Raw genomic sequence first — 64,636 nt, 5'->3', positions numbered from 1 at the left:
TTATTAACCCATCTGGCCTCTATTTCATGAATGCAGATTTCATTTCAGCCTCATGTACAGTGCTTGGATGTTGACAACTTAATTGAACTTTTTATTGCTGCGTTGTGTGTTTCTTGAAATTAGGAGGGTTTTGCTTTGATCAAACAAGTAATCCTAATACTTAAGACTTGATATTGTTTTTTTTTTTTTTTTTTTTATATATAAGCAATGTAATTTTATTACAAGCACAAAGAGGCACAACTGGAATAATATATGTGATATATACAATAGGAAACACCCAATTACAGGAATAAGGAAATAAAACGCAATTCCATGAGAGGGACAAATTATTGAAAGTTGAGATATTGTCTTGGAATGGGCCCTTGGACTCATGCTCTCTTGGATCAAACTTCAATGGCCCAACTTCATGTTATCTACATTGAGTTCCTTTTACATTCGACCCCAGACTCGGTTGTTGGGGGTAGCTCACGGGCTGCTTAGGCACCCCAAGGTTGAGGGAGGGAACCTTAAGCGTATAGGGTGTGGCTTAAAAATGAGCTCCCTAGGCCAAAACCTGAGTCCAGCCTCTCAACACACTGATCCACCTTAAAAAGAGGAACGTGCCTCTTAATCAGCTAACATCCTTTTTTAATAAGTAAAATAACTTTTTATTTATAGTTGTCAATAAGCATATAAGCTCAAGTACACGAGATATACAAACAGCATACACCTAGTTACATAATAAGAATCTAGAAAGTGATACAAGAAAGTCATTGAAGTGAGTACTTATAATATGAATTGATGATCAGTTCATGTGGGTTTCTGTTTCTTTCCAATCGATCTAGGATATCTTCGTGTACGCGTACGTTCTAGTACTATATAATGTATATGGTCTTTGCAAGCTAGCATTATTAGTCTAATTATGCAAGTTAGCATTAGTCTAGACTTTTTTAATTGGGAGCCGTAGTTATAATGTAAGGTATATTTTGTTTAATTAATGCTTGTAATATTATAGAGTACTTATATATCAGGCTTTGATCAGTAGGTTTCATTTCTATCCATGAAGACCAAGAAGAATGTGAACATAATTAATGCACAATGAAGTGAAAAAATACATGAACGCGCTAGGATCGATTTGATCATGAAGCTAGGTGATCAGTCTCTCATGATGATATACTGTCTTATTGTGTATAATGTAGATATACATTATGTACATTCTGAACATGAATACTGTCTTATCCTTACATTTTGAACACTATGGAAGGAAAAATAATGCACGAGTTTTGATCCCGTTGTTTATATATAGTTGATTATGAATTGAATGCCTTGTAACTTGGGCCTTGAATATTATGTTTTTGCAAAAATATATTGCATTTCTTTACAGTTGTGTTGAAGCACTTGAACTAAAACCGGTGAACCAAATTCATTTCTTCCCATACTTGTTGCAATATGCTAGTGCATTCATGAAGGCAACTTGCTGTTAGACATTTATAGTTTGAACGAAAAACACTTGTAAATTTATATTCCATTGTGATATGTTGGATGGTATTCTGTAAAACGTACTCTTAAATCCAGGTGAATTTTAAATATGTACGTCGAGATTATTCAAATGATGTTGACGTATAATATATAATATGCGCAATCAGATATAAATTTATCCAAATATAGTATTTATAATTTATTAGCAAGCAATTATCTGTTATGAAATCACAAATATCAGGGAAAATAATACCACAACAAAATACAAGCAAACCGAACAGGTTTTGAAAAAAAAAAAAAAAAAAACCATTTTCGATGAACATAACTCACAAAAAATGACTTACTTTTTTTTTAAAAAACCATTTCCGGCGAACATAACTCGCCGAAAATGAATTACATCACCCGTGTGACGAGCCGCGGAGACATTATTTGCGATGACTATATAATCGGCGCAAATAATCGACTGTTCTGGCAAACGTCAATTATCACCAGTAATGGCAGTTTTTTCGCCAGAACTATAGTATTTCTGATGACTACTAATCGCCGGAAATAGACTTTAGCAACTAGTAATTAATCTATTCTGGAAAGCCTTTACTGGCGATATGTATGACATTTCTGGCGATATATGATCGCCGGAAATGTATAGCACTTCTGTCCATCTTTGAAAATCGGCACAAAATGTCTTACCTGGCTCTTCAGAAGCGGCGATATTGGGGCAAACATATTTAGCTGGAATAACATATTTGCGGCGAGAAACGTTAGTATTTGCGGCGACTTCCGTCGCCCAAAATAGGTTAATTTCTTGTAGTATATATATATATATATATATATATATATATATATATTTATATAATTAATTAATTATATGCCACTTGAAATAACAACACAAGTTTATATTTGTAGTCAACTTCTCGAGCTAGCAGAGCTTTAGGGTGAGAATCAGAGATACTTCGCAATTTGTGAGTAGTTACAAAGAGATGCACATGACCAAATTTATTTTTCTATGCTTCTCCTGGGACTTTGTTCTTTATATAAATCCTTAATTTGGTCGAAGAAAAGGCTATAAAGAACGTCTAGGCTTTCTTCTCGTTGTGACAAATCAAACAGGAACCAATTAATCCATGGCTGCTCGTGATCTCCTCTTCAACTTGTTTCTCATTGGCATTTTCTGTGTTAATCATGCATGCAACCAGATAGACTGTGACTGTCTCTTGTCCTTTCCCTTCGATACATCATCTCCACGTTTAAATTGGTCCTTTTAAAGGTCTCAGAGGGAGACTGTCTCCCCTTCTTGGAATTCTCACACGTCTCTCTCATTTCAACTTCTCTCACAATTCATTTTCAGTTCCCCTCCCAACTGGAATCTTTTCATCCTTAAATCAACTTGAGGTCCTTGATTTGAGCTACAACCATCTAAATGGAGACATGTCACTCCTGTTTGCATTGAATGGTTCATCAAATGGGTTGCCTACCTCGATTCATATACTTGACCTTTCTAGCAATGACTTCAACAAGCTTGAAATCTAACCACGCTCAATGTCAGCCACAATAGTTTCACAGCTCCTATTCCTTCCTCTCTTTGCATCAACTCCCTCTTTGTCCGACTCCTTGATTTTTCTTCCAATAATCATAATGGAGAAATTCCCAAGGGATGATCTGACAAATCTTCTCTCAGGATTTTTCTGCCTAGAGGTTTTTCGAGCAAGTTTTAACTTTCTCTCAGGATTTCTTCCAGAAGATCTCTACACTAGTGCATCAGAATTAGAAGAAATATCCTTACCTTCTATTAACATTTCAGGATCGGCCATCATCAATAATATTATGAACCTTACCAGACAAGATTTGATTAGTTTAGAATTTGAGTTGAGGCCATTAATATTTACTAAATACTTGATTTAGAAATTTTCATACAAGCCGAAGAGATTAAGAATTGTGGTAACCGGACCAACCCATTTGTTAATTTTATACAATATCCAAGATGTGGGCTCAAATACTTTGAAATGGGCCCAAAAAGCCCAAACCGGTGGGAACCAAGGATCGGACTCCATGCATGCCTGTCTCCACGCTCATGCACGTCTCTCCCAAATTCAGTATGTCTAGATGATGCTAATTCAAAGTTCTATAATAGTATTAATTGCTCCTTTTGGTCGTTCGGGATCTTCAAATTCAGATTTCCATTGACAATTTGTCGGCTATATGAAAAAGAAAGATGACATGAAAAATTATGAAAAGTAAGTTTTGAGTTTTTATTTTGTTAGATATGCTTGAATTAATTCACTACAAAAACATACCGTAGTTTTTCAAGGAGATTCATGGTAAAAAGCCATTTTTTGTGAGAACAACGTTTTTCCCACCAATTTTATTCGTGGGAGACTCGTGACGTATAATTCGCCTAAAAAAATAAAAAATATTATTCCCCAAGATGACTCTAAAGGACTACACGTATTTTTTCACGGCACAATCTACGTGAAAAGCCTTCAACCTTCATTGCAAAAATCAATTTCATTTCTATCAATCTCGTGGGTATAGGAGCAAGTCCCGCTAGAACATTTGGTGGGTATTACTATTAGCCATTAATAGCGTTGGTGGGAAATAAGCATGTTTTTTAAACACGTTCGCTAATTATCCATGATTGTGATTGTGATTGTGATTGTGGGACTTACTTAATTTCCATGAAGCGATCTTGTGGAAAATACTAAACTTAAAAATGCTGAATTACTTTTTCCCCACAAAACCTCATTCCTAGGAAATAGTGATATTCATGAAGGTAATCAGTAGAGCTGAGCAAAAATTCGACAATCCGACTCCGAATCCAACTCCGCTCTGGGTCCGCTCCGACAAGTCGGAGTCGGAGTCGGAGTTTTTTCCCTATTGGAAATTGGAGTCGGAGTCGGAGTCAATGACTCCGACTCCGACTCCGCTCCGATCCGCCTCCGACACTCTGCCTCCGCCTTCGACTTGGCCCTCCGACTCCGCCTCCGATTTTATACATATTTTATAAAAATATATGTGTTTTTCTATATATTAATCATTTAAATTTTATACAACTATATCTTATTTTAACACCCCGCATTTTAGTGTATTTTTACTAAAGGATTATTTTTATTTATTTAAAAATTTATTCTCGTATTTTAAAATTGGTTGGATTTTTAGTGAGTTTATTTTTATGATTTTAATTTGGTGAAAATTAATTTTTATGTGCTTTCTTATTATTTATTTATTGTTGTACATTTAAATTGCTTTTCATATTAAATTAATTACTGTGGGATTTAATTATTTTAATTTGACTTTACCATTATGTTTAAATTATTTTATTTAACTTGATGTTTTAAAATCTTTTCCGTTGGATCATTTTTGTGACCCAAGTTATGAGGATTAGACCTCATTTCTTTCTCTGCATTTTTCTTTTCCTCTTTTCTTTTCCTTTTCTTTTTCTTTTCTTCTTCTTTTCTTTTTCTTTCTTCTTCTTCCTTCCCCTCCCGCGCGACCCAGCCCCCCCTCTCTCCTGTGCGTCATTCTTCGTCCGCCCAGCCCGCCGCCGTGTGCCTGCGGTGGTTGACACCGCCCGGCTCCCTAGCTTCCCCAACCACCGGCGACGCTACCCCTCCGATCTCAACTCCATTCGCGCTGCCGTTAGCCACCACGAGCCCACTGAAGCCGCGGCATTCTTTCCGCCGCTGCGCCCCCGTCACACCACCATTGGCCACCATCTTCACACCACTTCATCCTCGACCTCTTGGCAACCCATTGGACCCAACCCCACCTCCGATCCGTCACCGGTGAAGCACATCCAACTCCATTTTCGTTTTGGGTATATTTGGCCTAAAAACACCCCTTGCGCCGCCACCCACGGCCAACCTTCACCACCACTAGCTTCACCGACCTCCCTAGGCCCTACCCTATCAATCTTGAGTCTTCGTTTGTACCCGTTGAAAAGTTGGATATTGTGACCCACGGCCACAGTGTATTTTACACTGTGGTGTTGCTCAGACGTCGCCTTTTTCAACTTCGTGATCCTTCGGAAATTGCTATATAGCGCTGTAAGTATTTCTCCAAAGAACTTTCGTAATTTAAATGTATTTTTGCACTAACCCATTTCACTGTATTTTTTGGCATGCCGGACTGAGTCCGAGGAGTTCGGGGGTCGGATGGATTTGTGATTGGAGTTGTTTGGTTGGTTTGGTTTATTTGGTTTGGTTGTTGATGAGTTGTTTTGATTGGATTTGTTGGGATTGGTTCTGGATGGATGTTGGATCAGTGTTGGTGCATGTTCATATCATTATTTCATGCATGATCATGTTTGTAAAGAAAACTGGGTTTTCGTGCATTGCATTCATGCTCATGTGTGATTTGAAAGGCTATGATTTTTTGTGATAATATTTTTGGGTGCGTGTGTATCACGACCCCGAGCTGAGATGGGGCATTAACTCGGTGGAGCTCCTCTGGTTACTCGGGAGCGGAATATACTGAGTAATGTCCCATAGGTTGTCGCCGGGCGACAATGGGATCGGACGAGAGATTCGTGCCGACTCCGTGGTCCTTATGCTGGCGGGGACTAGAGGATGTCTGGCCACGTACGCGCTGGGCGCGGAACTGGGCATCGCTCGTTGCGTAGTGTGGGTGCTTGGCCATGTACGCGCCGGGCGCGGAACTGAGCACCGCTACGAAGCCAGGACGTGCGGATGGTCGATAGGGGAGGCCATGGTGCATAGGGTAATAACGGATTAATTGGCTATTTTCTGGAAAAATAGTGTGCGTTGGATTTTGTGTAAATCATTTTCTGGAAAAATGTTTTGCGGATTATTTTTGGGCCAAATGGGATTTTGGCATGTGTTGGAGAAATTATCATTTTCGGGGAAAATGATGTTTTGGGGAAAAATGCATATTTCATCATATGCATGCATGTTGGTTGCATTAAATGCATTTTATTCTTGAGGATTATTTGGGTTATACTTACCTGCGATACCATTTTGTGGTAACGCAGATTTTGATGCAGATGAGGAGGAGGAGGGCGAGCCTGAGGAGACGGCTCCGCTCGAGGAGTGATCTGAGATCACTCGTTTGTTTATTTGAAAACTATTGTAATATATTTTTATGGATGACTGTATAACTGCTATTCAAATTTTTACTGATATTTGATTGTAAATAAATTCTGGTACTTAGTTGACTATCCGCTGCGTTATTTTATTTGTACACTATTGCATGTACACACACTTGGCACTTCGTTGGGATGCGTGACCGTGTTGCCATCATCCCGGCGTCTCGATTCCCGTATTTTTTTTTATAAGGGGGATTGGGGGCGCCACAGGTGGTATCGGAGCAGTTTGGCTCTGGGTAAAACCACATGTCCCTTAGGATAGCACCAGAAAATTATTTTTATTATTTTAAAATAATAAAATTTTTGTTTAAGTGGTGTAAGTTAAGTTATTTATTTTATATTATGAGTTTATTGCTATTTTATTTTATGATAATTGATGTTATTTGATTTATTTTATTTTATTACTTTAATTAGTGTTTACCTTTGGTTGAGTATGGTTTTATTGGCTTTATTTATTTTATTGTATAATAATTTTGTTGTTTATTTATTTTATTGTATGTCATTTTAATTTAATTGTTTTATTTTATGGCGGATTATTTTATTGTTTTATTTATTTTATTGTGAACTACTTCATTGGTTTTATGCATTTTGTCGTATGTTATTTTATTTATGGAATTTTATTTTATTTTGTTTTGTTCAAAATTGAAAGTCGGGTTAAGGGTTATGTTATGACAGGAAGATAGTGCGACTGAGAAGGCCATTGTTAGGCTTAAACATTGGTGTAGTAGGCCTGAACTCTTGGTGATTGGTTGTTTTAATATCAAGGCTCGAACATCAGGGTCTGGGTGAACTCTTCGGATTAGGTACTCAAGTTGCTGCTAAGGAGGGGAATAGTTTTTAAATTGCTTAGGATAATTAAGGTTTTAGGTTCCGTAGAATTTAGGTAATGAGTCTTTGGGGTAGGAGGTTGTAAGTTCAACGAATTTCAAGGTTAGATTTATGAGGAGTTAATCTAAGGTTTGAGGCCCCATAGTTTTTAGGAAATAAGTTATGAGATTTAAGGTGGTAGGTTCAACAAGCAATTAAGTGATGACTTAGATTAGAAGTTTTCGATATTGCTGACCTTGATAAGCAATTTGATAGCATTTGAGATTTGAGATTTATAAGTTTTATAAGGTGAATGTTTTAGATTTAAGGTCATTGATCTTGAAGATATCGGGAAATTATTTTTATCTGGTTTAAGGTTTTAGAATTGCAGAGTTGAAGGGCTGAATTAAAATAGGATTGATGAGAGTTGAGTTACTGATATGAGAATATTTTTTTTCAGGCGAGAATTTTCTTAGAGATGGAAGGTAATGATCTAGTTTGTTTATTTTCTGAGGATTGAAGATGTTGATCTAATTTGGTTAAATAATTATTTTTAGCTTGGTGTTACAGTGACAGGTTAATGATTTAATCCATATTAAATTTTAAGGAAAATAGATGGTGCGGATTTAGGAAATAATTTTTGCTAATTTCGAGGATATAGGTCTAGTAATGGAAATGGTAAGGATGATCACTTGCACGTTTGGAGGATTATTGGTTTTGGCTGAGGTGCATGAGATTGATGCGTAGAAATGGTGTGTGTACGCATTTTGGAGGGTATAGGTTCTAGTCTTATTTTGGTTTGGAGAAAGTAACTTTGGTAAGTGTTGAAGATGAGTGGACACAATAGTATTAAATTCAAGAGATTTTGGTTTGGAGTTTTTGGTGAGTCAATCGGAGTGTGTAGTCGAAACGGATTACTCAATGGAATGACGGTTGACAATAATTATTGTGATTATCTATAGGAATTAATTGTGACTTGAGGTTACCTAGGAATTTAAATTTTTGAAGCTATACTTTCTTTTGGAGTTTGAGCATCTAGTTGGTTGAATGAAGGACATTGTTATTTAACTTGAAGAGAGATTGATGGGATGTCATGTATGGTGTATGATAAGATCTTCGAAGTTGAAGCTTAGGCATCAACAGTGGATAATATGATCAAGTATGTGGGTTAATAAAGCATTAGGATCCTTGGGTGTTGTGCAATGGCTTTTGGTGGATTGAATATTTGAGCAGTATGGCTTGCTTTGAGGTTTAATAGTGATGTGCTATTGAAGGAACTAGTTGTGTTAATACTAGCCTATTGGAGTAGAAATAGGTGGGCGAGTTACCAAGATGGTTTCGATAATGTTTTGGTGTACTCAATGGTGGTTCGTAGTGAGTTTAGTCACCGCTAGATCAGATATTCAAAATGTAGATGATGAGCTTTCCGGTTTAGGTTGTTAGGTAGAAGTCTCTAGGCACTCTTTTTGGTTCGCTAGGTTGGAATTGAGTCTTTTAAAGTATGCTTCTTATTGTAGATGAGATGAATGTATTTTGGGTTGAAGTTGCTTATTTTCAATTTGAGATGTTGAGGTTGTTTGATATTGATTTTCTGTCAATGATCATGGGTGTATTTTATGGAATTTGATTTTGATCAAGGCAACTGGAGTTAATTGAGGAATTTGAGTTATAACTCGTGGTTTTGGGAGAAAGTATTTTTCTACCAAATTGTGATAAGAGTTTTGGTTAGTAGGAATGGAGCCACCTTGTACTCGATGGTGTTAGTTCCATGAGGACGTAAGTTTCATGCATGTGGCGAATATCAGAGTGCACAGCAGAAGCGTGGTATTTTTGTTGTAGTCAGGAGTTCAGATTGTGCTGATTTTGAGGAATTAGTGGTGACTTGAATTTTGACAAGATACTTGTAATTGGGGATTAATCATTTGGTTGTGCAATTTGTTATTGATGGTTAACTTTGGAAGTGGCTATTAGGTTTCCAATAGTAGAATTCAATGAAGGTTTAGAAGTTGGAGCATAGGAGTTGATTGCAGTTGGCACATATTATTGTAAGGGCTTTTGATCATTGGAATTTATTGGATGTTGTATTAAGGTTCTTGTGGAAAATAAGATTTTGGATGGCATAGTCACCCTAGGAATACTGAGCGTGATGTGCCACTGGGGGACTAATATGAGTATGTTGGATAATGCCATGTTCATTGAGGAATGTGCCACGTGCCGTCTAGTTAAGGCTGAGCATCAAAAGACCTACTGGTAGACTTCAACCTCTCCCTATTCCAAAGTGGAAGTGGGATGATATTTCTATGGATTTTTTTGTGGGTTTGCCGAGGACTCCTAGTGGGAAGAACTCAATTTGGGCGATTGTTGATTGGTTGATCAAGAGTGCTTATTTCTTGCCTATTATTAATACTGACTCTTTGGGTAAGTTGACTCGGTTATATGTCAAGGAGATAGTGCGTTTGCATGGAGTGCCCAAGAGTATCGTGTCAGATCGGGACCCGCGGTTCACCTCCCATTTTGGAAGAGCTTGCAGGCAGCTTTAGGCACTAAGTTGAAGTTTAGTACTGCATATCACCCACAAACAGATGGTTAATCAGAGCATACTATTCAAGCTCTTGAGGTTATGTTGCGGTCTTGTGTCATGGAAATTCATGGAAGTTGGGAGAATCATCTGCTGCTATTTGAGTTTGCTTATAATGACAATTTTCATTCCTCCATTCGGATGGCCCCATATGAAGCTTGGTATGGAAGGAAGTGTAGATCGCCTTTATGTTGGGATGAAAGTTGGCGAGAGCAAACTATTTGGGCTTGAGATAATTCAAGAAATGAAGGATCAAGTTCAGTTTATAAGGACTAAAATGGCGGAAGCGCAAAGTCGCCAGAAGAGTTAAACAGATACAAGAAGAAGAGACTTATCCTTTGATGTAGGTGATTGGGTTTATCTTAAAGTCTCTCCTATGAAAGGCGTTAAGCGCTTTGGTAACAAAGGAAAGCTTAATCCAAGATATGTTGGCCATTTTCAGATCGTAGAGAAAGTTGGGTTTGTTGCTTATAGAGTGGCCTTGTCGGACTATTTTGGTGGTATGTTCTTAGTCTGCTCTTAGTTGAATCTTATTCATGTCTTAGTCTTAATGTTGACCTTGCCAATTTCGAGGACGAAATTTTATTTAAGGGGGGAGGATGTAACACCCCGCATTTTAGTGTATTTTTACTAAATGATTATTTTTATTTATTTAAAAATTTATTCTCGTATTTTAAAATTGGTTGGATTTTTAGTGAGTTTATTTTTATGATTTTAATTTGGTGAAAATTAATTTTTATGTGCTTTCTTATTATTTATTTATTGTTGTACATTTAAATTGCTTTTCATATTAAATTAATTACTGTGGGATTTAATTATTTCAATTTGACTTTACCAATATGTTTAAATTATTTTATTTAACTTGCTGTTTTAAAATATTTTCCGTTGGATCATTTTTGTGACCCAAGTTATGAGGATTAGACCTCATTTCTTTCTCTGCATTTTTCTTTTCCTCTTTTCTTTTCCTGTTCTCTTTCTTTTCTTCTTCTTTCTTTTTTCTTTCTTCTACTTCCTTCCCCTCCCGCGCGACCCAGCCCCCTCTTTCCTGTGCGTCATTCTTCGTCCGCCCAGCCTGCCGTCGTGTGCCGGTGGTGGTTGACACTGCCCGGCTCCCTAGCTTCCCCAACCACCGGCGACGCTACCCCTCCGATCTCAACTCCATTCGAGCTGCCGTTAGCCACCACGCGCCCACTGAAGCTGCGGCATTCTTTCCACCGCTGCGCCGCCGTCACACCACCATTGGCCACCATCTTCACACCACTTCATCCTCGACTTCTTGGCAACCCATTGGACCCAACCCCACCTCCGATCCGTCACCGGTGAAGCACATCCAACTCCATTTTTCGTTTTGGGTATATTTGGCCTAAAAACACCCCTTGCGCTGCCACCCACGGCCAACCTTCACCACCACTAGCTTCACCGACCTCCCTAGGCCATACCTTATCAATCTTGAGTCTTCGTTTGCACCCGTTAAAAAGTTGGATATTGTGACCCACGGCCACAGTGTATTTTACACTGTGGTGTTGCTCAGACATCGCCTTTTTCAACTTCGTGATCCTTCGGAAATTGCTATATAGCGCTGTAAGTATTTCTCCAACGAACTTTCGTAATTTAAATGTATTTTTGCACTAACCCATTTCACTGTATTTTTTGGCATGCCGGACTGAGTCCGAGGAGTTCGGGGGTCGGATGGATTTGTGATTGGAGTTGTTTGGTTGGTTTGGTTTATTTGGTTTGGTTGTTGATGAGTTGTTTTGATTGGATTTGTTGGGATTGGTTCTGGATGGATGTTGGATCAGTGTTGGAAAAATAGTGTGCATTGGATTTTGTGTAAATCATTTTCTGGGAAAATGTTTTGCAGATTATTTTTGGGCCAAATGGGATTTTGGCGTGTGTTGGAGAAATTATCATTTTCGGGGAAAATGATGTTTTGAGGAAAAATGCATATTTCATCATATGCATGCATGTTGGTTGCATTAAATGCATTTTATTCTTGAGGATTATTTGGGTTATACTTACCTGCGATATCATTTTGTGGTAACGCAGATTTTGATGCAGATGAGGAGGAGGAGGGCGAGCCTGAGGAGACGGCTCCGCTCGAGGAGTGATCTGGGATCACTCGTTTGTTTATTTGAAAACTATTGTAATATATTTTTATGGATGACTGTATAACTGCTATTCAAATTTTTACTGATGTTTGATTGTAAATAAATTCTGGTACTTAGTTGACTATCCGCTGCGTTATTTTATTTGTACACTATTGCATGTACACACACTTGGCACTTCGTTGGGATGCGTGACCGTGTTGTCATCATCCCGGCGTCTCGATCTCCGTGTTTTTTTTATAAGGGAGATTGGGGGCGCCACACTTATATAGTTAGTTAAACTCAATAATATACTAGTTAAATAATATATTTATACTATAATATATAGACTAAATTGACTAATAAATTATAATAGTTTAGTATATGACTATATGTAAATATCATACTATTACAAACTTACAATATTACTACCATGTTACATGTAAGTTGTAACACTAAATTACTAGTGTATAAATATAATAACATGTAATACTAATGTATATATAATATACTATAAACACTAAGATGCATAATAACATCAACATGTAATACTAATGGATAAACACTAATCTATAAATTTAGAATAACCTATAATACTAATGTATAATAACTAAAGTATTATTCATATAAGTTTTATATAACAATATCTTGTATTAATTATATTTTTTGACTTAATAAATTCTCAACATATTCCTTTTGATAAATATATTAGTAATACTAATATATATTAGTATATTAATTAGATTTATGGTCTAATACTAATACTATTAGTAATCCACTTTAAGTCTATATATAAATTACTATATAAATCACTATAGTATTAATTTCTAATACTATATTACCATCTGATACTATTAACTATAGTGATATACTAGTATTAGTATACTAATATTATCAGTGATATAGTTAGTATACTGATTTATACTTATAGTATTATATAGTTATACTAAATTAAAATCACTATAGCAAATACTAATATATAGTTATGCTAATCACTATAACTAATATAGACTATAGTTATAACTTATAGTATTGTACCTGTACTAAATCACTATAACTTATACTAATATAGTTATACTAAATCACTATAACTAATACTAATATTTATACTAATACTATTATAGACTATAGTTATAACTTATAGTATTATATCTATACTAAATCACTATAACTTATACTAATATAGTTATGCTAAATCACTATAACTAATACTAATGTAGTTATACTAATCACTATAACTATATATAGTATTAATATCACTATTAGTATAATATATAGTACTAATAATAACTAATACTAATATAACTATTAGTATAACTTATATCACTACTAGTATAACTAATACTAATACTATTAGGGTATTACTAATATTTATATATATTAATATATATATCAAGTATAAGTGATTAGAGATTTAATATATATATATAATATTAAATCACTAACATACTAATACTATGATACTATAGTATTAGTAATTATACTATAAGATATAGTAATAAACTAATAGTATATTATAGTAATAGTATATTATATATAAAATAGTAATACTATTTTTTGAATATTCATTTCGTATACGGTGCCTTTTTTCTAATATTCATATATAATAATATATATATCATATATTTTTAATGAATCTTCATATATATATAATTAAAAATAGATTCATAGTAATTATAATAGTATACTATAGTAACTATACGGTGCCTTTTGTTTTTAATCTAAATTTCGTATACGGTGCCTTTGTTTATTGTAGTGATTAGTTGGATGTGGATATGGAATCATGGATGATGGGAGTACTTGTAAAAATAGGACTTTCTTTTTATTTTTTATTTTTGAATGTATGTTAGTATGTTACTTGTTTTATTTACTTGTATTTTTTATTATAATCAAAAGTTTAATAAGTTTGGATTGTAATTTTGAGAAAATTGAAATTTGAAAGCCCACAATTTTATTTTATTTTTAAAAAGTGAGTCAAATATTAAGTTAAAAAAATTTAAAAAAAAAGTCCAAAAATCCGACTCCGCTCCGACAAGTCAGAGTCGGAGGCGGAGCGGATTCTCTGCATCTCGGAGTCGGAGTCGGAGGTTGGGCCCTCCGACTCCAAAGCAGTCGGTGCTCAACCCTTGTAATCAGTAGGAAATGCATTTTAAATAAAACCAATTTTATGCTTATTCCCACAACCACGTTCCTTGTAAATCAGTTATTCTCCATGGAAGTATCCTGGGGAAAAGCAAGTTTTCCCCACTAAGTTGGGACCGTAGACAATATTTTGGGATTGTCTACATTTCGCCTCAAATTGTTTGCATTAAAGAGTGAATAATTGGTGGATACCCAGGGGAAATATATGGCAAAATTACTCCAAAATGCACTCACAACCATATGACATAATTTCTATATCAATATTTACAACATTCACGCATGTTTCACTGTTCATTGAACATTAATGTTTACTGTATGAGAAGGAGAAGAGGGTTATCAGCATGATGGTGCATACTATTGTATAGCCCATATAACAACTATAGGTCTACATATACGAGGATCAACTTTCCTCCAAATTAAATCTCCTGATAGCTCCAATTGCATTATGTATGAGATAACTCATTTTGATCTGACTAGAAATGAAGCACCAGCTGTTCCAGTAGCCTCTCTATATCAGGAGATTTTCAGGGCTGAATGAAAAAGACCTGAAAAGATAGCATACATGATGTTATGATCACATCAAACTCTTGCCTCAGCAGTAGTAGCCTTACAAACAAATTACAACCTGACTTCAATTTGAGAAAGAAATCCTGACATACCATCTCCTTTAATATACTTGGTCATTTACAATATTTCACCCAGGGATGTATATGGTAAAATCCCATGATAGTTGATAAATGTATACTTGCTGCAATATATAAATTATCCAACAACTCAGGAAAAAAATAATTTATATGCCACTACAAGATTTCCCTAGAAAAGGTCAGGTTATAGCACATTGATATAAATTACCTCCTGCACTATTAGTATACAATAAAGAACATCACAAAGGTAGATGGCGTTTATATATGCTAGTATGCTCGATATAGTTGACAAAAACATCAAGGATTTGTGTAAAGGCCAAATCCTGACATATCATACTCAAAATATCTAGGACCAAGAAATTATTATTATCATATAATGGTTCTAGGGATAACCTATTTCCAACTTCAAGTTTGGTTTTCTACCTCAAAAGTGAACAACAAATCAATGATTCCCACTATTCAAAACAAATCTGCTGACTTAAATCTCCCTAAAATCCTATGGTTATTTACAAGTGATCAATTCAGACTATATGACTAATTCAAAACAATGCTGTGAGAACACCATTTGAATCTGGGAACCAACATGTTTAGCCAATATGGTATCCTATGAACTCAAAACCCATATTATCAGCATCAATCCAGTATGAAATATGACATAAAGGAAACATGTGTCCAATGAATATGCATGACAGCTCCAATATACCAGCTTTGCAACCAATCCTAACCAAAAATAGTACATTATTCATGTCTGCAAGTATTCCATAAAAATGCCATCATTTTGGTGACCATGGGAGTGGTGTACACGTGAAAGACTAAGAGGGTAGGTTCCTTCACAATCCTCATTTTAAATTGAAAGAAAACTGCTCTTAAGTTCATGACTTTATATTATTTTTTATGGAACTGTTTCAATCGCCTATACATAACTCAAATCTTGATATAAAGATGTAAAATTGACATATTTGTTACAATATTATAAAAATGCTACCAGCCATGACAGCATTGTTAGTGTATGGCGTTAAGAAAGAACCAAAGATATTTGAAACAAAGATAAGGTGTTAAGAACAAACCAAAGATATGGTGTTAACCACAAATAGCAGCAGCAAAAATTGAGGAAAATACACAAACCATGCACTTCACAGTAACCCTTGTTTGGTTACCAAGAAAACAGAGAGTTTGTATGTGACATGTTTGTCTTTGTTAGAGTTCCTATAAGTCTCACTTATTAAAAAATAAGAAGTTCCTATAATTCTTGGACAGTGAAAAAATGAGCACACATTGAGACTGTGGTATTCTAAAATGTATCCTATGCTAAACTGTTTGTCTAGACTATCCCACATTTGTTTATGTGGATGCCACCTTTTTTGCAATGCGATTGGTGAGCCATGTTCGAATAAAAATTAATTAGACAAGGATGCAGTATTTGCTCTAACTCTACTCGTTTGAACTTCTAGTTATAGTTAAGACTAACCATCCTAGTCCACGAGTTTTAAATTCTGCCTGTGTTAAGTTTTCTTCCTACCACTATTTAAATTCAACAAGGTTCAATAAAATGATACTCTATAGTGTTTGTGATCCTGCATAAGCCTTCTAGCAAGTTAAAAAATAAAGTTAAAATCTTATTGTAGTTTATCATCCAGAGATTTAAAGGCCACTGTGTGTGTCGAATAGGATATGTGGTGAATTTAATTAATATAAGAGATCCCTAACATAACACACGACCTACCCACAAACAAATATTGTATAACATAGAGATCAAAACCAATTGGTTGCTTGTTGTAACATCCCGTATTTTAGTGTATTTTCACTGAAGGATTATTTTTAATAATTTCAAAATTTATTCTCTTGTTTTAAAATTATCAGATATTTTAAATGGGTTATTTTATGATCTTTAAATTGTGAAAATTAAATTTGATATGTTTTCTTAATATTATTTATTGTTGTACATTAAAATTGTTCTTCTTTTTAAATTAATTGATTATGGGATTTAATTATTTTATTTTCATTGTATCATTACGTTTAATTTATTTTAATTGATTTGCTGTTTTAAAATCATTTTCGTTGGATCATTTTTGCGACCCAGGAGGTGAGGATTGGACCTCATTTCTTTTCCCCACTTTTCTTTTTTTCTCTTTTTCTTTCCTCTCTCTCTCCTTTCTGCCCCAGCTCTCCCCCGCGCGGCACCCTTCTCTCCTCTCACCCCGTGTCCGTGTCTCCCTCACCCAACCCACCGCCGTGCGCGACACCACCCAGCCCAACCTCTTCCCCACCGGCCGGCGATCCTTCCCCGTAAATCCCAGCCCCTATCGTGTCGCCGTTAGCCCCATGCACCACACCAAGCCGCGGCACCTCCTGTGCTCGCGCGCCGCCATCGCGCCACCTCCGGCCACCATCTCTTCACCACTTCATCCTCAACCTCCTAGCAACCCAATGGACCCAACCCCAGCTCCGATCCGTCACCGGTGAAGCACATCCAACCCATTTCCGATTTGGGTATTTTTGGCCTAAAACCACCCTTGCGCCGCCACCCACGGCAAACCACCACCACCATTGGCTTCACCGACCTCTCTAGCCCTACCCTATCAATTTCGGGTCTTATTTTGTCCCCATTCAAAAGTGAGTATTTAAGACCCACGGCCACAGTGTATTTTACACTGTTACGTTGTTGTGTCGCCACCTTTTGCAGTTCCATGATCCTTCGGAAATTATTATATAGCACTGTAAGTATTTTTCTAAAGAACTATCGTGATTTAGATATATTTTTTCACTAACTCATATTATTGTGATCTGGTTGGACATGCCGAACTGAGTCCGAAGAGTTCGGGGGTCGAATTGATTGTGGATGGAGTTGTGTGCTTGGTTGGTATTGTGCAATGTTGGTTGTTGGTATGGTGTTGTTCATGTACATGGCATATTGCACGCATGATCATGTTTGTAAAGGAAACTGAGTTTTCGTGTACATGCATTCATGTTCATGTGTTTTATGAAAACTGGATTTTCATGTGTTAAAGGATTTTGGGTGCGTGTGTATCACGACCCCAAGCCGAGATGGGGTATTATCTCGGTGGAGCTCCTCTGGTTACTCAGGAGCGAAATATACTGAGTGACGTCCCTGGGTTGTCGCTGGGCGACAACGGGATCGGACGAGATGGTCTCGTGCCGACTCTGTGGCCCCTCTGCTGGTGGGGGCTAGAGGATGCTTGGCCACGTACGCACTGGGCGCGGAACTGGGCATCGCTCGTTGCATAGTGGGTGCTTGGCCACGTACGCACTGGGCGCAAAACTGAGCATCGCTACGAAGCCAGGACGTGCAGATGATCCCTAGGGGAGATCATGGTGCATTGGTTAATGGAATAATGGGTTTATTTTCTGGGAAAATAACGTGTGTTGATTAAAAGGATTTTATGTGATTTATTTTCTGGGAAAACGAGGTTTTATTGATTTAGGTCATTTTCTGGAAAAATGACGGAGTATTTTTTTTGGGCCAAAATGAGATTTTGGCGTGTGTTGGAAAATATCTATTTTCAGAAAAAATAGTATTTTTGAGAATAATGCATATTTCATCATATGCATGCATGTTGGTCGCATTAATGTATTTTTATCTCATAGTTGTTTGGTTTATACTTACCTGCGGTACTATTTTGTGGTAATGCATATTTCGATGCAAATAAGGCTGAGGGTGAGCCTGAGGATTCGGCTTCGCCCGAGGAGTGATATGGGATCGCTCGTTTTGGTTTGAGACTTGTAAAATATTTATTTTGGATAATTGTATAATTTTTAAACATTTTTACTAACTGTTTAAATTGTATTAACAATTCTGGTACTTAGTTGTATTAACTATCCGCTACATTGTTTTTGTACACTGTTGCATGTACACACACTTGGCACTAACGTTGGGATGTGTGACCCTGTTGTCATCATCCCGGCATCTCGATTCCCTTGTCTCCTTACATGGGGGTCGTGGGCGCCACACTTGTACATTAGACTTTAACTTAAATTACTAACTAACTAACTAACTAAGTACTATATATATATATATAACACGAGTAAACTCATGCCCCATAGACATGTTAATTAAGAAAGACCAATTAATTATTTGTTTACTCTAATGTTTCAATTCTTATATATGTCCGGCGTATATAACTTCATTGGGAATGACTTCATCCACCCACCTGCACAAAGGAACAAGAAAACCTCACAGCCAAGAAATACACAATTCCCTCATCCATAAAACAAAGCCATTCGATGATACACTACACACCATATATCAAACTAAAGCGTACTATTTACATACAATAATTTTATAGAAGGAAAATTCCAAGTAGCCATACATCTTTCTTCCAAATTTTCAAGAGTACTCAAATATAAACAATAGCCATTTCCAAACTCAGTGCAAAAATAAAACTTAACGTTAGAATACAAAACATGTAATTTTCAAACTCAGTGCAAATACAAAATTGAACTAGCTTATTTGTTCGTGCCCATAAAATGTGAAAAGCTTCTACATCAGTATTGTGTATCTGTCTTCAAATCTATACCCTAAGATCAACTTGGAAAAACCCTAATTATTAATTTAAGATCCACATTCACCCATGATATTATTATTCCAAAGCAAATAATTTAAGAACAAATTAAGCTACTTACCAGAGAGATGGCATGAAATGAACACCATTCGGATTGCTAAAATAGGGGACTATGAGGTGGCGTATGGAGAGAGAAGAGAGAGGGTAACAGAGCCGTCGGGGGTTTTGGGCTACTGTTCACTGTGGCTAGTGGCTGAGCTTCCATTGTCCATGGCTGAGACGAAGAGAAGCAGTGAGGGAGAAGAGGGAGATCTTGAGAAAGAGAGGGGTTCGAGAGGAAGTGAGAGGCATCGTAGGTTGGCTTGCTGATTTACTGTGCTTGGAGGAGGGAGGCAGCATGTTAGTGGCTACTGGCGGTGGAGGTTGCATTGTCGACGGCGGCGTCGCTAGCCTGCTGGGGGGGAGGAGGAAAGAAAATGAACAGAGGAAATAAAGAATAGAGAGAGGATTAGGCTGGGACAGAAAGAAATAGGGGGGAAAAATACAAGTTTTAAAAAGGATATTTCCGGTGCTTTTAATTCGCTGCTAATAATTATAAATTCACCGTATATAAATTTTAAGACGACATTGTTCGCCGCAAATTTAGTTATTGTGGCGACTTTCTTAGTTCGACGGAAATAAGATGATGCTACAGTCACCATATTTTGTTGCGACGACCTAAATCGCCCCAATAGCTCTAAAACCCACAGCAAAAAGTGGTCTGCCTCAGCATTCCCCACTTTTGCAAAAAAAATCAATGACGAACTGAAAATTGCCGCAAATAAGGACTATTTACAACAATTTTTTTAGCGGCGATATTAAAATTGCTAGAAATGGCCTATTTTCTTGTAGTCATTAACTTACGAAACTCGACTTGGGGTATAATGCCCTCATTGGCAGCATTCCAGTAAGCATTCACTCATGCAAGTCCTAAGAGCAGTTCGTTTTGCCTTGAACCAACTAGATGGACAAATCCTACCAGAAGTGGCTCAGTTGAGATTTTTGACTTTCTTCTCAATTACCGGCAACAAGATAACTAATATCACTAGGGCAATCAAGATTCTTATGCATTGTTTGATTCTCGAAACTGTGCTCATTGGATCAATACAAGACAATACCAACAGATGATGACATAATTGCTTTTAATGGATTCCAAAATCTTAAGTTCTTGGATGTAGGTGGATGCCAACTGACTGGTCAGTTGTCCATATGGCTATCTAAGCTCAAGAAGCTAAAAATCTTAAGCCTAAATGCCAATTCTATCACAGGTTCAATTCCAACTTAGTTGTCGACCCTTCCAAGATTTATCTGTCTAGACATGTCGGACAATCTCATTTCAGGTGAGTTTTTGAAGGAACTTAATGCATTTCCAGCATTAGCATCAACGCAAACTCTAGAAGACAATAGTTCCTTACTTTTACCAGTTTATAACGTATTCAATCGTACAGTTTTCCAATACAATTATCTCTCCTACTAGAACCCAACAATATATATTAAAAACAATAGTCATAGTGGCAACATTCCAACTGAGACCGGTCGTTTGAAGATGCTTTGTTCAGTGGATCTTAGCTAGAACAGTTTCTCAGGCTAGATTCCAAACCAAATATCCGAGCTTACGGACTTGGAACCATTGGACCTCTCTACAAATCACTTGTCTGGTGAAATACCTACGTCACTTGCTCATTTGCATTTCTTGCGTAGGTTTAGTGTAGCACACAATAATCTCCATGACCAATCCCATCAGGCACACAACTACAAAGCTTTGATGCCTCTGCATATGAGGGCAATTATGGACTTTGCGGTGCCCCAATTCCGGAGTGTGGCCTAGGGCTGTACAAAAAATGGGCCAACTGACTGGGACCGACTCAGACCGACCGTTGGAACTCAGAACCAGCTAAAACCGACAGGAATCGTCAGCCGTCGGTGGTAAATTATCAAAACCGTCATGTCCTAGTTTGAACCGGCCAAAAACTGATAAACCAGCCGATTACATTTATTTATTTTTAATATATACCTTCATTAAACGACGCCGTTTCACTTAAATAAGTGAAACAGTGTCATTTGCATCATAAGTTTAGAAAAAAACTAAAGGGAACGACGCCGTTTGGCATAAGCCAAACAACGTCATTGCTACTAGGGCATATTATCCCCCAGCCCAGATTCCCCCTCTGTCTTCTCTTCTCATTCGATTTCGAGCCCCCTCAGTCCTCACTCAGCGCCGTCCACTCTAGTGACCAGTCCAGCGACTCCAGCCACTCACCAACACCCAACGGTCCAATAGTTCGCATCTCACCACTCACAAGCGGTCCAGTAGTGGCACAGCCTCCACCGCTCCACGTTCTTCTGGCAAACGGCGCAACCTCCAGTCTATTTTTTAGGTATCATTTTGTGAGACTTATGAGGATGAAAATTCTGAAATTTTGTTTGGAATTTAATGATGACTGTCGATTGATGAGTTTGATTAGTGATTTTCTTGAAATTTATTTTTTGATAAGAGCCTAAGAGGACCAGAGGGCAAAGGTTGTGCCATTGTGCCTTGTGGTATTTAGGTCTAGGGTTAGGGATTGTGTTTTCTGGTTTGGGATGGTGAAATAGTGAATCGGTGATGAATATTGATGATTGAACACCATGTTGATTGAACACCATGTTGTGATTGTGCAGTGTGCATTCACGGAATGAAGATGTTTTATAGATTTTGTACAATGAACAATTGGTGGTTTTTGAAGATGTAATTTGATAAATGTTCATAACTTTATTGACAAATGACAGTTGTGTTATAAATTTTACTGACAGTTTTGTTGAAAGTAAAATAATTTGTGATATTTATTGAAAGTAAAATTTATGATGTCTTATAAATAATTTGTGATGTTTATTGACAATAAATGTTCATAATTTATTGAAAGTAAAATAATTTGTGAGATTTATGAGCGATCTAAAATGTAGATTAGAATCTTAGATTTGTGATGTTTGCCACGTTGCAAACTAGCTGTTGTGTAATTGACAATTGTGTTGAACTTTTTGTTTTTTCTTGGTTTTACATGTTAGATGGATTCTTCGTTAAGTCCAATTGATCTTGATTCGAACTCCCAAATACCAAAATCCCCGGCTTCAAGTGCCCCTAATAGTAGTAACTGTCCACTTCTTAAGAGACGGAAGAGGAAGGATCCGTCAATTGTTTGGGACCATTTTACAAAAGTTGAGGGTTATTCCGTAGATGATCCTAAGGCTAAGTGTAATTATTGTGACAAGATATACGCTTGCCACTCGAAGAGGAACGAAACTTCAACCATGCAAAACCATCTACCTTCATGTCCCAAAAATCCTTATAAAAATGTGGGCCTTTAGATAAATACCAAACAACATTGACAGGTGAGGTATCCTCGAAGGGGTTTGGAGAGAGTGATAATTCTTTAAGAAATCTTGTAACCCATAATATAGTGAGGAGGCTGTGAGGATGGCACTTGTGGAGATGGTAATTATCGATAAATTACCATTTAGAATTGTTGAAGGGCAAGGATTTAAGAAGATAGTTTGGTTGCTTGAACCTAGATTTAAAGTGTTATGTCGAGTGACGATTGCAAGAGATTGTATGAAACTATTTTCATCTGAAAAAACCAAACTTAAAAAGTTATTTAAAGATGGGGGAATGAGGATTTCATTAACTACCGGTACGTGGAAATCGGTACAAAGTCTTAATTATATGTGCCTAACTGCTCATTTCATTGATAATGATTGGAAATTGCAAAAGAAAATCTTTAATTTTTGTTTAATCCCTAATCATCGAGGGGATACCATTGGAAAATATATTGAATCGTGTCTCCTTCATTGGGGCATTGATAAGATATTTACTGTTACTGTTAATAATGCTAGTTCAAATGATACTACAATTGCATATTTGTGACATTTTTTTACGGAGAATATGTTGGAGGGAAAGTATATGCACATTGGATGTTATACTCATATTCTGAATCTTGTCGTGAATGATGGTCTTAAGGAGTATAATGATGCCATTACAATGGTTAGAAATGCGGCTAGATATGTGCGCTCCTCCCCTGCAAGATTAGACAAGTTTAAGAGATGTGCAGAAAAGAAGAAAATTGATTGTAAAAAAAATGTTGTGCCTTGATGTGCAAACCCGATGGAATTCAACTTACATGATGTTTGAGGTTGCTGAAAAATTTGAGAAGGCTTTTAGGCGAATGGAGAGTGAGGACTACAATTTTCTTTCTTACTGTAAGGATGGAAACATTGGGCCTCCTAGAGCCGACGAGCGGGAGACAGTGCGGGTTTTTGTGAAATTTTTGAAGATGTTTTATGATACCACTTGTCGATTTTCTGGCTCTTTACATGTCACGAAAAATACAAGTTTTTTAGTAATTTGAATGCTCCAAAAAGAGTTGATTAGATTGTGTAAAAGTGAGAATACTTGTTTGATGAGCATGGCCATAAGCATGAGAATGAAATTTGATAAGTATTGGGGTTCATTGGATAGGATGAATTTGTTGTTGTTGATTGCAGTTGTCCTTGATCCACGTAGTAAGTTGGGGCTTCTTACTTTTCACTTGAAAAAAATTTATAATCAGAATTGGGCTGAAGATTTGTTGTCGAGGGTGATATAATTATTATTAGACATGTATGCAGGGTATAATACTACGTTTGATTCTTCCTCGAGTAGCAAAGAACATGTTTCCCCTCTGGCATCCGCACTTCCAAATGACGTTGAAGATAATCATGAGTCACAACTTTTTTATGAGTGGTTGCTAGCATCGACTGTCTCTGGATCTACAACTACCAAAATAGAGATTGACCGGTATTTATCAGATAGTTGTGAGGCATTTAGCCAATCTCTTGACTTGTTGAATTGGTGGAAAGTGAATGAGCCTAACTATCCTATACTTGCGAGGATTGCACGAGACGCGTTAGCCATGACTGTTTCCACGGTTGCATCAGACTCAGCATTTAGTATGGGAGGTTGTGTACTTGATCATTTTTGGAGTTCTTTGGCTCCGAGAACTGTTTAGGCACTTAGTTGTACCCAGAATTGGTTGCGACATCCGTCAACGCCAATTGATATTCAAGACTCCATGGATAATGTTGAGAGCGTAGTAGAATCTAGTAATACGTTTTTCTCATTCAATTTCCATATTAATTTAATTTAATTTTTTTTATTATCCTAATTTATTAATATTGATTATTTGGTGTTTTTCTTATAGAGTTAGGAGCATCATACATTACAACTATTGATGATTGAAGAGTCGAAGACTGCAGTTAAAGAATGAAGGATTTCTGGGTTTTATTCGAGAACAATTGTTATTTATTGCTTACTTGCTTATGACAATTTGTCTTGTTTGTAATGTGTATTAAACATCTAGTGGAGTTTTTTTTATTTATTTATCTAGTAATTAGTAATGAGAAAAGCTCGTCTGCGGCCTCTACTTGACCGCTACAATATACCGCTCTGACAAATTCTTCTTTTTTTTTTTACTTGGTGATTAAGGAAGTGATTTTAAGTGTATTGGTGTATTTTTTTATTTTTTAAAAATATTTAAATATATTAAAAAAATATGAAAAAAAATAAAAACACGGTATAAATGAGCGGTGCTACTCAGTAGTATATATGTAGTAGTTATTAGTTACTAATAGTATATACATGGCATGATTAAAATCAAAAAGAAATTGAATAAATAAAATTAATTTTACAAATTCTACAAAAAAATTCTAAATGTAGATGATCTTGAATAACAAATTGAGCCCGAAAAGAGGCTGAATTGGGTCTTAAAATGGCTTAGACAAAGTGGCTCAAACCGGCCCTTTGGCCCAAACCGATAAATCGACAATGAATTGGCCGGTTCCCCCCCCCCCCCCCCCCCATGATCGGCCGGTTTGGCCCCTCCAAATAAGCCTATCAGTCGGTTTCGGTTTGTGCCCAAAACCAAACCGATAGGTCGGTTTTTCAGCCCTAGTGTGGCCATGTGCCTAATGGCAACAATACTGATAAGGACATTCGGGATGAGGAAGATGGACACACAATCCCATGGTTTCATATAACTATGGTGGTTGACATCATTACTGGATTTTGGGCTGTTTGTGGCTCATTGGCTTTTAGCCCTAATTGGAGAATTGCATATTTTCGATTTCTTAACAACTTAAAAGATCGACTCCATGTAACTCTAGCTGTATCTTTAGCCAGATTGAAGAGAAGGCTATAAGTGTGACTTTATGCGTTGAATAATAAATATACTTGGTCTCTTTAGAGTTTGTTGTCAATCCAATATCTCACATATGTTTCAACTTTAGTTTTCCTGCTTTTGATCCTTTTTGTTAAGGAATAAAGATACTTTGCATTCTTAAAGTACTGCAAGAGGTTTTACACAATTCATGTAATCCAAATATCAGAACCAACACATTACACTCCAAACTATCAAAACATGATATTTAGCACCTTTGATTAAGATCTGACCATCTTGATGAGGGTAACACTGGTTATGTTTAATCTATTTAATCATATTTGCAATCCTGGGTCATGTACAAGTCTCGCACACTGCCTTTGAAAAAAATGGATAAATTTAGGACCCACATGAAAAAAGTTATTTTTTAATTATGGACTCCCTTTTTTCAAATAGAGTACGTGATACTTGCATATTCTGAGACTGTATCTAACATTATTCTTTTAAATATAAAGAACAGGAATATGGTAATTTTGTTGATGCAAACCTGCATATTTCTTCCTTTTGGTTTATGATGTATGTTCACAGTTGATATGTAGTTTATGAGGACTAAAAAAAGCACTCACTGTTTAGGCTAGCTATTGTTACCATGAATGATATTATTAAAGATATGTGATTTTGATACTTTTTGCATTTTGGGGAACGGTACTTAGATGATCATATGCTAGCTATCTCACTCCCATGTTGATCTATTATTGTCGTAAATCTCCTATTGTGTTTTGTGTGGAGTCTAGTTTTGAGTTGGAAAAGGTGCAAACAGATTTTTCGCTCGACTGTTACTTGACCTTGGCTCGAGCAAAACTCAGGCAAAGAGTTCGCTCGAGGTAGGCTTGACAGTTAGCTTGAGCGAAGTCCAAACAGATTATTCGCTCGATTGTCACTCGAGTGAAGTAAACTCCTAGTGTTCGCTTGATATTCGCTCGACACTCCGCTTGAGTGGGAGATGTAAGAAAAGGGTACCCATAGTAGGCACTCCTTCCCCTTCTCTTGGGGGTTATGAAGTCGCTCTTAAGCCACTTTATGAGCCTTGATGACTGGCCCTTAATGGGCTAGGGTTACACTTAGAATGGCTATTTATAATAGCCCCTCCCCCTTTGGATGAGAAGTGTGTGTGTGTGGAACAAAATAGAAAATGATCTCTCTCTCAAAAGAATTCTCTCTAGTCCCGACATCTAGGATGTGGAATTTGTGAGTGTTGCTTTTGTATTACCATGTAGCATACTCCACCATCGATAAGAGGGCAATTCGGGTGAACAACAACTATGATGGAGAATTCGTAGAACAATCGCACTTGATCTACGATTTGCCAACAAGGTAATATCGCTTTCTCTATGTAATTTGATTTAGTATTTCTAAAACAAACAATAATCTGCATGGACAAATACCAACAGGAACTCAACTCCAAAGTTTTGATGCTTCTGCATATGAGGGCAATCTTGGACTTTGTGGTGCACCACTTCCTGATTGTGGCCATATTACTAGGGACAACACATATCATAAGGGAATTGAGGATGAGAAAGATATGAACATACAATTCCACAGTTTCATCTTAAGGTAGTGTTTGACTTTATTATTGGTTTTTGGGGAGTTTGTGGTCCTTTTACTTTAGCCGTAATTGGAGAGTTTTGTACTTCCATTTTTGGATAATTTAAAAGACCAACTCTATGTAACACTGGCCGTGTCTCTTTTAGTGGTATTAGGTTGCCACTAATTAATACACTCTCAAACTATCTAAACATGATATTTAGCACCTTCGATTAAGATCCGACCATCATGATGAGAGTAACACTGCTTATTTTTCACCTATTTAATGATATTTATAATCCTAGTCGTGTATAAGTCCCGCATAATACTACTTTTGAAAGAAATGGATGTCATACATAAAAATTATTTTTTAATAATGGACACCATTTGTTTTTCAAAGAGTATGCAGGACTTGAACAGTTTAAAATTATATCTAGCATTGCTCTTTTAGATATAAAGTAGAGGAATCTAATAATTTGGATTGTGCAAACCATACTTCTTAATTCCTTTTCGTTTGACATACGTTCACATGAGTTGATATGTAGTTCATAAGGACTAAAAAAAAGCACTCAGTACCGTTTAAGCTAGCTGAAGTTACCATGCATGATATCATTAAAGATGTATGATTTTGATACTTTTGCATTTTGGGGAACGGTTAGAGATGCTATTTCACTCCCATGCTCTGTCATTAATGTCATATAAATCTCCCACTATAAGCTAGGCCACTAATGAGGTGAATGAATGTTATAAAAACACGTGTAACTCGATTAATATTATACATATACAAAAAAATATTAATAATCTTAAAAAGAATAAATTTCTTCCTTTTGGCATTATTCATAACAATGGTGACTACGAAAGGAGAAGGACCATATGTTGATGGATATATGGTGTTTCAATTCTAATTGCTGATTTTAAACAAGCAATATTGATTATCAAGTACTCTAAACCGATATACGTGACTGCAATTCCGTCTGCCCAAAGCTCCCTTACTCATGAGAACATGACTTTCTATTAACTATGCTAAGGTGAGTCAAGAAGGATTGAAACCGAAAGGAAGTATACTCCCCACCACCATAAAATTGAAGTTTTTGGATTCTTTTAGCAAATCTCATAAACGGTAGATATTTCAAGTAATGCGAGTTTAAGTCTCGTTTGTTTTTGCAGATGAGATAAATTTAGATAAAAGTTTAAAATTGACTAAAATATTGTTAGAATATATTTTTTTAATATTATTATTGTTTTAAAATTTGAAAAAGTTGAATTGTTTATTTTAATTTGTGTGAAAATTTGAAAAAGTTGTAATAATTAAATGAGATGAGATGAGATGTGTTGTAAAAATAAACTAGACATAATGAGGATTTTAATACTTTTGATGCTTCAAATGTCAAATGACAGGTCAAAATACATTAGCTGCCCTCTATACATGATTTATTTGTGGTAGTAGTTAGCCTATTCTTGAGAGACAAAAGCCCAGCCTATCTTTTCTTTTTCCTTTTTACATATATTTAGGACGGCCTTTAAAATAAATAAATAATGAAATGATCTCCAAACACTTTTTTTTTATATATATAATTATATATGTGGTCTAACCTCCCTCAGCTTTCACCCATTTAGGATTAGCTCATTGTGCAATTTTTTTAAGAATATATTGTTTTAAAGATTTCATTGGAATGATCCATACGTTATCTTTCCCGTCAACAATCATTACCATAACATAATTATTCAAATACATATCTTAGGGGCTCTTTTGAAACAGACTTTGGAACTTAGAATTATTTTTGCGACTCTCTAATATATGAGTTTATTTAATTGAAATATGCGAATTTAATATTGTTTAATCTACCTTTGGAAAAGTTCCACGTTGGAAAAAAAAACAGAGTAGGCGAATTTGCAATAAAAATTGTACAATGAATCGTGTCACTAACTCATCCCGTGCACTGAGCTCGCCCGATGCAACGAGAAATAAGACAAATCTAACGGTCAATATTGAATTATGACCGTTATTTGCCTATACGATCCGACGATTTATATCATGAAAACGTTTAGTGACGGCTATAGACTGCCTGTAACTGCTCGACCAACCACGACCGTCGTCCAACAGTATCTTTAGCAAGATTGAAGCAAAAGCTATAAGTGTGACTTTATTTTTCAACCTTTGATCACTTCTTTTTCTCACTCTAGCAACTTAATTTGTAATCACTTTAATTTTCCTACTTTTGATCTTTTTTTACGTTAATTAATGAATAAGTAGACTTTATATTCTCAAAGTGTAAGAGGTTTTATACAATACATGTACTTCAAATTATCGAAACCAACACATAATTACACTCTCAAACTATCTAAATATGATATTTAGCACCTTTGATTAAGATCCGACCATCGTGATGGGAGTAGCATTGATTATTTTTCATCTATTTAATGATATTTATAGTCCTAGTGGTGTATAAGTCCCGCATAGTACTACTTTTGAAAGAAATGGATGTCATACATAAAAATTATTTTTAATAATAGATCCTATTTTTTTTTCAAAGAGTACGCGGAACTTAACCACTTTAAAATTATATTTAGCACTACTCTTTTAAATATAAAGTAGATGAATCTAGTAATTTGGTATGTGCAAACCATACTTCTAATTAATTCCTTTTCTTTTGAGATACGTTCTCATGAGTTGATATGTAGTTCATGGGGACTAAAAAAAGCACTCACCGTTTAGGCTAGCTGAAGTTACCATGCATGATACCATTAAGGTCTAAGGATGTGTGATTTTGATACTTTTGCATTTTGGGGAACGGTTAGAGATGTTATTTCACTCCCATGCTTTGTCATTAATGTCACATAAATCTCCCACTATTAGCTAGGCCGCTAATGAGGTGAATGAATGTTATAAAAACACGTGTAACTCGATTAATATTATACATATACAAAAAAATATTAATAATCTTAAAAAGAATAAATTTCTTCCTTTTGGCATTATTCATAACGATGATGACTACGAAAGGAGAACGACCAACGCGCGACTAATTGTGAGTAGACTGTGTGCTATGTTGATGGATGATGTTTCAATTCCAATTGCTGATTTTAAACAAGCAATATTGATATATAAAAGGGCAAAATCTCTTGCTTTATGTGGCTACATGCGCTCACGCCCTATCAAGTACTCTAAACCGATATACGTGACAGCAGTTCCCTCTGCCCAAAGCTCCCTTACTCATGATTCTACATTAAAGCTCTGCAAATTTTTTTATTGATCTTATGCCTGTCATTTATATATGACAAACTTTTGCCTTTGTTTATCTAAGATTTAAGTACTTCACCTTCTTTATTCTGGGCAATCACTGCCTTCATTGTCAGGAAAATAAAAATTCTAGTAGTTCGCTTATGATTCTGTTGTGAATTGCTAATGGAAGCTATTTTCTCTCTCAGACTATTTTAACTTTATATTAAAAATAACACTACAAAAAAATTGTTTATTTGTAGCCAATTATTTTATATAAAAATGATTATTTCCTGCCAAAAAATAAGTCTGTTTTTGTCGCATATAGTCATTCGTATCGTAAATAATCAGTCACAAATGCTCATTTCTCTTATAGTATAATATTAAAAAATTATAATCCAACAATATTTTGATTTTAAAATATTTGTATTTAAAATTTTCTCTCTTTTCTCAAAATCGTACAAAACATCTTCACTCAAACTATTTCACTACTATTCACAAATTTTTCCTCTCATCTCAATATCTAATCTCAACATCCAAATGAGGCCTTAATAATCTTGTACTTAACACTACTGTTGTCATTAGGGCTGTTATTAACATCTATCTATCTATCTATATTCTACTTAATAAACAACAATAAATATTCTAATTATAAGCTAAGGCATTTTTTTCGTTTTGTGTGAATTCAAGTCTCGTCAATATTAATTGTTCTATCAATTTAGAGGTACGAATCAACGATTATACAAGAAATCAGTGGTACTATATCTACTCAGTTGAATTCTAGATTTTCACGTCATGATTACTAGAAACTTGTTGCAATAAACTCCCGTGTAGAGGAAATGATGAACTTATTGGCTATGGAATCAAACGATGTACGCTTTGTAGGAATTGATCATGGGATGGCTGGCGCTGGTAAGACAACGCTGGCCGAAATACTTTATGATCGAGATTCTTATTAGATTGAAGGAAGTAGTATGATTTCTTATATTAGAGAAGAAATGGTTAACAAAGTTTGGAAAAAAATTAGTGGTTGGAAAATGAAGATACTTTCATCAGGTGGCCGTCTAATACTTCTTCGGCACGTGCTTTCTAGTATGGCTTTACATTTATTTGCTGTTTTGCAGGTTCCTCAATCAATTATTAAAGCTCTAAATCGTATGATGAGTACATTTTTTGGGGGGGAGGTTAATGGTAAAAGTAAAAAAAAGTGGGTGTCGTGGGAAAATATTTGTAAGCCAGAAAAGGAAGGGGGCCTAGGATTGCGTAAATTAGAGGACATGCAGAAAGCATTGCATATGCGGCTTGCATGGAATTTAATTCAGGGTAAATCCTTATGGGCAAATTTTTTTAAAGGAAAATATGTGGGATCTTCTCCTTGGTCTCTCATTGATACTAAAAAAGGTTCTAGATTTTGGAAAATGATTATGAAGAGTATTCCTGATGTGCTTAATAATTCAAGATGGAAAGTGAGGGAGGGGAATATTTTTTTCTGGTATGATAAATAGAAAGATAGGGGTCCTTTATTGGAGGAGGTCCAGATGGTGGGGAATCCGCGGATTACAGTAAAGGAGTGTATGCTGAATAATAGTTGGGATATGGACCTTTTGATTTCTTTAGTTGGTCAAGAGAATGTTGACAATATTGTTGAAGCTTTGGCCGGTTGTAAGGAGGGTTCGGACGTGTTAATCTGGACTAAACATGAGAGTGGAAATTTTTCTACTAAATCAGCATGGGATTGTATTAGAATTAGAGCTTCTACTTTGGATTGGCATCTATGGATATGGCATAGGTTGTTGCCTCTTAAAATTTCGGTTTTTATGTGGAGGGCATAGAACATAGTTTTGAGTGTTGATGATAGTCTTAGAAGGATTGGGGTCCCGATTGTCTCTCGTTGTGATTGCTGTGAAGAAGGTAAGTATGAGGACCAAAATCATGTTTTGTTTGGAGGAGAGTTTGCATTTAATATATGGTGTTATTGTGCTAATATTTTTGGTTTACCTCTTGGTCATACTTGGATGGAGACAGTGACGGCTTGGTTAAGACGTGTGTCAACTGATTCTCAAGTGGGGATTCTTGTGGGGTTACTTCCGTCGATTATTAGTTGGCATCTTTGGCGTAGAAGATGCACTGCCCGTATGGAGGGGCGGATTCAATCTGTTAGTGTGGTTTGGCAAATGATCAAAAATTGGATGAGCTCTTGTAGCCATGATATGAAAAAGGTAAAAAAATGTTCTATGTATGATCTTCAGATTTTACATGCTTTGCATATTCCTTCTAAAGCCCCCGTGAAACAGTTTATTAAAATTGTGACTTGGCAAAAACCTGCTCCAGGGTGGTTTAAATTGAATACAGATGGTAGTAGTCTAGGAAATCCAGGACCTTTGGGGATGGGTGGTATTATTAGAAATGATCAGGGTCACTTGGTTCATGCTTTTAATTCTTATATTGGTTTTGGTTCCAATAATAGAGCTGAATTGTTAGCATTGCTGCAGGGTCTTAAAGCTTGTAAAAATCTAGGGATTATTTTTGTGGAAATAGAATTAGACTCTCAAGTGGTAATCTCTTGGTGGAATAGGCGAAGATGTGGCATATGGTATTTGGAAGATTTCTGGGAGGATACTCTTGCTCTTATGGATTCGATGGTTTGCACAGTTAGGCATGTTTATAGGGAAGGTAATAAAGTTGCTGACTGGTTGGCTCGGAGTGGGGCAGCTGGTCTTAATATGGATTGGAATATAGCTGGAGAATTGCCTAGGGTCCCTCGAGGTTTACTTCGGTTGGATAAACTTGGGTTACCTTCTTTGAGGTGCTGTCAAAATTAAGAATCTAGTTCTATTTAGTTGTTGTGTTGGTTTGGTTAGATTTTATTGTATATGTTTGTTGTACTAATGGTTTTTTTGCAGGTGAGGAGGTTGTTTTTGTAATTTTCTCTAGATATACTAGGTTTTTTTTAATATCTGGTTTCGGATTTTTATATTGTAACGCCGGGTATTGGTATATAACCACGGTTTTCCTCCGCCATAAGTGAGGGTTTATTAATATAATCGGGACGGGATCACTCGTAGACAGGTGATTCTCGGCTCTTCATCAAAAAAAAAAACAAAAAAAAAACTTCTTTCTATGATCATGCAAGAAGAAATACATATATGGGATCATTGCGAGGGAATCATGGTGATAAGGAGCATGCTGCATATATAATAATAAGGATTTTATCGTCCTTGATGATGTAGATGGTGAAAAAAAACTAATGGCATTATTAGGGAGTCTTGATTGGTTTGGTCTAGGGACTAGGGTGAATATCATAACTTCCAGAGATAGTCATTTGTTGAGAACAAATGAAGTGAATGATATTTATAAGGTTATATCATTCACTTCTTCTTGACAATGTGGCCCAAGTCAATCAACAGCTTTACTAAATTAATGTAATGTTTGGCATTAGGGATGATAAAAAATTTAAAAATTCGATTCTATTTTCGATTCCACGTAGACTTTGGAGTTTTTTTAATTAAAAAAATTGGAGGTGGCAATGTATTGACTCCAATTCTGACTTCGAAATTGTACATATTTTATAAAAATATATGTATTTTTTATATATTAATCATATATATTTTCTATAACTATAACTTAATTATATAGTTAATTAATTCAATAATATACTAGTATGAATAATTTATTATAAAATAATATGCTTATACTATAATATAAATATACTAAATTCACTAATAATTGTTTAGTATATGTAAACACCATACTATTAACTATTACTACCATATAACACTAATGTATAATAACATTTAATACTAATAATTTATGTATAAACACAAATATATAAATTTATAATAATATGTAATATTAATATATAATAATTAAAGTATAATAACATGTACTAGTAATATATAATAATCAATCATGTATAATAACATGTAATACTAATGTATAAACATTAACATATAATACCATGCAGGACTTAGAGTGTCCTATTTTTTATTCCAATTCCGACTCCAATTCGCATAGCGTCCAATTCGACTTCGACTTTGACTTCTTGGATCGGAGTCAGATTTGGGCTTTTTTATTAGACTTTTTTTTTTTAGTCTATTTGAAATTCAATTTGACAATCTTATACTTCCACTAATCGGATTTAAGCTTCTAGTTTTTAGTTTTTTTTTAAAAAAAATATTTTTTCAATTTCAATTTTATTAAAACATAAGTACTAAAATTAAAAAAATAGATCATTATACAAATTAATGTTATTAATGTCAGCCCAATTTGGCATCATCCTATTGAACACAAGACATGATCAAGAGAAATTGCACAGAACCTTCGTATGGTCCAAAGTCGTTTTATTGAATTGTATTGAGAGTTGACAGAACCGTGCCATTCAAAGAAATTACTTATTTTACGCGTTTCATTACTGATCTTCCACTGGATCATGAATGGAGAGTTGAAAAAGTCTTCCGGTGTCATTCAAAGAAATTAATTCCTCTACGCGTTTTATTTTTAATGTGCGACTTGTGATTAGACTTGGATCCATATATATGGTCGTTGAAGGTATGCACACACACTGTTTACGTTGAAAATCTATTGTAATAGTTATCCTTGTACTGTTAGGTCTAGTTTATTTTTAAATTCATCTCAACTCATTTCATTTTATTTAATTTAATCATTATAAATTTTTTAAATTTTCATACAAAATAAAATAAAAAATTTAACTTTTTGAAATTCTAAAATAAAAATAATATTTAAAAAATATATTCTAACAATATTTTATTTAACTTTTAACTTTTATATTAACTCAACTCATCTGATCTCATCTCGTCTGTGAAAACAAACGATCCATACTTGAATTGATTTTGAAAAAATGAGGATTTTTTTTAATTTTTTTACTTAATAATTAAAGAAGTGACTATTAGTGAAGTTGTATATTTTTTTAATTTTTTCTTAATGATTAAAAATGTTAAAAAATATTTAAAAGAAAATAATAATAATAATAAATTCAAATACACTATAGAATAGTAAAAGGATAGTAGGAGATCAGTAATAAGGGCTGATTTGGATTCAGAAATGAGATGAGATATTGGTTTTAGATGAAAGATTAAAATTGAAAAAAATATTGTTAGAATATTATTTTTTAATATTATTATTATTTTAAAATTTAAAAAAGTTGAATTGAGATTTAAAAAAATTGAATTGTTTATTTTATTTTATGTAAAAATTTTAAAAAAAATATATAATAAAATGAGATAAAATGAGATGAAACGAAATATTTTTTAAATCTAAACGGGGTCTAAAACTATCATTATCCTCTTTTGAGTAAAGGAGAAGCGAAGCTAGGTAGAACTTGGTGTGCAAATTGGCCCAAATTCATTGGCCCTACGCGTTTTAAGCTTCTTTCTTTTTGGATGCATTATTAATGTTGATGACTACGAAAGGAGAAATCTGACCACCGTCGACTTTTGAGTAGACCGCGTGCTATGTCGATGCATGATGTTTCAATTGCTATCGCTAATTTTAAGCAAGCAATGATAGAACTCTTGCTTTGCGAGGCAGAGTTTTTTGTATTCTTAATTAAATTAATTAATTAATTTACATTTTTGCCAAGTCAGTCAACAGCTTTACCAAACTAATTTACATTTTTGCTATCACCCTATTAAGTACAAGATGAGAGAAGTTGCGCACAGAACCTTCGTATGCCTTCCATGGCTAGCTTCTATTATATATACATACAGATTACCTCATGATATCTTCAGTGTTCTTCTCATTGTCTAATTAAGCCCGCAAATTACCAATATTCCCTATCCACAATTAAGCTTCTAAATCTCTCGCATTGAATTCATGACCACTCAAAGACCCTCTTCATCTACTTCCGAAGATACTAAGAAAAGAAAAAGAGACAATTCATCTTGCTCGGAAGAAGATGAAAAAATCATAACCTCTTCCCCATCTTCTTCCTCCACGCCTCAATGGAAATATGAAGTTTTCCTTAGTTTCTATGGCAAAGACACTCGCACGAGTTTTACGGATCATTTATATGTTAATTTAAAATGGAAAGGCATTCTCGTATTTAGGGATGATGAAGCACTCCAGCGAGGAAAATACATTTCTCAAGTGCTTCTGAAAGCAATTCAAGATTCACAATACGTCATCGTCATTTTTTCAGAAAATTACGCTCTTTCCAAATGGTGCCTCATGGAACTTGCTGAGATAGTTGAATGGGAGGAAAAGAAAAAGCTCACAATTCTTCCTATTTTCTACCATGTGGATCCTTCTGATGTGAGAAATCAAAGTGGGTCTTTTGCAGAAGCGTTCACTGTACATGAAAAAGATCCCAAGATAGACAAGAAATGTATGGATATGTGGAGAAATGCTTTGAGAAAAGTTGGTAGTATCGCCGGATGGCACAAACACGACAGGTAACATTAGCGCCCATTTGTTTTCACAATTATTCTCATCTCATTTTATATAATCATTACAATTTTTTAAATTTTCATACAAAATAAATAAAGAATTCAATTTTTTTAAATCCTAAAATAAAAATAATATTAAAAAAATATATTTTAATAATATTTTATTCAACCTTCAGCTTTCTTCTCATCTAATCTCATTCGCGAAAACGAGACCTTAAGAGCATCCTCAATAGATTAGCTAAATTCCAAAATATTGCTTCAAATAGCTATTAGGACATAAAAATTGATGGCATTGGATTAGGCAAATTTTAAAAAGATAGACTTCAACTACAGTAAATCTAAACTTTTGGTCATATTTGGATGTGCACTCTAGCACTACCAAATTAATTATTTACTATTATTTCATCTCTCTCCTCTGACTTTTTCTCTTTCAACTGAAATCTATGAAGAAGAAAAAAGGTCTAAATAAAATTAAATAAATTAGGTGATTAAAATTAAATAAATAAGTAGAATAGTAAAATACAATAAAATTAAGAAAATTAATAATTAAAAAATTAAATATTTTTTAAATTAATATTATTTTATTACTATATAATGAATAAATAGATAATCAAATCATGTGAGTATTTTATGTGAATGGAATAGTCAAAATTAAATTCATCTCATAATATTTTATTATATATTATATAATAAAAAATGACTATAGCCTATTTAAATATGGGAATTTGATGTGAATGAAATAGCAAAAGCTAAATTCATCGAATATTAACTAAAACTTGAGTTTGACTTCGGCTATTCCAATAAGTGCTCTAAGTACACTTTTCTTTTTCCATTGTCAGCTGGCAAGCAATTAACATGTATCTATATCTACCTAAATTATGACATGCATTTATAATTTATAGAATGTTTACATTGTGATTGAGTACTATTGCAAGAGGCAAAATATTGAAGTACGAATTAAAGTGTTTGGCTTCTCACGTCAATATTAACTTTTATAGGTACGAATCAACAATAATACAAGATATCAGTAGACGTCTATCTCGTGAGTTGAATTCTAGATTCTCACGTCATGATTACGATAAACTTGTTGCAATAGACTCCCAAGTAGACAAAATGATGGAGTTATTGGATATGGAATCGGATAATGTTCTCTTCGTAGGAATTCATGGGATGGGTGGAGTTGGTAAGACAACGCTGGCCGAAATAATTTATGATAGAGTATCTAATTCTTATTGTCAATTTGAAGGAAGCAGCTTTATTTCTTGTATTAGAGAAAAATCTACTACTGCTCGTGATCTAGCTTCTTTACAAAAAGAACTCCTGTCTACAATCATGCAAGAAGAAATACATGTATGGGATCATCACCAGGGAATCAGGATGACAATTAAGATGTTGCAGAATAAAAGGGTTTTTATTGTCCTTGATGATGTGGATAGTGACGAGCAACTGACGGCATTAGCAGGAGATCGGAAATGGTTTGGTCCAGGGAATAGGGTGATTATAACATGCAGAGATAGTCATCTGTTGAGAACACATGAAGTGAATGACATCTATAAGGTTAAGCAGCTTGGAATAGAAAAAGCTTTGCAACTCTTTAGTTTGTCAGCTTTCAAGCAAACCCATCCAAGGGAGAATTACAAGGATCTATCTATGGATTTTGTAAATTATGCTGCAGGACTTCCTTTAGCTCTTAAAGTTTTGGGTTCCTTCTTATATGAGAGAGAAATAGATGCATGGAAAAGTGAGAGAGATAAACTAAAAGCAATTCCTAATCTAAAAATTATGGATGTACTTCAAATAAGTTTTGATGGGCTGCAAGAATTGCAAAAAGAGTTATTTTTGGATCTGGCGTGTTTGTTCCATGGAGTGGATAACATAATTTCGGAGATGCTATTAGAAAAACTTGGTCATTATCGCATCGACATTGATGTTCTCGTCGAGAAGTCCCTCATAAGCAAATCAAAATATGGATGGTTGTCCATGCATGATTTACTAAAAGAACTGGGCAGGGAAATAGTTCGCCGCGAATGCCCTGAAGAACCTGGACGACGTAGTAGACTTTTTCGTGTGGAGGATCTCTATCACGTCCTGAAGAATGATACTGTAAGTTGATTAGTGTAGATATTAATATAAAAAGGTATATTTTCATCCTAATTCTTTCTAACCTGTTGTTCTTGGTTACCAGGGAACTGATGCAACTAAAGGCATAGTCGTGGATTTTTGTGCTGAAACGAAAGAGAGACTCAACGCCAAAGCATTGTCAAAGATGAGAAAATTGAGATTTTTTAAATTTCATCATTCTCGAAATTTAAAATGGCATGGAAAACCCTTAAAATACATGCCAACCAATGAGTTACGATACCTAGAGTGGCCTGGATATCATTCGAAATCCTTGCCGAGCAGTTTCCAACCTGAAAATCTTACTGTACTAAGGATGCGTTTTAGCCGTATCAAACAAATATGGAAGGGGTCGATTGTAAGTTTCTTAATTAATAATTCCCCGTTAATTTTCCAAACAAGTTAATATATTTATATTTTGATCCAATTAACTACTTGTTTATAACAGGTTTTAGACAATTTGAAGGAATTTGATCTGAGTTATTCTGAGAACTTGATTGAAATACCAGATTTGACTGGAGTCGCAAATCTTGAGAAAATAAACCTTTCAGGTTGTAGAAGCTTGTGTGAGGTCCACCCATCCATCGGAAGTCTCAAACAATTAAAAGCATTGGGACTTAACAAATGTTCAACCCTTGAGAAGTTACCAGACCTGAGTAGTTTGGAATGCCTGACCGATATTTGGGCAATGGAAACTCCTTTATCACAAAGACTTTCTGTTAATCTATTGCCCAAGAGCACCCGTAACTGTAAGTTTCGTCTTCAAGGACGCAAGTTGATGCGACTTAAATCAAGAGATCCCATCTATGATATCGGATCACTTGCAGATCAATATCAGAAGGAAGGAATATATGATTGCGTAGAAGCAGCGTACATTGATTTTGACAGCAAAGGAGAAAATGTTTTAGGAATGGCAGGTGCACTTGTTTTGGCTTTAGATGACGATTTGGTGAGTCTCTCTCATTCTTTTCTTTAGAGACGAATGAAATATGTCAGAAAAATGCTTCAATAAAATATCACCGTGAAATTGCTTTACTTTTGCTGCAATTAACATCTCTTTTTGGGTTGTTTTTACAGAGGATGATGAGAGGATGGTCGTTGGGATTCCATATCCCGGAGTGGGTCCAGTATAAAAGTAATGGCTCCTCTGTAAAGATAGATTTGGATGCTAGTACGACTCTGGAGATGGGGTGTGCTTTCTTTATTGTCTGTTATTCTGATCAATTCTTTTCCATTTATGATGAAGATACTTCAATTTCTTCGTTATTCAAGGGATCGAATATTAAAAGCCGGTCATTAGTGGTGATTCTTAAATTAGGGTTTGAGACGGACGAAGAATATTGTGTGGAAAATAAGTATTTGGATTACAATTTAACACCTGCTCCCTTGGATGTATTTTCCGGTAAACAAATTGGATTCTGGGTGTATATACCGGCGATTTTGCGGTTTTTGGATATACGGAGGGTCATTAAGATTTCATTTGAAACATTCTGGTATTATAGAGGCAACTCTCATATTCCAATGGAAGTGAAAGAATGCGGGGTGCATTTAGATGATGATAATTCAAAATTCTATAATAGCATTGCTCCTTTTGGCCGTTCAGGATCTTCTAATTCAGATTTCCATCGACAATTTTTTACCTTTATGAGAAAGAAAGTGGACATGGAACATTCTGTGTTCTTTTGGAAAATAAAATAAAATATAAACTAGGAACATTATGTGGATATGTTCCGCGACATGAGGGAGCCGGCATAATCGATCTGAACCGGCATGTGTGAGATTATTATAAAGTCGGTTCCTCAACCCGGCTAGGATCGGGTTTGTTCTTCGGGTGTTAAACCGACCGAATTATAAATTTGTTATTACCTTTTTCAGTTCTCTTGAAGCCTAGCCTTCCAAATCCAACTCGACGCTCACTGTCGCCATCCCATTGGCACACTTGCAAGTGCAGGGGATTCAGATCATCTCCTTCGCGAACACCATTTTGTCGGCTTGGGGGGAGGTGGGGAAGTTGTTTGCGTCCGTTAAACATTACGTTACAATATCCTTTTTATACTAATGACAAATGCTATATCTGTATGTTGTTGCAGTGGGTGGATTGTTTAAATCGGAGGGTACAAAATGAAATTGACAAGATCTTAGCAGTAAGTTTGTATTGTGCTCAGGATCACATTTTTCTTTCAGTTGACAACATCAAGTTCACTATTGGGATTGGGAGGGGGAGGGATTGGGATTGAGATCAGATATGGTTGGCCTGAAGAGTGCCCGCTCATAGTACCCAGTTGTTTGCGGCACTTTAAATTAAGGTTGTTAAGTCTTTAAGGTCTTTATTAATGCATGTCAGTTGTTACAAATTAAGGCCTTTTCTTTTTTTCTTTTTGTTGGCTTAGAGGCAGTGGAAATGTAGTAAATTTGAGTTTTTATTTTGACATGTAGTTTAGGGTCTAATTTAACTATTTTTTAAATCAGGGACTGTACGTGTGTTTTATCAAGTTGATTGCTTTTGTGTGTGGCAAACACAAAAGGGAAGAGGAGTTCAAGTCAAAGTGCATTGATGATATTCTCTTGATTAGCAGTATCATTCATATCCTTTAATCTAAATCTTGTATCTTTTCAAAGATTCTGGTCTGTGATGTACTATTAGAGCAATTTAATGTGAGTCTATCTTCAGAATACCTATATAAAGCCAACCCAACTTATTTTCGTACCTGATTCTAGTTTAATGCTTGCTGTTATGGAATCTTCACTTTTTTTTTTTTTTCTTTTAAACTTTTAAATCCTCAAATAATGTTCTGTGCTATTAATTTGCAGTGGATTTAAATTTTCAGGTACCTCCATACCAATTACCAAAAGGGCTTTTTGTTTGTTCTCTATGTGCTCCAACGTTGTGTGGAGCAACTTCTGGATAGCTTTTTATTCTGAAACAGTTGTTCATGGAAAACAATAGCTATTCTTTTCTCCTTCCTTCTGCTGGTGTTTAGTTTATTGTGCATTAGAATTTCCGTGTTCTATTGTTTCTTAATTTGCAAAATACTTCTACTATTAGGAATTAGCTTTGCGTTCCTAAGTGTTCTCTTGACGAGGATTGGAAAGTACTGCGTGAAGATCAAGATACCCTGAAATTCTAATGGAATCAAAACATTTATTTTGCTTACCATATTAATTTGTATTTAATTTCCAGAACTAGTGGTTTTCTTTTATTTTCTTTTCTCCCCAAATGAGATAAATGGAATTGATTCTATGCCAATTACGTGTTATAACTTGTTTCTACCTCTGATAAAGGTAAAAGAGTGCCTTTGGAAGGAAGTTCTGAAGTGGCAGACATGGTATTGTTGTGATGTCTATGAAAATGAGGGAAAGTCAACAGTTTTGAGTGCAAGTTGCCAGTGTATGCTCTAGTTACTTTGATGGGTTCCTAGAGTAGCAAAAAATAAAATAAATCAGCATTTGTTGTGCTATGGATATTCCATTATTTGGTGCTTTGAGCTTTTGAAGTACTTGCCATATATGCTGACCTAATTATTCTCTTCACACCGAAGGTAAATTTTCATGTTGATTCTTTCCACTTTTTCTTTTTTTCATTTTTTTTTCTCTTCTTGGTTCAAAGGGTTTACCTTTCTATTGTCACCGTTATAAGTTTCTGTTTGGGCATCTTTCATTTTCACATAATTTTTCTTTGGCCAAGCAAAAGATAAATAAACATTTTATACTATGAATACTTAGGCCTCATTTGGATTGAAGAATGCTCTCTTTTTTCTTTTTCTTTTTCTTAGCAAGTACCTATGGTTCATTCTGCCTTCTTTCTTTTTCTTTTTGTGGTTCTCCATCTTTGGTAAACCATTATAGCATAAGTCCATTTTATTTTAGATTTGACCAATCTAATGTGAGGTATTTTTGACATCAATTATGTAAATTTTAGTTCACATTTCCATTTGACTAAGCCAATATGAATACTCTCAGTGGTTTAGTATTTCTTTTGTTTTAATAATGAAGCAGCTGGCAAAGTATAGTACACATTTAAAGTAGAGTAATGTTACATACAGTCGTGGAGAAGTGCGCAAGCGTCATGCAGTTGTTTTGAAAAAGAGTGGGGTCTACTATTAAAAAATTAATTTCCTTTCATGTGGGTCTCATATTTATTTACTTTTATCAAAGCGACTGCACGGCGCTTGCACACTCTCGACTGCAAGTATCATTTCTCTTTAAAGTATTGGGCTGAAAGCAACATGCAATAAAAAAAAACATTAAAATTGTTTTAACATGCACCTTGAGATAAATTCGTGGAATTTGGCCAACATGTATCTTTGCGTCCAAACAATTTGGAGCCACTTGTTTACTCATTCCGCACATTATATTCTTCATCGTTTACGGTTATAAAATTTATTGGATTTTTATATTAATGATAAACACAAGGTACGTTGGTCTGCGAAAAAACATTTCTCATTTTTTATACAGAGTATATAAATAGTGGTTTAGTCTGGCTGAAAGATTTCCACATTTATATATTCCACTCCGCCTTATACTTGGTTTGATCTACTTTGACAATGGCGGTAAATAATTTCCACCATTATCCCAAATCTGGTTTGGTAACTGTACAGACATTGGGTCTAAAAATGGTGGTAAGGTGAGTTTTAAATTGAAAGCATCGTGCATTTTGTATGGTGGATTTGTAATTAACTTTAACCAACTCTGCGCCAGCCCAAACAACGACTCTATGTAGCAGAATGGTAAATATTTATATGAAATAATTCTATTTCATTGAGCAAGATGTGATAACAAATTCTTTAGAGAAAGGATCAAACCTGAGAATTATCCACATTGGATTCATGTAAGAATTTGATAGAAATGATGGACGGTTTAGAAATCATGACTACTCATGAGTTCAACTCTTCAAGGCAGGACCTTTCGGACCCACTCTTGCAGAGTAAATCTTGATCCCATGCTCCGCACTCTCGAAAGTTTCCTTACAAGGAATTGGTTAAATCGCTGACTTTTCACCAAGAGGTGTGGCCCCTAGAGATTGTTTGTATCCAAAGGGATTTGAACCTTGGACCTAGGGGGAGCATACCCTCAAGCCTAAGGTCTTTACCACTTGAGCCAATCCCTAGGGGTTTCAACTCCCATTTGATGCGTGTACCACACCAATATCATCAAAAAGAACATTGAAGTCTGCCAATTCTTCCATGTATATTTTTGTAACCCCCGCTCATTTCTTTTTACGTAAGCTTCTTTCTTTCTTACGTAAGGCTCCTCCTTTCTGACGTAAGCAAATTCCGATGACGGAATTATGCAACAGTCTCCCATTCTTTCTGGAGACTGTGAGCATCTTCATGTGTGCCAAACCATGACGACGTGCTTCTCGAGATATTAGGTGACTTCTAAGGTACGCCCAGTGTTTTAAATGTACTGGAAATATTTATATGAGGTATTTCCAGTATCATTGAGTTACACTTGTTTTTAAAAGAGACAATTATAATATTTTGAAGAGCTCCAAAATATTATAATTGTCGGAGATCATTTTAATATTAATTATTAAAATGATTCTAGTTATTTGAAATATTAAGAGATTTAAATTATGTTGAAAGCTTTAATTAAATTAAATGGATTCATCATTTTAAATATATTAAATAAGACTTCATCATTTATTAATGATGAAGAAATATTATTTTATAAACTAAAGTTAGTTTAAAATAATATTTGCCTTAATTCCTCTAAGTGCTGTTAATTAAGTTAATGTTTATGCATTTTCAAATCAGTATTTTAATATCTCAACGTTAGATCGTTTTGTAGACCCCAAGACGAAATGACTGAGTTAAATACCCAGACCCCCCCTCTCTCTTTCCCTCACTTTTCCCTCCCCTCTCTCTCTCCTCCCTCTCCCCTTCGGCGTACGCAGCATGCTGCTTTTCCACGCCGAACTGCTCCATGCCTTAGCCAGGCGCCGCCGTGCGCCGCCAGCTCTCACCGCCGGCACCGTCGCACTCCTCTCCCTCCGGCGAGCCTCCCCGTAGCAACCTCTCCCTCTCTTGCTCTCTCTTCCTCTCCGCTAGAAGCATAAAGCCCGAATGGGCTTGCTATCCTTAGCGCCGCTGTGTGCCGTCCTCTGGCTCCACCACCGCCACCAACGGCCTCCCCTCTCACCGATGAACCCCTCCCATGGAACCCAAGTCTCGGGAAGCCCCCTTCCCCCTCCGTCGCACGCATGCACGAAACCCATTTATGGGTTTCGCACTGCTTCGAGCTACCAACGCTGCTAGCGCCGCCGTGCGCGACTCCCACAACCACCCACGGCCACCATGGACCTCTCCTCCCTTTCCCCTTCCTCCTCCCTTGGACCCGAGGCCCATGGCCTCTCCTCTATGCACGGACATTCCTCCTCACACGTACGGGTTGCACGCCGTGCACCGCCACCCACGGTGGGTAACCACCATCATCAGCCTCCTCAGGCCACCACCAAGTCAACCCAACCAACCACAGCCCCAATCTGTCACCCATGCACGCACACTCTCTCTCACTCTCCCATGGCCTCTCACCCACTGTGCGGCCAGATCTGCCGCCGTGAGCCACCGTGGTGCCACCTCGACGCCACCACGAGATCCACCGCACTTCCCTTAGCCAAGCCCTAGGTCCAAACCACCACTTTACGTGGTGGGTAATCACTGCACGTGATGGACAGTCACTACATGTGACTGACCGCCATTGTACACGGTTAGGTACGCTGTGTACCGCTCCTCACAGCCACCAACACAAGGCCTTCACGAGCCCTTCCAAGACCACACTTAGCTATCCAAACGCCCAAACAGTCAAAGTACGTGGGTTAGCCGCCACGTACGACCTGTCCGATGTCATCGACTGTAACGATCAGCGAGCAATGCACGGGTTATCCCGTCGATGGTATAACTCTCTATCCCTCGTTAATTATGTTAGATATTGATTAGTTGATTAGGTTGTGGACTGTGCTGTTAGTATTAAGGGAACGACTGGGTTGTATTGAGATGCGCTGTGTAGTGCGCTGTGAAGTGTTGGGCATATCTGTGTAGTGTGGTGATGTGATGTGCCGTGTATGTGAAGTGCTGGGCTTATTGTGTAGTGCGCTGTGAAGTGTTGGGCATTCTGTGTTGTGAAGTGTGCAGTGATGTATGATTGTAGAGTTTGTGCTGTAATTATGGCGTGGCTGTGCCGTGTAATGCGGTTGTGGAGTATGTGCGGTATTGGTGACGTGGCATGTGGAGTGGGAATAGTGTACGTTGAGTGTACTTTATGTGTGGCGTAGTGTGGGATAAGGAGAGTATATGTAGAATATACACTCCTGGCATATTGTGGAATGGGAATAGTACACGCTAAGTGTACTCTGTGTGTGGTGTAGTGTGGGATAAGGAGAGTATATGTAGAATATACTCTCCTGGCGTATGTGGAGTGGGAATAGTACACGCTGAGTGTACTTTGTGTGTGGCGTAGTGTGACATAAAGAGAGTATATGTAAAATATACTCTCCTGGCATCTTGTGGATTGGGAAGAGTACACTATAAGTGTACTCTGTATGGCGTGATATGTGAAGGGAGTACATGTGGAATGTACTCCATATGGTGGAGTAATGCACCATGTGGCAGATATGCCATAATGGTGATGTGGAGTGATGTGTATGAAGGGAGTACATGTGAGATGTACTCCATATGGTGGAGTAATGCACCATGTGGCGGATATGCCATAATGGTGATGTGGCGTGATGGGTATGAAGGGAGTACTTGTGGAATGTACTTAATATGGTGGATTGATGCACCATATAGCAAGTATGTCATAAGGGTGATGTGGCGTAGTGCATGTAAATGGAGTATGTGAAGGGAGTTGTACTCCATATGGTAGAGTGATGCACTATAAGGCAAGTATGCCATAACGGTGATGGGTCATGGTGTGTATGAATGGAGTACACGAGGAGTGTACTCCATGTGGTAGAGTGATGCATCGTATGGTGGGTATGCCATATTGATGATAGGTTGTAGAGTGTGGAAAAGGAGTATACGTGGAGTGTACTCCACAAGGCAACGACACTCCGTGTGACGTGTCGCAAAGATAAGGATGGTTGTGTAGTTGATGGGCGTAGAACGTGATAAATAGTGTCAGGAATTATGGAACAATGTCCCGAAATAGTTATGGTGCAGCCTGTAGTCTGAGGTGACAAGTGTCACCGTGATTGACTTATGGCTGGAAGTATGTGTGAAGTAGCAAAACAAGTGTAAGAGTACGCAGCGGAAGCATGATTGGGCAACGTCACGAAGTGACGTGGTTATTGACAGACGTGCTTATGATGGATAAGGAGTTAGCTTTGGAATGGCGTAATGGGAACATGACGAGATGTCACGATGTGACGGAAGTACGTGAGGAACCGTACTCATGATGAGTAAGAAGTTGGCGTAGAAGGGACGTAACAGGATGTCAGGTGACGTGACAAGGTCACGGTGTAGCTTGAGAGTAGTCTCGAGCTATGTGACGTGACGCAAGGCATAGTTGTGAATGGAGTCTTGTTGCGTTAAGTGTTGGGATGAACTGTAAGAAGGGACGGATAGCATGAAGAGTCATGCTAGCCGGGTTAAGAAAATGTTGGTATCGGAATATGGCCCTTATCCCTACGAGCAAGTGATCGACATGTTATATGTTGATCTTAGGTGATAAAGGACTAAAGTACATGTGTAATCGGGTGAGACACGTGTACCAGACGGATTCGCCATACGTAATGGGTAATCTGTCCATAGTAGAGTTGCGCGGTGATTAAGCCTTAGAGTTGGCTTAGAGCGGTGTGGCTTGTATGGATGGGAATGAAGATTAATATGGGCTAAGATGCATGAAGATAGTGACGAGTGTACTATCTAAAGAAGGGATGCGTGACTTAGTTGGTCTGAGTCATGCGCCGGAACGTGGTTAATGAGAAGAATGAGACAGAGGTCTTAGTGTCTTAATCTTAAGGTGAATCATGGGTTCACTTTAGTGAATGAGCACTTGAGACAATACCTGAGTTGGAAGATGTGGTGATCATAAGTAGTCCCCGAAGGTTTTAACATAGTGAAGGGCACGTAAGTGCACGAGATAGAAGGAGAGTGTTCCAAGTATAGCGTAGTTCTATTTATAGTTTAAGTTGCTTATACATTAGATAGAGAATGACGTTAAGGTTATGTATGCATGTAGGTTGTCAGCTGACACGCGCATGAATGGACTACATGGTATGAAAGTAGCATGGAGTCCAGGTAAGTATTACGTTCATGCCCTTCTGGAGTTTTCTAGAAATTACGAAAAGAAAACGAAAAGCTTTTATCTTTTTAAGAAGATGCTTACGAAAGAAGATGTCATGCTTTCAAATGTATATGTAAGTACGGCCCTTCCATGAAAGCCCCTTTTTACGCACCCAAAGTTATTATCGTACACATGCGAATGGATGACTATAAGATGCATCTAGTGTATGTATTTTCAAAGAAACGAACTGATGTAAATGCACGAAAGACGAGCTTGAGCCGACTCCTTCGTGGATCCTACGGACCGACGCTGTCGCGAGTGCCACGAGGTGATGCTCGCGGACTCCGCGAACGCCGAGGTGATGCTTACGGATGCCGCGAAAGGGGAAGTTTGGGCCCGTGCTTTATGTTTTATGGACGGTACGAACCGATACTTTCGTGAATGCCGCGAGGTGATGCTCATGGACATCATGAAAGAGGACGTTCGAGCCCATGCTCACGAAATGACGTTTTCTCACGAAAAGAAATGTTTTCTCATGTTAAATGAAAGAAAGAACTAAATGAAGCTCCAGCTCTTCAGAGCTGGCATGAACGAAAGAATGAATGAAAGCATGAAATGTATGAAGATACGTAATGGCCACATGAATGAATGAAAGGGTACCAATGAATGGGCAGATTGCAATGCTGGGTAAGTAGTACTGGTAGTGTACCCAGTGCTGCCCCCTATGAAATGGGATTCCCAACCTGTAGCCATGGGCGGAATCTAGGTCAAAGGGCCGCTAACCCTAACACACGGGGCGTAACAGTGTGTACTAACCTATGAAAGTGAAAAGAAAGAATGTATGTATGTATGTATGTACGCATGCACGAACGCACTTTAAGAAATGAAGGCACTGCACTCTTGCAGAAATGAAGGCACTGACGAGTGAAACTTTTTAAGACAAGAAAGGAAAACCCCATCCAGCGTTTTCAAATGAACGCACGTATGCACGCATGCATGTATGTATAATATGTACGAATGATGAATGCATGAATGAAAACCTACATTGTTATATTTTAACTGCATGAAGTAATACTTACGAGTCTTCAACTCATTTTAGTTTTATGCATGTCCCTCCCTCCCACAGGGAAGGAAATAAAGTACACGTCGGGACGGACATGGCCCATGGGGAAGAGCACGGAAGTCTAGGCACAAGCATTTAAATGTAAGAGATGCATTTTTATTATTAAAAATAATGTTTCATCTGTAAACCTCTTTTATTGTAAAAACACATTTTTATTTTATAAACGTAGAGTCTTGCACCTTGGAAAGAAGCAAAAAGTTTTAAATCGGACGGTAATTCCCGTCGTCCTTTCTCAAAATATTTTATAAAAAGACCCACCACAAGGACGGGCGTTACAATTTTAGACCCAGTACAATATTATAAAAAAAATATTTTAAGTGTGACTAATTTTAGTAATTTTTCTGGTGCTTTAAAGTTGTTAATAAGTGAATGAACTCACTTGTATGGACTGCTCGATGTGGTCCATTTGTAGATACCATAAATCATTTAAACTATGGAAGTAACTTTGGAAGATGCAGGTTCCAGGAAAATTAAAACCTTTGCTTGAAGGGCTTGTAAGGAGGGGCTACCCACACTCGGCAATCTTAAGAAGAGAAACTACTTGAAGTGGAGGACAAATGTTGTTTTTGCAATTCAGGGCAAGAATCTGTTTTACACACTGATATTAATACCGTACCATACTGTACGGTATTTGCCGTACCGGCCATTGGGCCGGTACAGGTACTATATATATTTCGTACCGGCCAATATTTCGGCCTGTACCGGCCTGTGTATCGGCCGATATTTCGGCCTTAATTTTTTTTTTCATTTTTTCACACTACAAGCTCATTTTTTTACTCCCGAATCAGACTAGGCTATTTATAATTTATATATATATATGTATTTATATATAATTTATTCATATATCGACTATCCCGAAACGGTACACGAAACGGTACTAGTATCGAAATATTTCGTTCCAGTGTCTTGACCAGTACGGCATCCGGTATGGTATTCAAAATATTGATTTTACATGCATTAATTTTCTGCCCAGAAAAAGTTGTACATGTGGAAGAAGTATTTTCCTTTTATGCTGCATATGGATACACTAAGGGAGCTTTTGGATGCTGCTACATATGTGTTTGAAAAGGGGAACCAATCAGATCTATCCAGATTTTTCCTCATCACTTGGGATTTTGGTTCATGCGTAATAAAATGCAATTGGAAGACTTCTTGTTGAACTAAAGCAGGTTATTAATAATGCTCTGTCCCTACACAACATACCTGGAGCTACAGAAAGTGTCGTTAGTAAAGGCAAAGAGAATACGCTACTAGACGCCACCACCGGTTGGCTTCTTAAAGCTGAATGTAGATGGAGATATGTTTGCTAATCTGCATAAGGCTGGTGTGGGTGTCCAACTTCGTGATGACCATAGCAGTTTGTGATGGTAGCAAGTAAAGTGGAAAATGAGGTAGAGGATTCGGCATCTATTGAACTTTTGGCTTTATTAAGGGGATGTCCACTTCGGTATCACATATTGTTCTTGAAAGTGATTGTTTGGTGATGGTTGAGGCATTTAAAGAAGATCAAGAGTCTTTTGCAGTTTATGGCAACCTCATTCATGAGGCAAAAAACTTGTTAGCCTATAAAGTTGCATCATTAGTCCATTTTTTAGCTATATCTGATTCAGTAGCCAACTAACAGGCACTATCATTGCTTCCTTTACTAAATTCATGACTTGAAATAAAAATTTTCATGTGAACTGGATGATGGCAAATGTAGTGACTGATATGTAGTTGTTAAGTTCATGTGTATTGGGCTGCTCCCCTTTTACTCGTTTAAAAGATATCAATTGTTAAAAAAGGTAATGGTAGGAGTCTTTAATATTTTACTTCTAAAAGTTTGTTGGGTTTCTGAAAGCCAGTATTATAGGGTGACAAGCATTGATTAGCCACAACATGCTTACCTCTCTACCACCTATGTACAATAGAACATAAATCATCTCAACTTACACGAAAATATTGGATGGATAAAAAATTAGGAGAATTTTTCATCATATATTATCCAAAAGATACTGTGCCAAGATTGGTAACTACTGGGACAAATGGGCCAAGTTGACAAATAGAGAAAAAGCACCACTACCAAGGGGAAAAAACGGAATCACAGTGTACTAGTAAGGTGTATTAAGATTAATTCTATATCATTCATAATTATCTAAGTAAACCTCCTGCACATAATACAGCAAATGACTTAACCACAACTTTCAAACAAAGCAAGTCAAAGTAAAGAAAGCATGCAGACTAGACCACTGTTTCATCTGTCTAATGCCTTCACACAGGCTTCCTTGAAGTGTGGAGATGATATGGAAATGGGTAAAGTCACGCGCTGTCTGCAAACATAGGAAAGTAAAACCAAGTCAGGCTGCAATATAAATCCTCACTAAATATATACCCTCATGATGGTACATAGATAGTACTATAATAGAATAATAAAAAACATGTGTAAAAAATCCTCATGACTTTATTTGCATGTACGGTGAAATCAAAATTGAAAGCATTTAATGACCTAAATAGCTACGTAGAAGTGATTAACATTATATATAATTAGAGAAACTATTATCAAGAAAATAGGATAAGATAAACCATCATAGCAATATCTATAATAATGAAATTGAGGTTTTCATTCAGTACCATCGCAATCCCCCTCATCTATGTTCTCCATCCAAAAACCGCCATTAATGATTTTGTGGCGCCCCCAACCCCCATGCAAGGGAACAAGAGAATCGAGAAGCCAGGATGGTGACAACACGGTCACGCATCCCGACGATAGTGCCAAGAGTGTATGTACATGCAACAGTATACAACAAACAACGCAGTGGATAATATAAATAAATCAACTAAGTACCAGAATTTTTAATACAAACTAACATAAGTAAAATGATTAAAAGAGTTATACAGTCATCCCAAATAAAATATAATACAAGTCTCAAACCAAATACGAGTGATCTCAATCACTCCTCAGGTGAAGCCGAATCCTTAGGCTCACCCTCATCCTCCTCCTCTACATCAAAATCTGCGTTACCATAAAACGGTACCGCATGTAAGTATAAACCAAATAACCATGAGATAAAAACATATTAATGCAACCAACATGCATGCATATGATGAAATATGCGTCAGACCCAAAAATATCATTTTTTCCGAAATAGATATTTTTCCATCACACGCCAAAATCCCATTTTGGCCCAAAAATAATAATCCGTCATTTTTCCAGAAAATGACCCAGATCAATAAAACATCATTTTTTCAGAAAATGAATAACATAAAAATCATTTTATTCAACACACGCTATTTTCCCAGAAAATAGTCCATTAATCCATTTTACCAATGCACCATGATCTCCCCTAGGGACCATCCGCACATCCTGGCTACCTAGCGATGCCCAGTTCCGCGCCCAGCGTGTTTATGGCCAAGCATACTCTACGCAACGAGCGATGCCCAGTTCCGCTCACAGCGCGTTCATGGCCAAGCATCCTCTAGCCCCCACCAGTAGAGGGCCACGGAGTCGGCACGAAACCATCTCGTCCTATCCCGTTGTCGCCCAGCGACAACCCAGGGGACATCACTCAGTATATTCCGCTCTCGAGTGACCAGAGGAGCTCCATCGAGATAATGCCCCATCTCGGCTTGGGGTCGTGATACACACGCACCCAAAAATCCTTTAACACATAAAAATTCAGTTTTCAATAAACACATGAACATGAATGCAATTACACGAAAACCCAGTTTCCTTTACAAACATGATCATGCGTGCAAATATGCCATGTACATGAACGACGCCATAACCAACAACCAATAACTCACAATGCAAACCAAACACACAAACAACTCCGTCTTCAATCCATCCGACCCCCAAACTCCTCAGACTCAGTCCGGCTAGTTCTTTGGAAAAATACTTACAGTGCTTTAATATAATTTCCGAAGGATCACGGAGGTGTAAGAAGTGGCGACACAGCAACGTAACAGTGCAAAATGCACTGCGGCCGTGGGTCTCAAAAATCCACTTTTGAATGGGGACGAACCAAGACCCGAAATTGATAGGGTAAAGCTTAGGGATGTCAATGAAGCTAGTGGTGGTGGTGGTTGGCCGTGGGTGGCGGCGTAGAGGGCGGTCGAAGACCACAAAGCCCAAAACGGAAATGTTGATGGATGTGCTTCATCGGTGGTAGATCGGGGCTAAGGATGGGTGCATTGGGTTGCTATGAGGTCGAGGATGAAGTGGTGAAGAGATGGTGGCCGGAGGTAGCGCGAAGGTGGCGCACGAGCTCAAAGGGTGCCGCGGCTTGGTGTTGGGGGTGGGGACTCACAGCGGCGCGAGGGAGGCTGAGGTTGAAGGGGGCTGGTCGCTAGAGGGAGGGGAAGCTAATGGGCTGGACAGTGTCGCCGGAAGGAGGCCCACGGCGGCGGGATGGTAGAGAATGACGTGGACGCAGGGAGAGGAAGAAGACGTCGCGCGCGGGAGAGAGAGAGAGGAGAGAAAAAAGAAAAAGAAGAAGAAAAGAAAAAGGAAAAGGAAAAGGAAAAAATGGAAGAAAAGAAATGAGGTCTTATCCTCACATCTTGGGTCACAAAAAATGATCCAACGAAAAATATTTCAAAACAGCAAGTCAATTAAAATAATTTAAACGTAATGTTAAAATAAAAATAAAATAATTAAATTCAACAATCAATTAATTTAAAATGAAGAACAATTTAAATGCATAACAATAATATATTAAGGAAACATATCAAATTTAATTTTCACAATTAAAGATCATAAAATAAACCATTTAAAAATCCGACAATTTTAAAACAAGAGAATAAATTTTTGAATTAATAAAAATAATCCTTCAATAAAAATACACTAAAATACGGGGAGTTGCAGTTTTCATCAACAATGATGGCCTCATCATCACTTTCTCTGGACAATTGCTCTCATGAGATGGTTGACAGATCAACGGGCAAGTGGTCTTCATCTACTCAGGTCAGTGGATTGAACATCTCTTGGTTAGTTACATTAACAGGGCCATAGTCCCTAACATCAGTGTCACTCTCGTCTTCTGTTTCAACAGTGTAGGATTCATCATCATCATCATCATGCAAGTCCGAGGTCTTGTGGCAAATATTGTAAACATTCATATTTGTTATCTTGTGTACCGTGTGCCAACTTCCCCCCAAACTTGAGTCCTTGATGTAAAACACTTGCAACGCTTGGCATGCTAGAGCAAAAGACTCATCTTTATACCATTGCCTAGAAGTATTGACACTAGTGAAGTGATCCTCGAGATGTATCCCCCTTCTCATGTCGCCAATGTCCCACCAACCACATTTAAATAAGAAACACTTACGCTAACCCATATAGTGTAATTCTATCTATGATGTCTTGCAACACACCGTGGAAGTCAACAGGTAATCCTTGATGGTCCCCATGAACAAGAACCCTACTATTTTAGGTGTGGCGACACCCTTCGAGCTCCTCCATGTCAAACCAAATTCCATTCATTATACAGTCGGAATATGATGCGACCAAAGGATCTGGACCACATGCTAATGCAAATTTGTCATCAGTCACCTCGGGGGGAGTCATTGCATGCAACTTGGCAATCTAACGTGGATATTTGACTTAGGTGAACAATATTATAGAAAGTCGAAGTTACTATCAAGGGATATGTTTGTATATGAAAAAGGGAAACCTTATGCGTGTTATGAACCACGTTGAGAATTGACTATGGTGCCTACGCTCAAAGTTACTCGGGTCCTTTTCTTTCATCTTGTTATAATGGTCACTACAAAACTAAATGTGTTAATAACATATCCACTTACAATATAACAAAATAGAATGCTGAAGTGGATAACATCTAGAGTCCTCAATCTCTACGCAATTATTAAGGACGTACCACTCGGCCTTAGCCAACAGTGCGTTACGTAATTTTGCCATTCTTGCTAGCCCTAACGGGCTCACCTTTTGGGAGAAAACTGATAAACTTGACTCTTGGAAGCTTTGCCCAGCTGTGTCATTGTTCCATTCCTCTCGGTTATGCCTAGTCTCAATATCATGAAGGTACATATAGCAAAATGTCAGCCACTTGACATGCACATATGTTTTAGCAATTAAGCCTTCTAGACGGGCTCTGTTGCGGATATACTGCTTGAACTTACCCAAATACCTCTCGAAAGGGTACATCCACCTGTACTGAACAGGTCATGCTAGCAAAGCCTCATTTGGTAGATAAATAGTAAGGTGCACCATGATATCGAAAAAGCAAGTGGGGATATCATATCTAGTTTGCAAAAAATGATGAGGATATTAGCTTAAAGCTGTTTCAACACTATTATGTCTAGTGTTCGTGAACATAATTCTTTGAAAAACGAGTACAACTCTATTAAAGCTTGATGCACATTGGGTCGTAGGTACCTACCAATAACAACCAACAAATATTGCATGAAGATATGACAATCATGGCTCTTTATTCCCATGATTTTTCCTTTAGTAACGTTGATACACTGGGCAATATTTAAGGCAAAACCGTCAGAAAATTTCACTTCTGACAAGCGTGCACAAAAACTCCTTCTCTCAATTACATTTAACATGTAACATGCAAGACTTGTAGAAGTATGATTACCATCATGCTGTAAATGTAATTCTTTCCTTAGTCCAAGATCTTCCAAATCCCTATGCGCATTGGCAGTGTCTTTACTTTTTCCTTAAATATTCATCAAGGTTCCCAGGGAGTTATCACAAATGTTTTTCTTAATATCCATGACATCCAAGTTATGTCACAATCCCAAGTCTAATCAGTAAGGAAGCTCAAAGAAGATACATTTTTTTGTCGAATTAAGTTCATTGGGCGTACATTTCCTCTTCTTTGTTGATTTACCAAACTGCACGTTTGAGACCTCATGTAATTGCTCCATTAAAGCCTGTCCTGCTTTCATTTGAGGTTGGAGATGGAGTTCCTCCTTACCATTAAAAGTATTTTTTTCCTTCTCCAACCGTGATCTGGCACCAAACACTAACGATGACCCATATAACAATGTCTTCGGCCATGCACAAGCCACAATGACTCTATTTCTAAGTTACATGTAGGGTATGCCATCTTACCCTTTGTGCTCCAGCCTAAAAGATTTGCGTATGCAGGAAATTCATTGATGGTCTACAGCAATGTTGCCCTCAACTGAAACGATTCTTGTTTGTATGCATCATATGTACGAATTCCCTCTTCTCATAATTCTATGAACTCATCTATTAAGGGACGCAGAAGCACATCAAATATCATTTTCCAGTGCCTTTGGTCCAGGGATTGACAACGACATCATCAAATATGGATATTTCATGCATGACCAAGGGGGAAAGTTTTAAGGATCAAGTAGCACTGGCCAAATGTTATATGGTTTGCTCATGTTATTAAATGGGTTGAATCCATCACTAGCTAGACCAAGTTTGACATTACTAGGATCTTGGGCAAACCAAGCATGTTTGTTATCGAAGCCTTTCCATACCCTAGAATCAACCGGATGTCTCATGAAGTTGGGATCATCAACACGCTCTTCTACATGCCATCTCATGGCTTAGGTAGTCTTATTTGACATAAACATCCTTGCAACCGCATCTTCAAAGGGAAATATCAGAGGACTTTTAGGGGATCCTCTGTTGGTTAGTTGTGCTGAGGCTCACCTATATGAATTACATTTAGGGCACTCATCTTTATGAGCATGATCCTTCCAAAACAAGGCACAATCATTTGGACATATATGTATCTTTGTGTAACTAAAGTCCAAACAACGTTGTAAGTAGCGAGCCTTGTTATACGAGGCAGGGAACAGAGCATGAGGAAATGCTACTTGCAAAAGTTTTATAACCATGTCAAATGACTTCACAATCCAACCACCAACTATCTTTATGTGAAACAAAATGACTATAAATGATAGCTTTGAGAACTCTGTGCAGTTTGGATAAAGTGGCTTTCTTACGTTGTCTAGCAACTCGTCGAAGTTAAGGTGTATTGGAGTATCAGAGGTGTGTCATGAAGGCCCTGCATCTGAATTAAATTCTGTTATACCAGAATTATCCATAAAGGATCCCACGCGGATGTCATCTAACATCTCGTCTACATCATCAATGTAGTCATTGTAGTTATAGGCATCATCACCTTCTTCGTTCGAAAATATGGCGTCTAGCAAAGTTTCCTCCTCGGCATGGAGTATCCATTTTGTCTAAGATGTATCAATACCTATGATGAACAAGTGATCCTCAACCATAGCAATAGGAAGGAAAGTTTGGTTCGGCATCTCCTACATACACCTAATACAGTCTCTACCCGATGCATGGGCCTTCACCATGCCTATGAATTGTTTAATGTAGTCTCCTACATACACCATATCTATCTTCAATATGCATCCAAGCCTTATCCATCTGGTTGAGTCATAGGGAATTGTACAAGTTAATAAGGATATGAGGAAATTCTTGGTAGACTATTATCCCTACATACACCTAATGCGTATCTTCAATATGCATGCCCCCATATGATCCTTCATGTTAGCTCTGTTTTAAAAAAAACAAACAAACAAAAGAAGAAAAACACGATGAAGAAGACAACAAAGGTTCGTTCGCTGTGTCCATTCCCAGATATGATTAGAAGAACTGGTTAGGTTCCATTCGTCAATCCTAATATGATTTTCGCATCCCATTTTCACATTCCTCATTCCTCTGCGACCCACGTTTCACTCTCATATCTTGAAACATGGGAGTGAGGGTCACGATGGCTGGCTTCTCTTCCTCTTGTTGTCCATTTTTATGCACATGAGGTTGGGAGGTTGTGCAACAAGGACTTGGGTAGAGTGTTAGTGGGGCTGGCCAGTGTTCTTCATCCATGGTTGTTGGCCTCTATGTGTGGCAGTTCAAGGGAGCAGTGGCAGTTGGCTTATGCGTAGGATTGCTCTGTTTTAGGAGTAGCAAGACAGGGCCTTTACATCAGTTGTTTCCACGGTGGTTTAGAGTGCAGGGTTGTGGCAGTTTCTATGGTGTTTGGCCTTGGGTTCTGGCTAGGTAGCGTGGGTCATGGTGCATGATGGCAACGTAGTGGGGCTGGGCAGCCAAGGTTTTTTGTGGAGGAATATTCAGTGGCTTGGTCTGTTGAGATGCTGACCCACAAGGTGGTCGAAAGTTTTTGTGCGCAGTAAAGCTGGGCTGAGGACCATGAGAATTTGCTCTGTTTTTTACTTCTCGAAACAAAGAACACGGTGGAACCTGTCTTATGACATTATGGTTGCTGCGGTTTACCGTCGATTACACATCTATAGAGGAGAGGCTCACAGTGTGGAGGGCGTTGCTCGATTTTGGTTTCTCACGATGCCGCTTAGTAGAGCTTCCGGTGGTGGATCTGTTCTGGTCATGGGCTGTGGAGACTTGCTGGATGGGTCGATAAATTTGTTTGCAACTAGCAAATTAACTTGTAGCCTCATTTTACACGATAATGTTCAATCAATGTTGAATTTCTTACATGAAATCTCAAGCTTGAGCAGTGAAAAAACTGATTGTGGCAGGTTTGGATCCAACAACTTTACATGAAATCTTGTAGCTTTTGTTTATTGATTCTGTATTAGCAGAAGAAAGGTTGTGAAACTCAAGCTTGAGCAGTGAAAAAATATAGGGGCTTCATGAAGATTTCCCCTCTCCCGCCTTGACTTATCACTCATTGAAACGCACCTTATTAATTTCGAACTGACCATCCCAAGTCTTCTTCATGTGCAAGGGTGTGTGCAAACTCGCCTTCATCCAACTTTTTTCTCTTAAATATACATGATATGGTATTCTCATACTATCACATCATCATTTCAATGAGTAACGAGGGAAGCTGCCATCCTCTTGACAATGCACCTCGGATGATGTATGCATGTTAACGTCGAAAGGAGACTCCTCCCCTTACCGTGAGAGAGAGAGAGAGAGAGAGAGAGAGAGAGAGAAAGAGTGTGTGTGTGTGTGTGTGTCACTACAAGAAATAAGGCTTTTTGTGACAATTTTAGTCTATTGGAAATAAAATCGCTGCAAAAAGCCTTTAATTGCAACGATTTTTACATCGTGGCAATCCTTTTACATCAAATTTTGAAACTAGTGTTTTGTGACGATTTTGTTTTTTGCTTTTTGCAACGGGAAAATTCGCTGCAAATACTAATTGGCCTTTTGTAGCCATTTTTTGATTTTTGCGATGAAAACATTTGCCCAATATTAAAAAAAATTGTTGCGACGGCTCATTATTCGATGGAATTGTGAAAGAGGCATTTTGGAGGATTTTTTAACTTTAAAAATCGCCGCAAAAAGTGAAACCTAGCATTCTCTTTCTTTACAGTGACGTTAAATCGCCGTAAAATGTAGTATTCAAAATAAAAGGAAAATCTAGGCTCGGTCTCCTTCGTTTTTCCCTCCCCTCTACCCGATATCTCCCTTTCTCTCATTTCCCCTGTTTCGCAACCCCACCCCCCGACTGCTCTCTTCCACTCTCTTCCTCTCTCTCTCTCTCTCTATCTCTCAATGTCCGCATCTTTCCTCTATGCCTTTCCCTCTCTCTGTTTCTCTCTCTGCTACATCTTTCCTCTGTGCTCGGCACCATGGAGCCTCTAAAGTCTTAGTGTGAATACACAATGCCGACGGGCTGGAGTGGTTCTACTCTGCCACCTCTACACCTCCTCGGTCCTACTCTGTTAGAATGAGAAAAGTTGTGAAAAGTTTTCTTCTCATTGAATTGATTTACAGAGGCAAAGGCCTTTATATAGTAGCATGCTAAGAATAATTATTACAGGAATATTCTAACGGTATTTTGTTACGAGCTGCAGAATGTAGTACAGCAGAGGCAGCACGTAGCAGTAGCAGCATAGCAGTGTGGCTCATGCAGGCAGGATCCGTAGCAGGGGCAGCAGCTGGCTGTGCAGCTTCTAATAGAGAATTTGTTATGGGGTCTTGCTCGATTTACTTGCCTATGATGTCTATGATGGTGCATGTGTTGTATACGTGGAATTTTCCTTAACATCCCCCTTCAAGTCAAGCAGTAAGGATTGGAGGCAAAGACTTGAAGATAATTGAGTGAAGCGAGCTGCTAAGTGGGGTTTAGTCAAGATGTCAGTGAGCTGATCTTTTCTAGAAATGAAGGAGACAGTTAAAGACTTGTTAAGAACCCACACAAAGTGAAAGTCGATTTCAACATGCTTGGTTCTAGCATGGAAAACAGGATTTGAAGACAAGTATGTTGCACCAAGGTTATCACAATAGAGAAGGGGCGCATGGTTGAGTGTAATGCCAAGGTCTCGGCAAAGTTGTTGCATCCAAATTACTTCGGTTGTGCCATTAGCAATGGCTTTGAATTCGACTTATGTTGATGATCTAGCTATTGTAGGTTGCTTCTTTGAAGACAGGAAATTAAGTTTGAACCAAGGAAAATGCAATAGCCACTGGTTAATCTTTTGTCATCTGGGCAGCCAGCCCAGTCGACATAAGAAAAAGCAATATGGTTGGGTGTCAAACATGGAGAGAATTGTAGGCCAATGTGAGATGTGTGTTTGAGGTAGCGAATGATACGCTTGACGGCTTGCCAATGGGGTATTCTCGGTGCATGCATAAACTGACACGCCTTGCTCACAGCAAAGGCAAGGTCGGGCCTAGTGAAAGAGAGGTACTGCAAAGAGCCAACAACACTGCGGTATAGATCCTCAAACAAGCTTCCATTAAAAGCACTAAGTTTTTCTGATGTGGCCATCGGGTACTTGACAAGTTTTGCAAGCATCATGTTGGTTTTGTTAAGAAGATCAATGCTGTATTTTTGTTGTGTGAGTAGCAAACCAGCAGAATTGTAAGTAGCTTCGACCCCCAAAAAATATTTTAGTTTGGCGAGATCAATTATAGGAAAGTCTTCTCGAAGAGCTAAGATAAGTTCCTCAATGGCTTGTTGCGATGAACCAGTTATTAGTAAATCATCAACATAAACTAAAATGAAAATGGTGATGCTGGCAATGTAATACAGAAAAAGAGAAGGATCGGTTGTTGAGATGGTGAAGCCAAGATCAGTTAATTTGCTACTGAGGTGCGAGTACCATGCACGAGGGATTGACGTATAGCCCATATATGGCTTTGTTCAACCTGCAAACATGTGAGGGAAGCTGTGGATGTGAGAAACCAGGAGGTTGGGACATGTATACTGTTTCTTGTAAGGGGCTGTGTAAAAATGCATTTGCAACATCATATTGCCATGTAACCTAGCCATGAGAGATAGCCATTGCAAGAACAAGGCGCACTGTGGTGGCTTTTACAACAAGGCTAAAAGTTTCATCGAAGTCAATTCAGGATTGCTGGAGGAATCCTTTTGCCACTAGCCGAGCCTTTCGACGCTCGATTGAGCCATCGGCAAAACGTTTGGTGCGGAACACCCACTTATAAGCCATTGTGTTAGGTGCATGAGAAGCTAAAACCAAGGTCCAAGTATTGTTAGAAAGTAGAGAACTAAATTCTTTAGACATGGCTTCACGCCATTCGGGATATTGTTGTGCAATTGTCAGACATGAAGGAGCTTCGGGTATGTCGACTTGAGTAGTGAGAAGTGCACGGGCTGGTGGCCAACGCATGGTCCCATCGTTGAACTGTCAAGGACGACTTGAAAAGGTCCTTGATCATGTCTCCATAGAATGCACAACCTATGGAGCAACCATAGGAGGGGAGCTGTGCGTGTTTAATGATAAAACAGGGGAACTAGACAAGGATTGAGGGGGAGGACCCAGTATTGAGGGTAGTGTTTTTAAGTGATTTAAATGTGTGGTTTGCGTGAAATGAGGTAAGGTTGTGTGGGTTGGTTGATTGGGGACTTTTGGTGATGAAATATTTGCCCAAGGGAAAGATGTTTCATTGAAAAGAACGTCTTTGGAAATATATATGCGTGCTATTGGAATGTGATAGCAGATGTAACCTCTATGAAGAGGACTGAGACCCAAAACAGTAGTGGAAATGGCACGGTAGGCAAATTTTTTGTGATTGTAGGGAGTGGTCAATGGCCAACACTCAGAACCAAATGTGCGTAAAGAGCTATAGTCTGGGTGTTTGTTATGAAGGAGGAGGAAAGGTGATGAGTGATTAAGTGATGGTGAGGGTAGCATATTGATGAGATAAACTGCATGAAGGAATGCGTAAGACCAGAATTTTAAAGGGACTAATGTGTGAGAAAGGAGTGCTAAGCCCGTCTCGACAATGTGACGATGTTTTCTCTCTATGATTCTATTTTGAATGTGAGTATGAGGACATGTAATATGATGGAGAATGCCATCAGTAGCAAGGTAATTTGAAAATGGGCGGAACTTGCCCCCCAATCAGATTGAAATTTCTTAATCTTTGAATTAAACTGAAGTTCAATATGAGCTTTGAACTTAAGAAAAATATCAAATACTTGAGATTTGGATTTTAAAGGGAAGCCATGTAATTCAAGAAAAATCGACAAAGGAAATGTAATATTGATAACCATCACTTGATACATGAGCGGATGGTCCCCAAAGATCAGAAAAAATTAAATCAAAAGGGGCAACAGATTTATGAGGTCTTTTGTGAGCTGATTGCCTATGTGACTTTGCTTGGGCACAAGCGTTGTAAAAGGTAGATGACTGAGAGGGATCATATTGTAGATTGTGTTGTTGTAAAATGGAATGGACTAGCTTGAAGGATGGATGGCCGAGACGAGAATGCCATTGAGGAACCGAGGAAGTGGCGGTGGTCAGTGCAGCGGAAGGGACTGAGGATGGTGTGAACTGGTAGAGACCATTACGCGTGCTCCTACAGAGTAGAAGCTTCCCCGAGATGCGATCCTTTATGCAAAAAGAGTCAGAATAAAATTCAAAAAATGCATTGTTATCCACACAAAACTTTTGGATGGAGATGAGATTTTTTTGAAAAGAAGGGACGCATAACAATTGTTTGAGATGAAATGTAGAGGTTGGTGAGAAGAGAGAGGCAGAACCAGTATGTGAGATAGGGATGGCAGTTCCATCACCAACACGCAATTGCTCCTCCCCATGGTAATCGATAGCTTGTAAATTCATGTTCGCAAGATCATTAGTAATATGATGAGTAGCAGTTGTGTCTGGATACCAACTTGGAGCCGAAGAAAAGTTGGAAAAGTTCGCAATCATAGGTGGGGCTGTAGTGTAAGCTTGATTGAAGTGATACACACAGGTGAGGGCTGAGTGACCATGTCGATTGCAGACCTAACAAATTAATGGAGGATCCGTTTGAGAAACAAAGTTTGTTCCGTGGTTACCTGAGAAATTTCCATGACCACGATTTGAACTGAAAGGGCCCCTTGTTGCGGCCACGAAAGGAATTTTGACCACGGAAAGGGCCATGACCACACTGAGGAGCATTGGATTTTGCGGAAAAATTAGCTGAGACATCTGAAGGGAAGAAGTTGGTTTCAGTATGATGAAGCATTCTGGCTTCATGAGCAAGTAAATGGCCAAGAAGTTCTTCGGGAGAAATAGGATCAAGCCGAGTTGCAACAGAGGTGACCAAGCCATCATAATCAGCTCCTAAGCCAGCAAGTAAGTATGGAACAAATTCTGTTGGAGGAAGAGCTCACCCAACAGCAACCATGGTGTCAGCTAGTGATTTTGCACGGCGGTAATAAATCGAGATCGAGTTAGCGCCTTTCTTTAGTGATGCAAGTTGAAGCTGGGTTTGCATTAAATGAGCTTGATAAACGGAAGCATAGGAGGATTTGAGAGAGGTCCAAACTACACGAGCAGAGTTGCAGCCAACAACTTCAGCCATTAAAGGTTCTGAAAGAGAAGAAATGATGGCAGACATAACCAGTTGGTCCTGTTGTAGCCAATGTTCATAGTCAGGATTAGGAGATTTATTTTCAAGAAAGTGTTTGCGAGCAGGGCAAGAGCCATCTACATATTTGTAGAGGCATTGGCCACGAAGATAGGGGACAAGTTGAATTTTCCAAAGATGATAGTTTTCGGGGGTGAGTTTGACAGATATGGTATGAGATAGATTGGGAATGGGTTGGGTGGAAGAAGAAGGCGCCATGGATGTTGGTCCTATATTAGCTCTGGTACCATGATAGAACGAGAAAAGTTGTGAAAAGGTTTCTTCTCATTGAATTGATTTACAGAGGCAAAGGCCTTTATATAGTAGCATGCTACGAATAATTATTACAGGAATTGTAATACCCCGTATTTATAGTGTATTTATTTTTAGTGAAAGATTATTTTAATTATTTTTAAATATTGTTTTTCTTGTTTTAAAATTTATCAGATTTCTCGTTGGATTTATTTTATAATTTTTAGGTTGTGAAAATTTACTTTGATGTGCTTTCTTGAAATTAATTAGTATTTGCATTTAAATTACTCTTTGCTTTAAGGTATAATTTTATGGTTGCACTATAATTAGTATTATTTTATTTTTTTTCCAATTTTATTTTCCCACGCACGGCACTATC

The 64,636-nt window shown here is 37.4% G+C and overlaps 1 protein-coding gene and 1 long non-coding RNA gene across 3 annotated transcripts; one reads left to right on the top strand and one right to left on the bottom strand.

The window, feature by feature from the left end:
- Nucleotides 1-38,363: 38,363 nt before the first annotated feature.
- On the top strand, nucleotides 38,364-41,113 carry LOC121243066 (disease resistance protein Roq1-like). Of its 2 annotated transcripts, none has more exons than XM_041141128.1 (5): nucleotides 38,364-38,845; nucleotides 38,928-39,218; nucleotides 39,309-39,809; nucleotides 39,938-40,555; nucleotides 41,083-41,113. In XM_041141128.1, exons 1-5 carry the CDS (start codon nucleotides 38,393-38,395, stop codon nucleotides 41,095-41,097), a joined length of 1,878 nt encoding a protein of 625 aa, XP_040997062.1. In that variant the 5' UTR covers nucleotides 38,364-38,392; the 3' UTR covers nucleotides 41,098-41,113. The 2 variants fall into 2 exon arrangements, with proteins under 2 accessions (XP_040997062.1, XP_040997061.1); XM_041141127.1 differs by lacking the exon at nucleotides 41,083-41,113 and adding an exon at nucleotides 40,575-40,987 and having other exon boundaries at nucleotides 39,938-40,527.
- Nucleotides 39,701-60,350, bottom strand: LOC121243067. The gene is made up of 3 exons (XR_005936056.1): nucleotides 60,340-60,350; nucleotides 54,412-54,417; nucleotides 39,701-39,830 (listed from the first exon to the last, which is right to left on the bottom strand). It is a non-coding gene; the product is annotated as an uncharacterized LOC121243067 (long non-coding RNA).
- Nucleotides 60,351-64,636: the final 4,286 nt, after the last annotated feature.

Source organism: Juglans microcarpa x Juglans regia, chromosome 8D, assembly GCF_004785595.1.
Source record: "Juglans microcarpa x Juglans regia isolate MS1-56 chromosome 8D, Jm3101_v1.0, whole genome shotgun sequence".
NCBI lineage: Eukaryota > Viridiplantae > Streptophyta > Magnoliopsida > Fagales > Juglandaceae > Juglans > Juglans microcarpa x Juglans regia.
Note: the sequence above shows the minus strand (reverse complement) of the source record. Positions and strands in the feature narration are given on the sequence as shown.

Coding starts and splice junctions, on each gene's coding strand:
- LOC121243066 (XM_041141127.1), top strand. CDS start 38,393: ATGGATTTTGTAAATTATGCTGCAGGACTTCCTTTAGCTCTTAAAGTT. Junction 39,219..39,308: donor AAATATGGAAGGGGTCGATT/GTAAGTTTCTTA, acceptor TGTTTATAACAG/GTTTTAGACAATTTGAAGGA. Junction 39,810..39,937: donor TGGCTTTAGATGACGATTTG/GTGAGTCTCTCT, acceptor TTGTTTTTACAG/AGGATGATGAGAGGATGGTC.